This window comes from Puma concolor, chromosome D1 (assembly GCF_028749965.1).
Source record: "Puma concolor isolate L17-30 chromosome D1, mPumCon1.1.hap2, whole genome shotgun sequence".
Taxonomy (NCBI): domain Eukaryota; kingdom Metazoa; phylum Chordata; class Mammalia; order Carnivora; family Felidae; genus Puma; species Puma concolor.
Window position 1 is genome coordinate 791952 of NC_141676.1, and position 62574 is coordinate 854525.

Consider the following 62574-nt stretch of genomic DNA (forward strand, 5'->3'; position numbering starts at 1 on the left):
ACTCCACCTTCTCAATCCCAGGGGAGGACTCCACCTTCTCAGTCCAAGGGGAGGACTCCCACCTTCTCAATCCCAGGGGAGGACCCCCACCTTCTCAATCGCAGAGGAGACTCACACCTTTTCAGACCCCAGGGGAGGACTCCCACCTTCTCAGACCCCAGGGGAGGACTTCCACCTTCTCAATCCCAGGAGAGGACCCCAGCTTCTCAATCCCAGAGGAGGACTCCTGCCTCTCATATTCAGGGCAGGAGGGGCTGGGCTGGGTGTCCAGTGTCGGGCCAGGATTTCTCTGAATCCCAGCAGGGCAGAGGAAGCCTGCCATGGAAAATCACTGCCTTGGGGGGCTGTGAGGGGCCCCTGTTCCTGGGTTTCCCCGGGGCTCAGTGCCAGCCTGTTCAGCCCCACGGGGAAGTGGCACAATGGGCCTGCTGGCCCAGCTGGCTCTGGTTTCCTAATCCCTGCTGCTCCTGGCTCAGGCCACATACTCGTGCCTGGGTCCCTGGGTCCCTGCAGAGAGGACAGTTCCTGGGCCTGGGGCTGGCGGCACAGTGGGATGGGAGGAGATGCTCCATCCCAGGACCCCAGGAGTGGCAGGCTCACTGCCCCTGGCTCCCAGCCACCCTCTTAGACCCTGGGGGATCGGCCCCTTGTTGGGGCCCCAGGAATCATCGGGTGGCGTGAACAGGCTTCTCGTCCCTAGATGCTGTCACTGTGGTGCGGAGGTCCTGTCTGCAGAGGAAGGGCCCACACGGAGGCGCAGGCCAAGGTGCTGACTCTAGCCGGGTCACTGTCTCCGAGGGCAGCCTGGGTCAGGGAGGAAGGGTGTCCCACGCCCCCACGCTCTGGGCATCCACCTCATCCAGAGTCTCAGTGATTGTTGACATGCGTGCCCCCGCCCCCCCCCCCCCCCCCCCGCCCACACCTGCCCCTGAAGCTCGGGGACGACTTGACTGTAATTTGTGGAGGCTGAGACTCGGTTCTCTCCCCACCTGCTAGGAGACAAAACTCCGGGCCAGGCAGGGGAGGCTGACAGCCTGGGGCCACGTTCCCTTTGAGGACGTCCACTCCCAGCCTCCTGCCGGCCCTCCCGTGTCCCAGAGGACGCGTTTCGGCACAGCGTCCCCTGGCTGGGCTTCCCAAGTTTCAGTTACAGGTAACTCCAGAGACTGGATCAGCCTGGGAACAGGAGGGGATTAGGGGGCGGGCGGAGCTGGGGGCCTGATGTTACCCAGTGGGCCGCCCTCCGAAACCAGCCAAGGAGCAGAGTCTGCACAGAGATGAGGCAGCCTCTGGGCCTCACCGGAGCCCACACATTCCCTGCCTTGGGGGGCTCGGGGCCCCAGTCGGGGCAGGGCCTCCGGAGCGGGAGAGCAGGGAGGGAGGAGGAAACACGGGGCAGTGGGTCTCCCTGGGAACCCCCCTCAGGGAAGCACCTCCTGCAACCCTCGCTCTGCTGGGATGTGGGACAGGGTGGGCGGGGGCCGGGAGGACCAGGGGCCTGTGGGATGTGGGCGCGCAGGACCTCCCCGGGTGGGCCCTGTCCCGCTTGCTGCTGGGAGGGCGTGTGTTGGTCGGAACCGGGGTCATGGGTGTTGGGGCGTCCTGAGAAGGGCTGGCTTTACTGAGAGCTAATAAAAAGATAAACCACAGATAACTTGAATCAATATTTCCCAAGTGACACCACGGGAGCCCCCACAGCTGTTTTCCTGATAACCTGGCAAACGCCCCACCCACGCTTTGCCCCTCCCCTGCTCTCCCCGCCTCTGCCGGTCCTGCTGGGCCATATAAGGCCCGGACCCCTGCCCCAGTTGCTCTCCCCCGCCACCCTTCTGAGCCACCATGGGGCTGCCGCTAGCCGGCCTGGTGGCCGTCTGCCTGGCCCTGAGCTCAGCTGGGGGTGCGGAGCTCCGGAGAGGTGAGAAGGTGGTCAGTGGCGTGTCCTGGGAGGCAGGACGGCCGAGGCAGCTCAGAGCGGAGGCCCTCCTCCGCCCAGCCTCTGGGGTGCACCGCTTGGGTCGGGCATCCTGCCCTCCGACTTTGGGTGGAAGGAAGGAGGAGGGAAGGTGGTCTTGGGTGCCTGTCATCCCTTTGAAAGTGATCTTCGGGCCAGAGTCTGTGGCCAGGTGGTGGTGCCAGGTGCAAACACCTGAGCTGGGCCTTTGTCCAGGGGCCTGGCGGGTCTGGGGGGGGGGGTGGGCAGGGGCAGTCGAGAGGGGCTGGGTGTCAGGGCCCCTTGGAGGGCCAAGGCCAAGGTAGCCCTTCCGCAAAGTGGGGTGTTGGCCGCGTGCCGAAGGGGTCACTCCAGACTGAGATGAGTGGGAACACAGGATGGGGGTGTCTCCGTCCCATTTGGGTGACAAAGCCGCTGGGGGTGGGGGGAAGTTGGCCCCAAATGTCTGGACACAAAGTGGGCACCCAGAGACGCCATCCTGGTGGGTGAGGGGCGGTGGGAGCAGGGGGATGCCGGAGGGGGTGTGGTGGTGATGGGGCAGGGGTCCCTGGACCAGGTGGACAGGGTGCCCTGGGCTCCGGGAAGTCCCTCTATCCCACTTGGTGCCAGGCTGGGCGCACGGGGGTGGCGGCTGGAAATGTCCTTTCAAGGGGCTGAGACCCCCTGGTCAGGGCGGCGAAGGTCCAGCAGGGGCCAGTCCTGCAGGATGGCCTCGTGGACAGTCCCCAGAGGGCAGCTGTGGGGCGGGGCCTCGGGACAGGCTTCCCGGGGCCTGGCCCGCTCACCCTGTGTGTCCCTGCTCCCCCAGAGGGCAGGACCCGGAACCATGGCCACAGCGTCTGCAGCACTTGGGGCGACTTCCACTATAAGACGTTCGACGGCGACATCTTCCGCTTCCCGGGCCTCTGCGACTACAACTTTGCGTCTGACTGCAGGGACTCCTACAAGGAGTTTGCGGTGCACCTGAAGCGGGGCCTGGGACGAGATGGGGCTCACCCCCAGCTCGACTACATCCTGCTGAACATCAAAGACGACACTATCTACCTCACCCGCCAGCTGGCGGTGCTGAACGGGGCCGTGTGAGTGGGGCTGGGCGGCCCCGCGAGGCCCTCCACCAGCTAGGAGGGTGTCGGGTTTGAGTTCGGGTCACTGACCCATTCAGCAAACACCTATGGGCCCCGGCCAGGAGCCCCCATGGGTGCGAGGGGCTTCACCCATCCTGTACTGGGGGCCCCAGGCCCCCGTTACCCAGGCTCGAGTTACCCAAAGGGGGGCCGCGGGAGGCCCTCTCCCCTCCCCAGCTATTGTCCCCCATTGTCTCGGGAACAATGGGCTCTAAGCCGCATTCCTGCCCAGCCTCCTGCAGGGTGTGCCCTTTGTTTCCCCAGGGGGTTGTGTATAGGCCCCCTGGGGCACAGAGCTGGGGCCTGGAGGAGGGGCATAAAGAGGGACAGGGGCAGGCGGGAGGCCAGCCGGCCAAGGTGGACAGGGCTGACCTGCCACGGCCCCGGCTGCCCCGGAGGGTGGCCACGCCGTCCGTGGCCCTGGCACTGGGAGCGGAGGCCACCCCACCCACAGGACGTGCAGCCTCAGTCCCCTCTGGGCAGTGGGTGACTGTGTGGGCCTGCGCGTGACTCCCGCCTGGCGCCCCTCCCCAGGGTCAGCACCCCGCACTATAGCCCCGGTCTGCTCATTGAGAAGAGCGACGTCTATACCAAGGTCTACTCCCGCGCGGGACTCACCCTCATGTGGAACCGGGAAGACTCCCTCATGGTGGGTGCAGCCCCCGCCACAGCCGGGGGTGCCTAGCGGAGCTCAGGGGCCAGCGGACCGGCCCCCGTCACGAGCGGATCGGCAGCAGAGGGGGCCCCTCGGGGCCCAGGGTGCGGGGGGAGGCGGGCTGGCCCTTCGCCCACCCCCCACCCCTGTCCTGGTCCTCAGCGATCCCCGGTGCCAGGACACCCCGGGGCTGACCCCAGCCTCCTGCCGTACCGGGCGCCCGAGCGGAGGGAGGTGCTGGGGACCAGCCTGGCCGTGGTCCCGCTCACCTGCCTCCCGTTCCCCCTCCAGCTGGAGCTGGACAGTAAGTTCCGGAACCACACGTGTGGCCTCTGCGGGGACTACAACGGCCTGCACGTCTATTCAGAGTTCCTCTCTGACGGTAGGGTCTCCTTGGGGGCCTGGCGGGCGGGGCGTGGGCGCTGGGTCCCTGCCGCTGCCCCGCTGACAGGCCTGCGCCCCCAGGTGTGTCCTTCAGTGCCATCGAGTTTGGGAACATGCAGAAGATCAAAAAGCCTGGGGCGGTGTGCGAGGACCCCGAGGAGGAGCCCGCGGGAGAGTCCTGCTCTGAGCACGTGAGTCGCTGGCTGGGGAGGAGCCGTTCCCGGGAGGGAGGCCGGGGGTGGGGGTGGGGTGCGTCTGGGGGTGTCACGGAGAAAAGGAGGGCGGGAGCGGCCCTCATCCCCTCACCCCCGCGTCTGTCTGCCAGCGCGCCGAGTGCGAGAGGCTGCTGACGGGCTCGGCCTTCGAGGACTGCCTGGGCCTGGTGCCGCTGGAGCTGTACGTGCAGGCCTGCGTGCAGGACCGCTGCCGGTGCCCGCTGGGCGCCTCCTGCGTCTGCAGCAGCCTCGCCGAGTTCTCCCGCCAGTGCTCGCACGCGGGCGGCCGGCCGGGCACCTGGAGGACCCCCGTGTTCTGCCGTAAGCGCCGCGGTGCCGCCGGGCGGGTGGGGGCGTGGGCACCGCGGGGCCCTCAGGGCGGGGGCCGTCCGGGGACGGGGCGGCTTGGTGCCCTGCATCCCGGCCCCCTGTACCCTGGGCCCCCTGCACCTGGCCCCCTACACCTGGGCCCACTTGTACCCCAGCCCCTCGTACCCTTGCCCCCTGCACCCCGGCCCCGCTGTACTCTGGCCCCCTGTACCCCGGCCCCCTGCACCCCGGCCCCCTTGTACCCCGGCCCCTGTACCCTAGGCCCCTGCACTCTGGCCCCCTTGTACCCCGGCCCCCTGCACCCCGGCCCCCCTGCACCCCGGCCCCCCTGTACCCCGGCCCCCTGCATCCCGGCCCCCCTGCATCCCGGCCCCCCGCACCCCGGGCCCCCTGTACCCTGGCCCCCTTGTACCCCGGCCCCCTGCACCCCGGCCCCCCTGCACCCCGGCCCCCCTGTACCCCGGCCCCCTGCACCCCGGCCCCCCTGCACCCCGGCCCCCCTGTACCCCGGCCCCCTGCATCCCGGCCCCCCTGCATCCCGGCCCCCCGCACCCCGGGCCCCCTGTACCCCTGCGTACGTGTCCGCTCAGGGGCCTGCCTTTGCCTTTGCAGCCAAGAGCTGCCCCGGGAACATGGTTTACCTGGAGAGCGGCTCACCCTGCATGGACACCTGCTCACACCTGGGAATCAGCAACCTGTGTGAGGAGCACCGCATGGACGGCTGTTTTTGCCCGGAAGGTGTGTGCTGTGGAGGCCTCGGGGCGGTGGCTGGTGGGTGGGCGCTGCCCTGAGATGGCCCGCCCAGCCCTGTGTGCCCTGGGACCGGTGGGGCGGTGGGGGGAGGTCAGCGATGGGCGGTGCCCTCTTCCCTGACACTGGGTAGAAGGGACACAGAAGCTGAAGACCGCCTCCCAAGCGCACACAGTGGGGCTTCAGGGAGTCTCGGTGGGAGGACTCCTTCCTGGTCATCACCCGAGGGCACCTGTCCCGCTGCCCTGCTCACAGAGCCCGGAGGCCCCCAGGGAGGTGGTCTGGAGGCTGTGTTCCCAAGGCAGATCCCTGACCGGGTGATGTGTGGGGGCACAGGTGTCCCCGAAGGACCAGAGGGGCCTGCGGGTGGGAGGCCTGGCTGGCAACCCCACCTGGGAGATTGCCCCATCACAGGCCAGCCCGGGGCCGCGGCCCTGCCGGAGAAAGCCCCGCTGTGGGGATTCTGGGGTTTTCCGAGGCTGGCCGAGGATAACGTCTCTTCCCTACCGTCCAGGCACTGTGTACGATGACATTGCGGGCAGAGGCTGCATTCCCGTCAGCCAGTGTCACTGCAAGGTCCACGGGCACCTGTACTTGCCCGGCCAGCAGATCACCAACGACTGTGAGCAGTGGTAGGTCCCGGGCTGGGAGCTGGTGGGCTGGGGGCTGGTGGGTCTGGGGTCTGGGGCCCTGGGCTGGGGGCCTTGGGCTGGGGGCTGGTGGGCTGGGGGCCTTGGGCTGGGGGCTGGTGGGCTGGGAGCCGGTGGGTCTGGGGGCCTTGGGCTGGGGGCTGGTGGGCTGGGGGCCTTGGGCTGGGGGCTGGTGGGCTGGGGGCCTTGGGCTGGGGGCTGGTGGGCTGGGAGCTGGTGGGTCTGGGGTCTGGGGCCCTGGGCTGGGAGCTGGTGGGCTGGGGGCCTTGGGCTGGGGGCCGGTGGGCTGGGAGCTGGTGGGTCTGGGGCCCTGGGCTGGGAGCTGGTGGGCTGGGGGCCTTGGGCTGGGGGCCGGTGGGCTGGGGGCTGGTGGGTCTGGGGTCTGGGGCCCTGGGCTGGGAGCTGGTGGGCTGGGGGCCTTGGGCTGGGGGCCGGTGGGTTGGGGGCTGGTGGGTCTGGGGTCTGGGGCCCTGGGCTGGGAGCCGGTGGGCTGGGGGCCTTGGGCTGGGGGCCGGTGGGCTGGGGGCTGGTGGGTCTGGGGTCTGGGGCCCTGGGCTGGGAGCTGGTGGGCTGGGGGCCTTGCGCTGGGGGCCGGCAGGCTGGGGGCCAGTGGGCTGGGTGCCCTGGGCTGGGAGCCTTGGGCTAGGGGCCGGTGGGCTGGAGGGGGCAGCTGAGCCTGACCCTGTGCCCCATGGCCCACAGCGTCTGCACCGCCGGCCGCTGGGTGTGCAAAGACCTGCCATGCCCAGGCACCTGCGCCCTGGAGGGCGGCTCCCACATCTCCACCTTCGACGGGAAGAAGTACACTTTCCACGGGGACTGCTACTACGTGCTGGTCAAGGTAGCTGGCCGGGCGGCGAGCGGGCACGGCTGGCTCCCGGCCCTGCATCAGGCTCTGTGTGGGTCGCTGCCACCGTCCCTGTCCCCTGCAGGGCGACCACGACTCCTATGCCCTCCTGGGTGAGCTGGCCCCCTGCGGCTCCACGGACAAGCAGACCTGCCTGAAGACGGCGGTGCTGCTGACCGACAAGAAGAAGAACGTGGGTGCCCCCGCCCCTCCCCGCCCGGCGCCCCTGGGCCCCCAGGGCCCCTTTCAGCCCCACCGTCCCCTCTGCCTGTCCCGCAGGTGGTGGCCTTCAAGTCGGACGGCAGCGTGCTGCTGAATGAGCTGCAGGTGAACTTGCCCCACGTGACTGGTGAGTCCTGCCCCCTCACCTCCCCCCGCCCATGACTGGTGGGTCCATGGGACGCCCAGCCGGGGGTGGCGCTGGAGGAAGTGCAGCCCCCTGCAGCTCCAGAGCCCCTGCTGACGAGGGGGACCCCCGCCCCCTGCCTTGCAGCCAGCTTCTCCATCTTCCAACCATCCTCCCACCACCTCGTGGTGAATACCGCCTTCGGCCTCAGGCTGCAGGTGCAGCTGGTGCCCGTGATGCAGCTGTTTGTGACGCTGGACCAGGCCGCCCAGGGGCGCGTGCAGGGTGAGTGGTGCCCTCGGCCCGCCCCCACAAGGGCCCCGCTCGCTCGGGGCCTGCCCCCTGGCGCCCCGCCCCTTCCCAACCCTGTCCCGGCCCCTCAGGCCTCTGCGGGAACTTCAACGGCCTGGAAGGGGATGACTTCAAGACGGCGGGCGGGCTGGTGGAGGCCACGGGGGCCGGCTTCGCCAACACGTGGAAGGCCCAGTCAAGCTGCCACGACAAGCTGGACTGGCTGGAGGACCCCTGCTCCCTCAACATCGAGAGCGGTGAGGCTCGGCCCCGCCGGGTGCACGGGACGCCCCGCGGGACCCGTTGGCCGGGTGGGGCTGGGGGGAGGCCGGCTGGCCAGCCTGCCCAGCTGCTGCTTTCTGCCGCGTGGCTGGGTAGGGTGGTCCACGGTGGCTGCCCGCCAAGAGTCACTGCGGAGGGGCCAGGCTTGCTCGCTAATCACTGGGTGGTGGCCCTCGCCCAGGGGCTGGTCTGGGGACATGACACATGCCTTCCCACCCACCAGGTCAGGGCAGGTTGAGCGTGGGGCGGCTGTGGGGGTGTGGCCTTGCATTGGGCTGGAGGGGACTGGGCTCCAGGGGACCGAGTGGGTTCCAGCTGGGCGGCCAGGCAGCGGGGCTCAGGGGACCTGCTGGAGGGGCCCGCCCCTGCTGAGGCTCTGTCCGTCCTCTGCAGCCAACTACGCGGAGCACTGGTGCTCCCTGCTGAAGAAGACAGAGACCCCCTTCGGCAGGTGCCACTCAGCCGTGGACCCCTCGGAGTATTACAAGGTGGGTGGGACCCGCGGGACCCGCATGGGCACTGCCCGTTGCCCGATCTTGCCCGGAAGGTGCGCTCTGTGCGTCGGGCCGAGCCCGACCCTTGGCCTCGAGTCTCCCCCTGGGAGCTGTCGACCGTCAGCACGTGTGCGCGCGGGGGTGCCTGCGTGGGTTTGCCCCTTGCGGGGTGGGAGCCGGTGCGTGTGTGTGCGCGTGCGTGTGTGAGCTGCTTCCCTTGCTCACTGCCTGCCTCACTTTCCCCCAGAGGTGCAGGTACGATACGTGTAACTGCCAGAACAGCGAGGACTGCATGTGCGCCGCCCTGTCCTCCTACGCCCGCGCCTGCGCCACCAAGGGCGTCATGCTGTGGGGGTGGCGGGAGCAAGTCTGCAGTGAGTGCCAGCCCCCGCGGGGTGTCTGGCGTCCCCCGTGGCGGGAGGGGTCAGCCCCGCTGTTCCGTGCTGGCAGGGCGGGGCCCAGAACCGCGGCCTGGGGTTCCAGGGGGGGCGGGGTTCCCGTGCGCCATCTCAGGGAGACTGCCCTCGTGGGCCCCTTGGCCGGGGTGGGGCTCAGGGACGGCCTGTGGGGCGGGGGGCGGGGGGCCGGGGGCCGTCCCTGCGCCCCTCACGCCCGCCCCGCGCCTCCGCAGACAAGGACGTGGGCTCCTGCCCCAGCTCACAGATCTTCCTGTACAACCTGACCACCTGCCAGCCCACCTGCCGCTCGCTCTCCGAGGCCGACACCCACTGCCTCAAGGGCTTTGCGCCGGTGGACGGCTGCGGCTGCCCCGACCACACCTTCCTGGATGAGAAGGGCCGCTGTGTGCCCCTGGCCAAGTGCTCTTGCTATCACCGTGGCCTCTACCTGGAGGCCGGGGAAGTGGTCCTGCGGCAGGGGGAGCGATGGTAGGTGGCCTGGGGTTGGGGAGCATGGGGGGACCCACGGGCCCGCCCGCCCCCACGAGGGGCCTGTTCACCTCCTGCCTCTTCCCCTCAGCGTTTGCCGGAACGGCAGGCTTCACTGTGTTCAGATCCAGCTGATTGGCCTTCGTAAGTAGTCTGCGTGTGCCTGGCTCCCCGCCCCTCACCCATCCCCGCCTGCTGAGCCCCCCTCCCCCCCCCGCCCCCAGCCCGACCTCCACTGAGCCGAGGAGGCCCCCTCTGTCCCACAGGCTGTCAGGCCCCAAAGATCCACGTGGATTGCAACAACCTGACGGCGCTGGCCATCCAGAACCCGCGACCCACCAGCTGCCAGACGCTGGCTGCCGGCCACGTGCGTGTGGGGGCCGCCGTGGGGGGGAGGGTGTCCCCAGGCGTCCACACTGGCCCCGGGACCTGGAGGTTGGGTCCCGCGCGCACACGGGCCTCACTGGCCCTCCCTGTCCCCAGGCGGGGGAGGTGGTGGCCGGTCGGCCCCCCGTCCGGCCCACTGAGGGCACGGTGGCCAGCCTAGGGACCCTCGGCCGGCAGCCCTTGCCTGCACCCCGGCCCAGGGCAGAGCCCGAGAGAGGAGAGAGGGCCGGGGTCTGTGGGTGGGGAAGGGACAAGGGGGTGTCTGCCAGGGTCAGGAAAGGGGGCGGCAGTGACGGGGCCAGCTCCGGGCCCCGAAGCAAATCCCTGAACGCCACTCCGGCCCCCTGCAGTACCAGACGGAGTGCATCAGCGGCTGTGTTTGCCCGGACGGGCTGCTGGATGACGGCCGCGGCGGCTGCGTCGTGGAAGGGCAGTGTCCCTGTGTGCACAACAAGGACCTGTACTCCCCTGGGGACAAGATCAAGGTGGACTGCAACACCTGGTGAGTGGCCCGCTGACCCCGGCCCCAGGAGCTCTGGCGGGGGGTAGGGGGTGTGGGTGTGGTTCGTGAGCCGCTCCGGGGCTGTCCGCACGGCGCCCGGCCCGCCGGGCTCCCTCTGAGCAGGGCTGGGGGGACTTGCACGCCCGCGGCCCCTCCAGGCCCCCTTCCCACTCTCCTCAGCACCTGCCAGAGGGGCCGCTGGGCGTGCACGCAGGCCGTGTGCTACGGCTCCTGCTCCATCTACGGAAGCGGCCACTACATCACGTTCGACGGAAAGCACTACGACTTTGATGGACACTGTTCCTACGTGGCGGCTCAGGTGAGGCCAGCGGTGTGGCCCTGCCCCCGGACCGTGGCCCCGCACCACGTCCTAAAGCCACTCTCAGCCCAGCAAGAAGGGGTCCCCAGTGAGGGGCCCGGGGAGTGAGGGGCTTGTGTGTGCCGTTAAGGGCCCCCTCTTACCAGAGGAGGGCTGAGGCTGGGTGGGGGCCCGGGGCAGCGGTGGCCGGGCCAGTGTGGCTCACGTCCCCCGTGGGTCCCCAGGACTACTGTGGCCAGAACTCCTCACTGGGCTCCTTCAGCATCATCACCGAGAATGTTCCCTGTGGCACCACGGGTGTCACCTGCTCCAAGGCCATCAAAATCTTCATGGGGGTGAGTGCCGCCTGATGCCGGGGACTCGCGAGCCCTCGGGGATGCTTCGGGCGCCCAATAACAGGGCCTCTCCCCTGGGCACAGAGTCTGGAGCTGAAGCTGGAGGGCAAGCACCGCGTGGTGATCCAGCGAGACGTGGGCCACCACGTGTCCTACACCACGCGGGAGGTGGGCCAGTACCTGGTGGTAGAGGCCAGCGTGGGCGTCATCGTCATCTGGGACAAGAGGACCACCGTCTTCATCAAGCTGGCGCCGTCCTACGAGGTGCGTGGCAGCGCCCGGCTGCCGGGCCCCCGGGGCGCAGGAGGGGCCGAGCCGCCCTCCCAGGCGGGCGGGAGCCGCCGCACCACGCCCCGGGCTTGCTGCCTCCGCAGGGCACGGTGTGCGGGCTGTGTGGGAACTTCGACCGCCGCTCCAGCAACGACTTCACCACGAGGGACCACATGGTGGTGGACAGCGAGCTGGACTTCGGGAACAGCTGGAAGGAGGCCCCCACCTGCCCGGACGTGAGCTTCACCCCGGAGCCCTGCGCCCTGAGGCCGCACCGCCTCTCCTGGGCCGAGAAGCAGTGCAGTATCATCAAGAGCCGGGTCTTTGCCGTCTGCCACAGCAAGGTGCGTGGGCGGGGCCGTGGCGGCGGGCCTGGGCGGGGTGGGGCGGTAGGCGGGGCCGTGGGGGCGGGCCTGGGCGGGGCTGTGCGCGTGGGCGGGGCCGTAGGCGGGGCCGTGGCGGTGGAAGGCATGGATCCTTGCGCAGGGTGGCTCTTCTTGCTCCCGCTGAGGAGCGGCCTGAGGTCACCGTGTGCCTCCTCTCCTCCAGCTTCAGCTCCATTTTCTGGCCTTTACCAGAGGCCCGGCCCTCCCGGAGACCCCTAGCTGGGTCCCCAGCCCTCATGTCTTCCAGGGAGGGAGAAAGGACGGAAGCTCCGGGCAGTGGGGGGGGGGGGGGGGGGGAGGGGTGGCCCCCCCCTGTCTCTGGACCTCCCCTGCCGGCCCCCTGGGAGGCTAGTGCTGGGTGACCCGTGCCCTGCCCTGGGGGTCCTGAGCTCCTCGGCTGCAGGGGCAGGCCCGGCCCCATGAGGGCAGTGCGGGCCCAGGGCACAGAGGTCTTCTCCCCCAGGTGGACCCCAAGCCATTCTACGAGGCCTGCGTCCATGACTCGTGCTCCTGCGACACGGGCGGGGACTGTGAGTGCTTTTGCTCTGCGGTGGCCTCCTACGCCCAGGCGTGCACGAAGGAGGGGGCCTGCGTGTTCTGGAGGACGCCAGACCTGTGCCGTGAGTGCCCGCCTGTCCTGGGGCGGGGGCCACACTGTGGGTGGGCTGGCCCTCCTTACCCACCCAAGGGATGGGGTGTTTGCAGTCTCTTTCCCTCCTGAGAGCCGTTGCTCGGGGCCAGGGTGGCGTGTGGGCTGCCAGAAGGGAGCTGGCCTCGCGCTCCCTGGATCTGACCCGCGTCCCCCACAGCCATCTTCTGTGACTACTACAACCCCCCGGACGAGTGCGAGTGGCACTACGAGCCGTGTGGGAACCGCAGCTTTGAGACCTGCAGGACGGTCAACGGGATCCACTCCAACATCTCCGTGTCCTACCTGGAGGGTGAGCGTGCCCTGGGGGCCGAGGCACAGGGTCCTCTGCAGACCCGCAGGGTCGCCTGGGAGAGGCCCTGTGGGGCTGGGGACCTGAGGTCCGGGGCGGACCAGGCCCACCTCGCTGTAAAGCCAAGACCCCGCCCAGGCGGAGAGGCGGAAGGAAGCAGGACGGGCGGGTGTCTCACCCAGGGGTCCCGGGGAACCTCCCTAGGGCCTTGGAGTTGAGAACTAGGGATGTGAAGGGGTGAGACACCTGCAGATCTGGGGAGGGAGTGCCCTCCCCCACCTCCCCAGGAGGCTGGGAGGGGCCTGGCCATCCCTTTGGCCCTATGGCAGTGTGCAGGGCCCAGCGAGTGGGTACCTAGGACTTCCCGAGGAACCTCCTGGAGAGAAGGCCCTGACATGGTGGGCACGACGGTGGGGTCTGGAGGATGTGGGATCCTCCGTGGCGGTCCAAGCCCCGTACCCTGTGCCTACCAGGCTGCTACCCGCGGTGCCCCAAGGACAGGCCCATCTACGACGAGGACAAGAAGAAGTGCGTCACGGCCGACCAGTGTGGCTGCTACGTCGAGGACACCCGTTACCCACCTGGAGCGTCCGTGCCCTCCGACAAGGACTGCCAGTCTTGGTACCTAAGTCCGCCCTGCAGGGAGCCCGGGGGAGGTCGGGCGCACGCGCACGTGCGACGTGGCTTCGTGTGCACAGGTGCACACGCGAGCATATGCCTACACGCACACACCACACATTCGTGTGTGTGGGTGTGGACGCACGGCCAGGGGCGCACACCCGCAGGTATAGACACAGGAACAGGACGTGGGGACAGGCCGGCCTGTCTCTTCTCATCCTCCTGCTCTGTCTGGCCTTTGCCTGCCTCAGCTTGTCCTCCTCGGCCCACAGCTAGACCCCAGTGGGCAGGCTCCTTTGGAGCTGCACCCGGGGTGCACCAGGGAGGGCCTGGGCGGGGGGTGTGTGCTCGGGGTCTGCAGCTCTGTGCTTGCTTTGCAGCATGTGTACCGACTCCTCGGAAGTTGTCTGCCGGCCCGAAGAAGGTGAGCTGCCCTCCCGCCCAGGAGAGCCACCAAGCTGCCTGTCCCTGGACTGTGGGGGTGGGGCTCAGTGTCACCCTGCCCTGCTCCTGCGGTCCCCAGAGGCCCTTCCTGGCTCAGAGCCGGCTCTGGCTTGCACCGGCCTCCCCAGGCCTGTGATGAAGGGCCGAGGTCACCCCTTGTGCCATCCGGCTTCTGCGCTCCGATGGGTTTCTGGGGATGGAGTCCCGGTGGCAGATCGGTCTGCCGCTGGTCGGGGCTGGGGGACACCTAGTCTTTCTCTGATTGGGGCGGGCAGGGGGTGCTCGAGAGGCTCTGTCTTGTCCTTGCCATGTTGACCTTGGCCTCCCGCCCGTCCCCCAGGGAAGATTCTCAACTATACCCAGGATGGGTCTTTCTGCTACTGGGTGATCTGCGGTCCCAACGGGACGGTGGAGAAACACTTCAACATCTGCCAGCCTACCTCGCCTCCCTCGTCCTCCTTGCCGCCCTCCACCACCCCCGTCACCAGCACCACGAGCACCACCCCCACCCCCATCCCCAGCACAGGTGAGGCCCCGGGCCCAGCTGAAATGGGGGGGGTGCACGCAGCTCACAGGCGTCTCCGTTCAGGGGACGTCACCGGGGCCCCTGGCCTGCCGAGTTGAGATGTGGCATCAGGACCACATCCCTGAGCCCAGACCGCAGTGAAGGTGACCTAGGAACACTTCCCGAACCAGCAAGAAAATACCCCTGAGGCTTAGAGAAGCAGAGGAAGGTCCTTAAATCCCCCCATGATTGTTCTCACTGAGGTGGTAGCCGTCACCGGACGAGCCACGGGGGTGTGGTAGCCACTGGAAAAAGGGACTTGTAAAAATTATAAAAGAGTTTTAAAGGTGTCAAAATCTCTAGTGACAGCGTCCTTTCCTTTCTGGCTCTTGTGCAGCAACGACCATCTCCTCAACGACCCCGTCCTCAACCACTCCCAGTAAGTTGTGTGGGCAGTGTCCCCGAGGCGGGTGGGTGTGGGGGGCAGGGCACCCGGAGCTGCTCCGGGAACTGCCCAGGAGATGCGGATGTGGGGCCCGTGGCCCGTGCTGTTCACTTCACCAGAGAGGGTGCTTTGGGTGGCATGACCCCCTGGGACTCACGGGTGCCTGGCTGACGCACGGGGGAAAGAGCGGCTCGGGGTGACACTGTTGTTCAAGCGTCCAGACCGAGCCCCTTCCCGTGGGCTTTCTCATTGGAATGGCTGACCCTGTCCATGCTAATTGTTTTCAGGGGGACATCAGGATTTGAAAACAGCCAAGGGAGGGGCAGAGGGCTGCAGCCCGGGGGTCGGGCTGTCACCCAGGTGTGGCGTGAGGGGCTCTTCCTTCCCTGGGGCTCAGTGTGGAGCTGCAGGAGGAGGGAGGAAGCGGAGCCGGGCCCACACTCTCTGAGCCGACAACACCCTAGCTCTTTGGCCGTGATAGGAGGGCGGTCATGCCAGTCCCAGGGGGCTCCCCGGAAGCTGCGTCCAGGCTCGGTGACCAATCCGATCCCGGATTTGCTTCCCCAGATGTGTGCTGCTTCTGGTCCGACTGGATCAACGAGAACCACCCCAGCATGGACAGCACCGGTGGAGACTGGGAGAAATTCGACAGTGTCTGCAGGGAACCCGAGGACATCCAGTGCAGGTTGGCCACGGAGCCAGAGCTCAGCTGGGAGGAGACGGGCCAGAAGGTACAGTGTGATGTCTCCTCAGGGTTCATTTGCCTCAACGAAGACCAGTTTGGAAACGGGCCGTTCGCAGTCTGTTATGACTATGAAATACGTGTCAATTGTTGCCTGCCGATGCATGAGTGTCCCGAGTCCCCAACCACGGCCCCAACCACCACCCCCTCAACCACAACCACCACCCCGACCACCACCAGCACGGAGACCCCGACCCCGGCCTCCACCACCACCACCACCACAACCACCACCACCCCTACCCCGGGATCAACCATCACTCCGTGCGTGCCTGAGTGCAATTGGACTGGCTGGCTGGATTCAGGGAAACCAGACAACACCAAACCGGGGGCAGACATCGAATCTGTCGAGGTCTGTGTCCCAGGCTGGGCGGCCAACATCTCCTGCAGAGCCGCCAAGTTCCCTGACATCCCCCTTGGGCAGCTGGGGCAGAACGTGGCTTGCGACATCAATGTCGGGCTGGTGTGCAGAAATGAAAACCAGAAGCCAGGGGGATACATGCCCCAGCCTTCTTGCCTCAACTATGAGATCAACGTCTACTGCTGTTCGTGGCCTCCACACTGTATCTCCACGCCTTCCCCTGTAACCACGCCGACCTCCCCGACCACCACCACCACCAGCACGGAGACCCCGACCCCGGCCTCCACCCCGACCACCACCAGCACGGAGACCCCGACCCCCACCCTGACCACCACCAGCACGGAGACCCCGACCCCGGCCTCGACCACCACCGCCACCAGCACGGAGACCCCCACCCCCACCCCGACCACCACCAGCACGGAGACCCCGACCACCACCCCGACGACCACCAGCACAGAGACCCCGACCCCGGCCTCGACCACCACCACCACCAGCACGGAGACCCCGACCCCCACCCCGACCACCACCACCACCAGCACGGAGACCCCGACCCCGGCCTCCACCCCGACCACCACCAGCACGGAGACCCCGACCCCGGCCTCCACCACAACCACCACCAGCACGGAGACCCCGACCCCGACCCCGACCTCCACCAGTACGGAGACCCCGACCCCAACCTCCACCACCACCGCCACCAGCACGGAGACCCCGACCCCGGCCTCGACCACCACCACCACCAGCACAGTGACCCCGACCCCGGCCTCGACCACCACCGCCACCAGCACGGAGACCCCGACCCCGGCCTCCACCACCACCGCCACCAGCACGGAGACCCCGACCCCGGCCTCAACCACCACGGCCACCAGCACGGAGACCCCGACCCCGGCCTCCACCACCACCGCCACCAGCACGGAGACCCCGACCCCAGCCTCGACCACCACCACCACGAGCACGGAGACCCCGACCACCACCACCACCAGCACGGAGACCCCGACCCCGGCCTCCACCCCGACCACCACCAGCACGGAGACCCCGACCCCCACCCCGACCACCACCAGCACGGAGACCCCGACCCCGGCCTCGACCTCCACCACCACCACCACAACCCCTACCCCGGGATCAACCACCACTCCGTGCGTGCCTGAGTGCAATTGGACTGGCTGGCTGGATTCAGGGAAACCAGACAACACCAAACCGGGGGCAGACATCGAATCTGTCGAGGTCTGTGTCCCAGGCTGGGCGGCCAACATCTCCTGCAGAGCCGCCAAGTTCCCTGACATCCCCCTTGGGCAGCTGGGGCAGAACGTGGCTTGCGACATCAATGTCGGGCTGGTGTGCAGAAATGAAAACCAGAAGCCAGGGGGATACATGCCCCAGCCTTCTTGCCTCAACTATGAGATCAACGTCTACTGCTGTTCGTGGCCTCCACACTGTATCTCCACGCCTTCCCCTGTAACCACGCCGACCTCCCCGACCACCACCACCACCAGCACGGAGACCCCGACCCCGGCCTCCACCCCGGCCACCACCAGCACGGAGACCCCGACCCCCACCCTGACCACCACCAGCACGGAGACCCCGACCCCGGCCTCGACCACCACCGCCACCAGCACGGAGACCCCGACCCCGGCCTCGACCACCACCGCCACCAGCACGGAGACCCCGATCCCGGCCTCAACCACCACCGCCACCAGCACGGAGACCCCGACCCCGGCCTCCACCACCACCACCACCAGCACGGGGACCCCGACCCCGACCACCACCACCACCAGCACGAAGACCCTCACCCCCACCCCGACCACCACCAGCACGGAGACCCCGACCCCGGCCTCGACCACCACCGCCACCAGCACGGAGACCCCGACCCCGGCCTCGACCTCCACCACCACCAGCACGGAGACCCCGACCTCCACCCCGACCACCACCAGCACTGGGACCCCAACCCCAGCCTCCACCACCACCACCACCACCACCACAACCCCTACCCCGGGATCAACCACCACTCCGTGCGTGCCTGAGTGCAATTGGACTGGCTGGCTGGATTCAGGGAAACCAGACAACACCAAACCGGGGGCAGACATCGAATCTGTCGAGGTCTGTGTCCCAGGCTGGGCGGCCAACATCTCCTGCAGAGCCGCCAAGTTCCCTGACATCCCCCTTGGGCAGCTGGGGCAGAACGTGGCTTGCGACATCAATGTCGGGCTGGTGTGCAGAAATGAAAACCAGAAGCCAGGGGGATACATGCCCCAGCCTTCTTGCCTCAACTATGAGATCAACGTCTACTGCTGTTCGTGGCCTCCACACTGTATCTCCACGCCTTCCCCTGTAACCACGCCGACCTCCCCGACCACCACCACCACCAGCACGGAGACCCCGACCCCGGCCTCCACCCCGACCACCACCAGCACGGAGACCCCGACCCCCACCCTGACCACCACCAGCACGGAGACCCCGACCCCGGCCTCGACCACCACCGCCACCAGCACGGAGACCCCCACCCCCACCCCGACCACCACCAGCACGGAGACCCCGACCACCACCCCGACGACCACCAGCACAGAGACCCCGACCCCGGCCTCGACCACCACCACCACCAGCACGGAGACCCCGACCCCCACCCCGACCACCACCACCACCAGCACGGAGACCCCGACCCCGGCCTCCACCCCGACCACCACCAGCACGGAGACCCCGACCCCCACCCCGACCACCACCAGCACGGAGACCCCGACCCCGGCCTCGACCTCCACCACCACCACCACAACCCCTACCCCGGGATCAACCATCACTCCGTGCATGCCTGAGTGCAATTGGACTGGCTGGCTGGATTCAGGGAAACCAGACAACACCAAACCGGGGGCAGACATCGAATCTGTCGAGGTCTGTGTACCAGGCTGGGCGGCCAACATCTCCTGCAGAGCCGCCAAGTTCCCTGACATCCCCCTTGGGCAGCTGGGGCAGAACGTGGCTTGCGACATCAATGTCGGGCTGGTGTGCAGAAATGAAAACCAGAAGCCAGGGGGATACATGCCCCAGCCTTCTTGCCTCAACTATGAGATCAACGTCTACTGCTGTTCGTGGCCTCCACACTGTATCTCCACGCCTTCCCCTGTAACCACGCCGACCTCCCCGACCACCACCACCACCAGCACGGAGACCCCGACCCCGGCCTCCACCCCGACCACCACCAGCACGGAGACCCCGACCCCCACCCTGACCACCACCAGCACGGAGACCCCGACCCCGGCCTCGACCACCACCGCCACCAGCACGGAGACCCCGACCCCCACCCCGACGACCACCAGCACAGAGACCCCGACCCCGGCCTCGACCACCACCACCACCAGCACGGAGACCCCGACCCCCATCCCGACCACCACCACCACCAGCACGGAGACCCCGACCCCCATCCCGACCACCACCAGCACGGAGACCCCGACCCCGGCCTCCACCACAACCACCACCAGCACGGAGACCCCGACCCCGACCCCGACCTCCACCAGCACGGAGACCCCGACCCCAACCTCCACCACCACCGCCACCAGCACGGAGACCCCGACCCCGGCCTCGACCACCACCACCACCAGCACAGTGACCCCGACCCCCACCCCGACCACCACCGCCACCAGCACGGAGACCCCGACCCCAGCTTCCACCACCACCACCACCAGCACAGTGACCCCGACCCCGGCCTCGACCACCACCGCCACCAGCACGGAGACCCCGACCCCGGCCTCGACCACCACCGCCACCAGCACGGAGACCCCGACCCCGGCCTCGACCACCACGGCCACCAGCACGGAGACCCCGACCCCGGCCTCAACCACCACGGCCACCAGCACGGAGACCCCGACCCCGGCCTCCACCACCACCACCACCAGCACGGAGACCCCGACCCCGGCCTCGACCACCACCACCACGAGCACGGAGACCCCGACCACCACCACCACCAGCACGGAGACCCCGACCCCGGCCTCCACCCCGACCACCACCAGCACGGAGACCCCGACCCCCACCCCGACCACCACCGCCACCAGCATGGAGACCCCGACCCCGGCCTCCACCCCGACCACCACCAGCACGGAGACCCCGACCCCCACCCCGACCACCACCAGCACGGAGACCCCGACCCCGGCCTCGACCTCCACCACCACCACCACAACCCCTACCCCGGGATCAACCACCACTCCGTGCGTGCCTGAGTGCAATTGGACTGGCTGGCTGGATTCAGGGAAACCAGACAACACCAAACCGGGGGCAGACATCGAATCTGTCGAGGTCTGTGTCCCAGGCTGGGCGGCCAACATCTCCTGCAGAGCCGCCAAGTTCCCTGACATCCCCCTTGGGCAGCTGGGGCAGAACGTGGCTTGCGACATCAATGTCGGGCTGGTGTGCAGAAATGAAAACCAGAAGCCAGGGGGATACATGCCCCAGCCTTCTTGCCTCAACTATGAGATCAACGTCTACTGCTGTTCGTGGCCTCCACACTGTATCTCCACGCCTTCCCCTGTAACCACGCCGACCTCCCCGACCACCACCACCACCAGCACGGAGACCCCGACCCCGGCCTCCACCCCGACCACCACCAGCACGGAGACCCCGACCCCCACCCCGACCACCACCAGCACGGAGACCCCGACCCCCACCCTGACCACCACCAGCACGGAGACCCCGACCCCGGCCTCGACCACCACCGCCACCAGCACGGAGACCCCGACCCCGGCCTCGACCACCACCACCACGAGCACGGAGACCCCGACCACCACCACCACCAGCACGGAGACCCCGATCCCGGCCTCGACCACCACCGCCACCAGCACGGAGACCCCGATCCCGGCCTCGACCACCACCGCCACCAGCACGGAGACCCCGATCCCGGCCTCCACCACCACCACCACCAGCACGGGGACCCCGACCCCGACCACCACCACCACCAGCACGAAGACCCCCACCCCCACCCCGACCACCACCAGCACGGAGACCCCGACCCCGGCCTCGACCACCACCGCCACCAGCACAGAGACCCCGACCCCTGCCTCGACCACCACCACCACCAGCACGGAGACCCCGACCCCAGTTTCCACCACCACTGCCACCAGCACGGAGACCCCGACCCCGGCCTCCACCACCACCACCACCAGCACGGGGACCCCGACCCCGGCCTCGACCACCACCACCACCAGCACGGAGACCCCGACCCCCACCCCGACCACCACCGCCACCAGCACGGAGACCCCGACCCCGGCCTCGACCACCACCACCACGAGCACGGAGACCCCGACCCCTGCCTCCACCACCACCGCCACCAGCACAGAGACCCCGACCCCAGTTTCCACCACCACTGCCACCAGCACGGAGACCCCGACCCCTGCCTCCACCACCACCACCACCAGCACAGAGACCCCGACCCCAGTTTCCACCACCACTGCCACCAGCACGGAGACCCCGACCCCTGCCTCCACCACCACCACCACCAGCACAGAGACCCCGACCCCAGTTTCCACCACCACTGCCACCAGCACGGAGACCCCGACCCCGGCCTCAACCACCACCACCACCAGCACGGAGACCCCGACCCCCACCCCGACCACCACCACCACCAGCACAGAGACCCCGACCCCAGTTTCCACCACCACTGCCACCAGCACGGAGACCCCGACCCCGGCCTCGACCACCACCACCACCAGTACGGAGACCCCGACCCCGGCCTCCACCACCACCACCACCAGCACGGAGACCCCCACCCCTGCCTCGACCACCACCACCACCAGCACAGAGACCCCGACCCCGGCCTCGACCACCACCACCACCAGCACGGAGACCCCGACCCCGGCCTCCACCACCACCACCACCAGCACAGAGACCCCCACCCCTGCCTCGACCACCACCACCACCAGCACAGAGACCCCGACCCCAGTTTCCACCACCACTGCCACCAGCACGGAGACCCCGACCCCTGCCTCGACCACCACCACCACCAGTACGGAGACCCCGACTCCGACCTCCACCCCGACCACCACCAGCACGGAGACCCCGACCCCAGCTTCCACCACCACCGCCACCAGCACAGAGACCCCCACCCCTGCCTCCACCACCACCACCACCAGCACAGAGACCCCCACCCCTGCCTCGACCACCACCACCACCAGCACAGTGACCCCGACCCCGGCCTCGACCACCACCACCACCAGCACGGAGACCCCGACCCCCACCCCGACCACCACCAGCACGGAGACCCCGACCACCACCCCGACGACCACCAGCACAGAGACCCCGACCCCGGCCTCGACCACCACCACCACCAGCACGGAGACCCCGACCCCGGCCTCCACCACAACCATCACCAGCACGGAGACCCCGACCCCGACCCCGACCTCCACCAGCACGGAGACCCCGACCCCAACCTCCACCACCACTGCCACCAGCACGGAGACCCCGACCCCGGCCTCGACCACCACCACCACCAGCACAGTGACCCCGACCCCGGCCTCGACCACCACCGCCACCAGCACGGAGACCCCGACCCCGGCCTCAACCACCACCGCCACCAGCACGGAGACCCCGACCCCCACCCCGACCACCACCGCCACCAGCACGGAGACCCCGACCCCGGCCTCGACCACCACCACCACCAGCACAGTGACCCCGACCCCGGCCTCGACCACCACCGCCACCAGCACGGAGACCCCGACCCCGGCCTCCACCACCACCGCCACCAGCACGGAGACCCCGACCCCGGCCTCCACCACCACCGCCACCAGCACGGAGACCCCGACCCCAGCCTCGACCACCACCACCACCAGCACGGAGACCCCCACCCCCACCCCGACCACCACCAGCACGGAGACCCCGACCCCGGCCTCCACCACCACCACCACCGGCACGGAGACCCCGACCTCCACCCCGACCACCACCAGCACGGGGACCCCGACCCCGGCCTCCACCACCACCACCACCAGCACGGAGACCCCGTCCACACCCACACCCACGACTGTGTCAACGACGTCCACAGAAACGCTCACACCGCCAGGACGCCCGTCATCCACTCCACACAGGCCACCGACCACGAGCGCCACGACCTCCAGTGTGCTCCCCCCCACGCTGACCCCAATCTCCCCCCCCAGCATTGTTGAAACTACAGGTTCCATCACCAGCACAGCCCTGGAATACTGTTGCGTTTTGAATGACACATACTTTGCCCCAGGTACCCAGGCTTGTCACTTCTGACTCTTAGGCGCCAGAGGCGGGTGGGTTCGGGTCTCCTGTCACCAGTGGTAAGGGGTTAGGCTGAAGTCCCCACCGGGAGCCGGCTGGACGGCCGTCCCTGCGGTCTGCCCCTCTCGGCTGTCGCCGTGAATCGGGGACACGGTCGAGGCGGGCTTCCCTCCAGTGGCCTTGTCGGCACCTGTCTGTGTGCTCTGGGAGCCAGCCCTGCGTGGCTAGTGTAGGTCTGGTCTCTGTCCCCTGGCAGGTGAAACGGTGTATAACGGCACGCATGGGGACACCTGCTATTACGTGAACTGCTCGCTGTCCTGCACCTTTGAGTTCTTCAACTGGTCGTGTCCGTCCACACCCTCCCCAACGCCCACCCCTTCCTCGCCAACGCCGGCCTCAACACCCAAACCACCCACGTCCATGGCATCGAGCACTCTGGCCACCACCAAGCCCCCTGGGTGCTTAGACTTTGATCCTCCCAGAGAGGTCAGTGGGCTGTGGGCCGCTTGTGGTCCTGGTCCCCTTGGCTCTGCGCACACATGCCCACCTGGGAGGACAGGGACGTCTGCCGGTCACCCGCGACGCCCTGTCCTCCGAGCGGCCTTTTGGGGGCAGGTCGGCCGAGCGCCCACCTTCTGGGCCACGCCTCCCCTGCCGGGCGAGGAGGAGGAGGCTCTTGGCCGGTGGTGAGGCTGAGGCGGCTGCCTCCTGCACGGGGCGGTCCCCAGGCTCCAGGGGAGGGCTCAGGGCCACCCCTGTACAGGCTGGGGCTCCAGGCTGGTCCCCGCTGACCGTGCGCCTTCCCCGCTGTAGGAGAACGAGACGTGGTGGCTGTGTAACTGCACCATGGCCATCTGCAAATACGACAACATAGTGGAGTTAGTGCAGGTGAAGTGCAAACCCCCACCCATGCCCACCTGCTCCAACGACCTCCTGCCTGTGCGCGTCATGGACCCTGATGGCTGCTGCTGGCACTGGGAGTGCGACTGTGAGTTGGCCCAGGCCGCGGGACCCTCCCCTCCTTCCCCCTTCTGCGCGTGTGGGGCTGCAGGCCCTCAGGGGCCTCTCGTGCCTCCTGCTGGTTCCCACTCTGGGGCGGGGGGGGGGGGGGGTCCAGGCAGGGGAGGGGTGTGCCTGCTGGAGCCACCTCCACCACCGAGGCTGCTCCCCGCCACCACCCCCGCCCCCCGGGCTGGGCGGGGCAGGGCTGGACTTCGAACCCGGACCCTCTGGCTCCCAAGCCAGGCTCTGTCCCACCGAACGGGCTTGGGCGCCCCTCGTGCTCCAGGAACCAGAATTTCCGGGACCCCCTGGATTCCTGCTTTGTCTTCTCACTGTTCCTGGGCTCCCGCCCACTCCTGTCCCTGTCCCAGCCGCTCCCCCAGTCTGGGGCTTGGTGTGGCTCACGGGAGCTCTGTCCACAGGCTACTGCACAGGCTGGGGGGACCCGCACTATGTCACCTTCGACGGGCTTTACTACAGCTACCAGGGCAACTGCACATACGTGCTGGTGGAGGAGATCAGCCCCACGGTAGACGGCTTCGGCGTCTACATCGACAACTACCACTGTGACGTCAACGACCGGGTGTCCTGCCCCCGCACGCTCATTGTGCGCCACGAGACCCAGGAGGTGCTGATCAAGACGGTGCAGATGGCCCCCATAAAAGTGCAGGTGCGCTGGCCAGGTGGCGGGGCACTGCGGGGGGGGCGTTCCCCGGTTCCCTCGCTCGGCAGGGGGCTGGGCTGTTCTCACGGGACCAGGGACCTTGACCTCCCGCACGCCCCCTGGCTGCAGTCCTCTTGCACACACTCACGTGGAGTTGCTGGTTCCGGAGGCCTGGGGAGCCTCACCCCTCGGCACAGGGGGACTCTCGGGACAGCGTCCTTGTGATCTCACCCCGGGGATCGGCTGGGACCAGTCTGGCCCGGAGCAGTGGAAAGGAAGTGGGAAAGGGACCAGGGCAAGGGGCAGGGTGGACGGGGGCAGGGGACAGGCAGGGGTCCCCACACCGGACGCACAGGCCTGACAACAGGTAGGGCTGGGGCGGCCCCAGATGCTCTGTCAAGACGCAGCTTGCCCCGACTCGCCCCTGTGAGACACGCGCGGCAGCCGGGGCAGGGCCCCGGGGGAGGGGCCACCATGTCGGCCCCAAGGGGACGTCCTGACCGCGAGTGTGCCGGCCACAGGTGCAGGTCAACGGGCAGGCCGTGGCGCTGCCCTACAGGAAGTATGGGCTGCAGGTGTCCCAGTCGGGCATCAACTACGTGGTGGACATCCCCGAGCTGGGCGCCCTCATCTCCTACAACGGCCTGTCCTTCTCCATCAGGCTGCCCCACCACCGGTTTGGCAACAACACCAAGGGCCAGTGTGGTGAGCCCCTCAGCCCCTGCGGGCTCCCTGCGGCTCCCGGGCGCCCCCCCCGGGGGGGAGATGGGGGTTGGCTGGGGCCGAGGCCGGTGTGAGGGTCGGCCAGCCGGGGGCTGGCTCTCTGGCTCTTCGGCTCGGGCCCCGGGGCCGTCATGCCGGGTGGGCCCCTGTGGGAACGAGCCGGCCGGAGTCTCATCCGCTCTGCGCCCTCGGCCCTGGCCTGGCGGTCGCCGGGGCCCCGGGGCCGGCCCGGGGCTGTCTGCTGTGCGGCGTGGCTCTGGTGCTGGCTCAGCGTGGGCCTCCGTCCCGACGCAGGCACGTGTACCAACAACACCGCCGACGACTGCGTGTTGCCCAGCGGAGAGGTCGTTTCCAACTGCGAGGTCGCGGCCGACCAGTGGGTGGTGAACGACCCCTCCAAGCCACACTGTCCCCACGTCGGCGTCACCACCAAGCCCCCGGCTAGCACGCCGTCAGCGGGCAGCCCCACGCCCAAGGACTGTGCTTCCCCTCTCTGCGACCTCATCAAAGACAGGTACCCCCCCAGGCCTGGCCGCCTCTCATCACCCGCCAGGGGCAGGGGCTCAGGGAGCGGCCAGGCGTACAGGGAGAGCTGGGCCGGACCGTGGGGTGGGAAGAAAGGAAGGCTTGAGGGGCTGGGGCCTCACCCCCAGTCTGCAAAGGGAGGCCGGACACGGAGCATGTCTGGCATGTCAGAGCGAGGTCAGGGCGCCACGGGCGGGTGCTGGGCCTCGGACGGCCCAGGGCTGGGGCTTCCGACGTCTCTGGGGCTGAGCAGTGTGGCGAGACGTCCCTGTGCCTTGGCGGGGTCGACCGCGCCGGGCGCCCTAGGGAGAGAGGCTGAGCCGGGACCGAGCTGGCGTGCAGGGCTGATGTCAGGGAGGCAGACCTGGGCTGAGACGGAGAGGAGCTGGCATCCACGGGGAGCGAGTGCCTGTTCCCAGAGGTGTGCGGGCCGAGGCTGCGTGGCCCCCCTGCCACGGCTGCTGGAGGGGGTCCCGGCACCCGGCAGCCTCCGCCTCCGGGAGGCGGGCGCACAGCACCTCGCCCTCGGGCTGCAGAGCCGACCCCCCTTCCCCAGGGCGGCCCTTTGCTCTCCTGCCACGGGCAGCCCACAGGCGCCTGTTGGGTGGGTGCAGGCTGAGCCAGGCTGCAGCAGGGCGGCTGGGTGGAGGTGCTGGGCTGGTGGGGAGCGTGAGGGGGGCGGGGAGGGCCGGCCGGAGCGTGACCCCCGCGCCCTCCCTCACAGCCTGTTCGCCCAGTGCCACGCCGTGGCACCCCCCCAGCACTACTACGACGCCTGCGTGTTCGACAGCTGCTTCGTGCCCGGCTCGGGCCTGGAGTGCGCCAGCCTGCAGACCTACGCGACCCTCTGTGCCCAGAAGGGCGTCTGTATTGACTGGCGGAACCACACCAACGGCGCCTGCTGTGCGTGCCCGCCTGCCCCTGCCCCAGACCCATGGTCCCGCGGGCCGGTGGGGTCTCTGGCTACGGCCTGTAGCCACGCCTGTGGGAGGCCAGGCGTCCAGGGAGAGCCGGGCAGGACCGTGGGGTGGGAAGAAGGGCAGGCTTGAGGGGCTGGGGGCCTGGGGCTGCCGCCGGGCTCGCCGAGCACAGCTCGTCACCTGCCTCCCTTCTCAGGACGGCACGGGGCGCCAAGGTGGGCGACACCGGGCAGCCGCTCACCCCCGCCGGGGCAGGAATGTCACTCGCCAGTTCCCCCCCCCCGCCCCCGCCCGGCTCCGGCTTCTCTGATTCCTGTCCCCTTCCTGCAGTGCTGACGTGTCCGCCTCACAGGGAGTACCGGGCCTGTGGTCCTCCAGAGGAACCCACCTGCAAGTCTGGGTTAGTTGCTGGAAGACGCATGGGGGCGGCGAGCCTCCAGCCGGAGCACAGACCCACCTCATGATGCCCTCTCATCCCCAGATCCTTCGAGAAGAACAACAGCATCCTGGTGGAGGGCTGCTTCTGTCCCGAGGGCACCATGAACTACGCCCCGGGATTCGACGCCTGCGTGGACATGTGTGGTACGCTGCCTGCCCACATTGCCTCCGTGAAGCCCACCCTGATCCTGTGGCACCGGGACTCTGCTAACACGATTTTTTTCCTCTCCCTTCCTAGGCTGTATGGGACCTGACAATGTGCCTAGAAAGGTAGGCCTTTCCTCTTGGTGCCACGGTAGGATTCACCCATAAGTCCTGAATTTTGGGGACCAGGGTGGGTGGCAAGAAGAAGCCAGGAGTCTCAGACCCTGAGTCATGTTATTTACATCCGGAGGGCTGAGCCAGCAGGGTCATCCGGACACCCACACCCAGTCACTTACCCACCCATGCATCTCCCTCCCTCTCTCCCTCCCACCTTCTACCCCTCCATCCATCCACCCACCCATCCATCCTCCCATCCGTGCACTCACCCAACTCTCCATCCATCTGTCTGTCCAACTCTCCACCCATCCATCCATCCATCCGTCCGTCCATCCATCCGTCTGTCCGTCCATCTGTCCTCCTGTCCGTCCATCTGTCCTCCTGTCCATCCATCCGTCCATCCATCTATCTATCCATCCACCCGTCTGTCCGTCCATCTGTCCATCCATCCATCCATCCATCCATGCATCCATCCATCTGTCCATCTGTCCATCCATCTGTCTGTCCAACTCTTCATCCATCCATCCATCCATCCATCCATCCACCCATCCATCCATCCAACCATCCACCCGTCCGTCGATCCATCCATCCATCCATCCATCCATCCATCTGTCCATCCATCTGTCTGTCAAACTCTCCACCCATCCATCCATCCGTCCGTCTGTCCGTCCATCCACCCATCCATCCATCCAACCACCCACCTGTCCGTTGATCCATCCATCCATCCATCCATCCATCCAACTGTCCATCTGTCCATCCATCTGTCCTCCTGTCCATCCATCCGTCCTCCTGTCCGTCCATCCGTCCACCCATCCATCCATCCAACCACCCACCTGTCCATCGATCCATCCATCCATCCATCCATCCATCCATCTGTTCTTCTGTCCGTCCATCCGTCCTTCTGTCCGTCCATCCATCCATCCATCCATCCACCCATCTGTCCGTCAATCTGTCCATCCATCCATCCATCCATCCATCCATCCAACTGTCCATCTGTCCATCCATCTGTCTGTCAAACTCTCCACCCATCCATCCATCCGTCCGTCTGTCCGTCCATTCATCCATCCACCCATCCATCCATCCAAGCACCCACCCGTCCGTTGATCCATCCATCCATCCATCCATCCATCCATCCATCTGTCCATCTGTCCATCCATCTGTCCTCCTGTCTGTCCATCCGTCCTCCTGTCCGTCCATCCGTCCATCCATCCATCCATCCACCCGTCTGTCTGTCCATCTGTCCATCCATCCATCCACTCACTGGCCCATGTGTCCATCCACACCTTCATGCCACCCACCCATGGGCCATCTGAAGCTCTATCTAAACCTGAGATGACATCTTGGCCACAGTATTGTCCCATCTCCTACATATGGTTGATGCCTTAGCTCTAGTCTGCGAGCCCCATACACGTGTCATGTGTTTCCCGTGTGCCAGCAAGTGCCAGGAGCAGGTCACAGCTGTGATGTCAGTGACCTGCCCCCACGTGCTGGGAGGTGGGGAGGGCACAGGTGTCCTACGGGACCTGAGTGGGACGCGAGGTGTGGTGCCTTCATCCGGCCGACTGTGGATGTGCTGCGGTATGGCCCTGGCAGGGGGTCTTGGGTGCCAGCCCGCCTCACCCAAGTGGCACCTGTGACCCCCCTGCCCACCCACTTCCTGCCTGCAGTTTGGGGAACACTTCGAGTTCGACTGCAAGAGCTGTGTCTGTCTGGAGGGCGGGAGCGGCATTTCCTGCCTGCCCAAGACGTGCAGCCAGGAGCCGCCCCAGTGCACGGAGGAGGGCACCTACCCGCTCACAGAGGTCAACCCCGCCGACACCTGCTGCAACATCACATCCTGCAGTAAGGCCACCCCCGGGATGGTGCTGGGTGCTGGGGGCCCAGGAGTCGCCCGGCAGCCCCCGACGGTGTTTTCACCTCCTCACTGAGCTGGGGAGCCGCTCACTTGGGGACCTTTGGGGCATGTCCACCTGAGCATGGGTGTCGGAGGAGGCCGGTGCCTGCAGCCCCCTCCTTCGCCTTGTCTCCCCCCTCCCCCCAGAGTGCAACACCAGCCTGTGCCCGGCGACGCCGTCCAAGTGCCCACTGGGATTTGAAGCGAAGAGTGAGATCACACCTGGGAAGTGCTGCCCCACCTACACCTGTGGTTAGTGGGGGCCGGGGGGTGGGGCTGAGAGCCCCGTGGGGTCACCCTGCATGGCGACCACACACCCCCTGGGCTCAGTGTCCGTGCTGTCCCGGGGGGTGGGACTGACCGTGGGGTCACCCCGCATGGTGGTCACACTCCCCCTGGGCCCAGGTGTCCACTTTGTCCAGCCCGACCCACGTCCCCGTTCTCTTCCTCCCAGTGCCCAAGGGTGTGTGCGTTCACCAGAATGCTGAGTACCAGGTGAGCCCGGGCAGGGTGCCGGGAAAGGTGCCCGCTCTGGGGCCTCTGTGGTGGGCGGTAGCCCCGCCTCACCCGCTCCTCTCTGTGCCCTCAGCCGGGGTCGCCAGTTTACTCCTCCAAGTGCCAGGACTGCGTGTGCACCAACCGCAGGAACAGCAGCACCGAGCTCAACGTCATCTCCTGCACCCACGTGCTCTGTGACAACTCCTGCAGCCCCGTAAGCCTCCCTCCCGTCCCCCCGGAGGCCATGGGCCATCCCGCGGCCACCTCCGTGGCTCCCTTCCTCCCCGCACCAACCTAGCCGTGTGCATCCCGCAGGGCTTTGAGCTGGTGGAGGCCCCCGGGGAGTGCTGTGGTAAGTGTGAGCAGACCCACTGCATCATCAAGAGGCCCGGCAAGGAACCCATCATCCTAAAGGTGAGCGAGGGGCCTGCTCCCATCCCCACCCAGGAGGGGCCGGCCCGCAGCCACGGGCAAGGCCTGGGATGCCTCCCGCTGCCCCAGCAGGGTCTTCCCAGGGCCGGGCATGGCCGTTCCAGTGTCCTGGGGTGGCCGTGACCGCAGACTAGGGCTGGAAACACCAGGAGTGACCGAGTCCTTTCGCCTGGAGCCGGAGTCCAGGCTGGAAGTGTCGCAGGGCCGCGGTCCCTTCAAGGGCTCTGGGGGAGCCTTCCTGCCTCTTTGGCTTCTGGGGCTCCAGACGGCCCCGGGCTTGTGGCCGCGTCCCTCCACTTTCTGGCTCACCTTCCTGTGGCCCCGCCTGTCTCTTATAAGTATGCTCGTTGTTGGATTTAGAACCACCCATGTAATCTGGGATGGTCTCATCTCAGCATCTTTAACCTAATCTCACCTCTCAACACTCTTTCTCCAGATAAGGTCGTATCTGCAGGTGCAGGGGTTAGGATGTGGACGTGTCTGGGCGCTCTAGGCTGGTGGCTGTGGGCCTGCGGGCTGGACCTTCTGTCCGACAGGAGCTGCACTTGGCTGGGTGGTTGGAAACCTGCAGGGCGTTTCTTGTCTATCTTCCGGGTGGGCCTCCTGTGGGTCTCACCAGGCTGTCTTGTGCCCTGCAGCCCGGGGACATAAAGCATGACCCCAAGAATAACTGCACATTCTTCAGCTGCGTGAAGATTCACAACCAGCTCATCTCTTCGGTCTCCAACATCACCTGCCCCGACTTTGACCCCAGCATCTGCCTCCCGGTGAGTGGGGGTCCTTTCTTCGGGACCTGCCCTTTCCCACCCTGAGGCAGGACGGGGCTGCTCGCGGCCGGGGGGTGGCCTGGGGGTCCCAGGCGCCTTCTCCTTCCTTCCAGGGTTCCATCACTCTCATGCCCAATGGTTGCTGCAAGAAATGTGAGTACAGCCTGGCGGGCAGGCATCTCTGGGGCACACGGCGCGGCAGGGGAGCTCCCTCTGGGACCCTGGGGCGGGGGTGAAGGAGGCACAGGGGATGATGTCCCGGGACTCCCGTCCCCTTCTGTGCCACTCTCAGCCAGATGTTAAATTGGGGGGCAGCAGCTGGGGGCCCTGCTTGCTGTGGGGTGGCCGGGGCTGGGGCACTCGAGGAGGGAGAGGAGGCCGTGAGGGAGAACCTGCGGGCCCCCCGGGGTGTGGAGACCCCGCCCCCCAGCCCAGAGCCTCCAACCCCCCCTCCTGGCAGGCATCCCTCGCAACGAGACCAGGATCTTCTGTTCCGCCATCCCCGTTACCCGGGAAATTTCTTTCGCCGGCTGCACCAACAAGGTCACAATGAACTACTGCTCTGGGTCCTGCGGGACCTTCGCCCTGTGAGTCCCAGGCCCCGGACAGGGGTGGGGGAGGGGCTCCTCGCCCTAGTGGGGGTGGCTCCTCACTCTGGCCGGCCGCCCGCCCGCAGGTACTCGGCCGAGGCCCAGGCCCTGGACCACAGGTGCTCCTGCTGTAAGGAAGAACGGACCAGCCAGCGGGAGGTGGTGCTGCACTGTCCCCAGGGCGGCTCGCGGAACCACACCTACACCCACATCGAGAGCTGCCGGTGCCAGGACACCGTCTGCGAGCTCCCGCCGGCCCCGAGCCGCGTCCCCGGCCGCTCCCGGCGCTCCAGCCCCGGGGGCCTGCGCCCAGGAGGCGCTTGAACAGGGTCGTGCCACCCAGCTCGCCCCCACCGCCCTCCGCACCCTCCACCCCTCCTGCTGACCCCCTGAGCTTCCTCACCTCCTGAGCTGGCTTCCTCTCTGCAGATATTTATTTTCTGAGTCTTTGTTCAATTCTTCGCTTTCCACAATAAACTTGGGCAGACGCTGTGCCGGTGTTTGTTGTCAGTGCTGGGCGTCCGGACGGCTGCCGTGCACGGCCCCTGGTCTCGCTGCTTCCTGTGGGGTGAGCGGACCGAGAAGGTCCAGAGAGGGGCCCGGTCCGCACGCTCTGCGCACGGGACGCGGGGGGGCCCGCGCACACTTGCCTGCCTGGCTGTGGCAAGCTTCCTGTGCCAAGTGCGGCCCCCAGCGACCTCTGTCCCTCGAGCCGCCTCCAGAAAGCCCTGTCCCGCCCTGTCCTGCCCTCAGCGTGGCCAAAGCCCTTTCTGGGCCATCGTAGTCCAGGAAGACTTCCACCCCTGACTTTGCGCAACAGGGGGCCCGACAGCCCAGGGCGCCGGGTGTGTGCGTGTGTCTTCGGACGTGGCTTGGGTGTGAACGTGCCACGTGCACATGTGTTTGCGTGTATGTGTTTGGAGTGTGCTTCATCCTGGGTGTCTGCACTGGCAAAGCTGAAGGTCCTGGGCCGGGGTCAGGGGCGCACACCAGCCCGTGGATCAGAAGGTGACCTTCCGGGCCTCGGCCACTTGCAGAGTTCCGGTCGGTTCTGTGGACCCAGGCGGGCGGCCGGTGCCGTGTGTGCGCGCCTCCACGTGTCCACCTGCCTGCGCATGTCTGGGGAGCTGTTCTGTGAGCTGAGCCGCCAAAATGGGGGTTTTAGGGAAGGGTCTCCTCCAGGCCTTTGATGACCGAGAGTGCAAACTGGCGGCCTCCCGCTGGGCGGCCGTGGAGACCGCTGGACCAGAGCCGGAACGCCCAAGGTTGGGTGACGAGCCAGGTTCTGTTCTCCTGAGGCAGCAGACCCCTGGCCTGACCAGGTGTTGAGGGGGTGGGAGCCCTGGGTCCTAGGGCCGAGGACCCCCGAGTGTAGCCATTTGGCTTGTGAGCTCCCCTGGAAACCTAAGGGGAGGTGCCGATGTCCCCGGGGCCCACATCTCATCCTCCCTGTGATTCTCTGCCACACGTTACACCTGACTGAATGGAGGGTCTCAGGGAGAGCAGATACCTGCCTCAGGCTCCGCAGTGCTGAGGCCAGTGAGGGTTTGCTCCAGGAGGCACCCAGAACCCCAACTTCTCTGCATTCCCTGCCCCCTGAGGAGCTGGGCTGAGGGCTCAGCCCTCCCTCACCTGCCCCCACCTGACACCAGGGAGGGCTTGATGGCCGATCAGGTTGTGTCAGCACATCAACGTCACCCTGGCACCTGGGGGTCTTTCCAGTGGCCCCCTGGCCTGGGAGGGCCCCAGAGGCCCCTGCACAGCCCCCTTGGTGACCTCGGGGGTCCACATTGTCCCTGGCCAAGACCTGTGGACTTCCTGGGTGGTCAGTTGGCCTGGGTTGGACTTGGAGTCACCAAGTGGCCTCCTAGGACAGAAGGATTGCTGGGGGGACAGGAGCTCCCCGCCTCTGCTGTGCGGCCAAGTGGGGTCCTGGGTGCTTCAGGACCAGCCCTTCTGCAAGACGGTCAATGTGCCGACCCGATGGCCCTCACCTGTTCCAGGGCCCCCTCCCAGGGCCACGGGGGCTTGGAGCTCCAGAAATTTTCTAGCGGGCCGTGTGTTTCATCGACGTGGTGCAGAGCCCCTGGCCCACCCTGCTGCGTCTGGCTGTGCCCGGCTGGCCAGCAGCCCCAGCACAGGCCGGACCCAGGCAGAACGAAGGTGCTCGTGGCCCTCGTCTGGTCAGGAAGAGGGGTCAGCCTTGGGCCGGCGTCCCATCCACCTCCCGGCTCCGCGGCTGTGCGATGGGGACACAAGGCGGGGGGGGCAGCGGTGGGCCGGGGTGCAGCTGGGCCCTGCTCACTTTTCTAGGCTGCGCCCCCAGGTCCCCAAATTAAGCAGAACAGGCAGGGTTTTCTCTGTTTGACACATGGTGGTTTCCATGAGGATCTGTTTGGAAAGAGGTTTCTGGCTTAAAAATGGTTTGATGACCGTTGGCAGATGGTCGCTAAGGCTGCTGCCCGCCCCCAGCAGAGGAAGCAGTGGGCGCTCCCCGGGGCCCCGCCCCAACCGTCTGGAGGAATGGGCGAATGGCCCACACGCACCCCTGCACCGGCACCCCCCGACCTGGAGGCTGTTGGGGGTTCACGCCCCTTCTTACAGCCCTTGTCCCGCTATTTAGATGAGGGCTCTGCTAGGGACACCCATGCAGTGGGCCGCACCCCTGCCCTTCTGCCCAGGGAGCCACCGCCTTGGCTGTGCCCCTCCCTGCCCCTCCCACCTCTCCCTTCCCTGGCACACCCTTCCCAGCCCCCCGGTCTCCACCCACGTGCTCTGGTCTGAGCACAGCCCACCTGTGAGGGAAGGGGGCTCGTCCCACAGGTGAGGGAAGGGGGGCGGGGGGCGGGGGGAGGGGGGCAGGGGGAGGGGGGCGGGCCCCATGCAAATCCCATTGCATAGCCGGCTCTTTCCTCTTCCTCTTCTGGCTCGAGACCCTGAGCTGCGTCGTCCGGGGGCTCCGCGGGGATGCGGGACCTGGGACGGGGACAGGCCTGGAATGAAGTGCCAGCCACCCAGGGCCCGACGGGGCGCCCAGAGGCGGTGGCTCGTGCTTGGCCACCACAAGTGGTGCTTGGCACTGGCCCACCTTGTCTTTCCACGCGGCGTGTGCCCTGCGGTTCTGCCACACCCGGTTCTGGGGTGCCGCTGCCCCCCAAGTGTCCGCGTCAGTGGCCCTTCACGCTCTCATGCTGGTCCCCGTGGGCCTGGCGTGGCCGCCGGGGGTCAGTTCAGGCCCCAGCTCTGCCGGCAGGCTCCGTGTGCAGAGGGCCTGGGGTGCCCTCACTTCTCCGTGGGACCATGATGGTGACAAGGGATGGATGGTGACCACGGGCCTCCCAGAGGCCACGCTCGTTTGTCACCCCAGGGGAGGGGGGAGAGTCAGGGCCCCCCCTGCACCCAGAGAGGGAAGGGGCCTCTGAGTGTCCCTGCTGTGACATCAGGTCCAGTCCGGACCGCGGTGCCACTCCTTCTGGGCTCTGCTGGGCGCCACAGGTTAGGGGAGCCCAGGCCCCACTGTCTGGCCCTAATCATGGGGCCTCAGGGGAGCCCCCAGAAAAGAGTCTTCCACCAGTGGCTTTGGGAAGGCAGGGACTGAGGGGGGCTGATCCCGTCTCCGGGGACCCTGTTCCCCCACAGCAGCCTCCTCACCTCCCTTCCTAGGGGAAGCGTTGGTCGGTGTCTGGAATCAGAAGTGAGTCCCCCGTCCCCGCGGTGAGATACTCGTCTGCGGTGAAGGTGAGCTCACACTGGTGCGTGAGGCCCGAGTGAGTCGCGAACGCGTGCTGAGGGCTGCACGCGTTCACGCATAAAAGGCTGCGGGATTCAATCCCTGCCACGGAGCCCCGGAAACGGCCAGACGAGGCAACGGACAGCAGAGCGGTGGTGCCCTGCCCCGTGCCTGGGGAGGGGGACTGGCCGGGGGGTGGCTCACGACTGCCGACACCCGCCAGCCTTCACCAGGCCGGACGCTCGAGACGACGTCGTTACTGAGGGTAAACAGCACTTTGGTAAAAACCGCGGCTTCTGACTCTTGCCTTGAACAGCCCTTACTACCGGTTTGCGGCCTGGGCTGGCTCGTCGCGCGGCTGCCGCTGGGGGTCCGCGGGGCTGGCTTCTGCTGGAGGAGGGGGGGGTCGCTGACGCCCCCCTGCACGCATCCTGTTCTGTTCACACGGTGCCGCGTGGTCTCCCAGAGCGACCAGAGGGCGGGCCCCGTGCACACGCGAGTCCCGTGGCGTCCCCTGTGTCACATCTGCTGCCGTTCCAGTGGCCACAGGCCACGTGCACGGCCAAGGCCAGACGAGCAAGGACAGGCCACAGGGGTCGGAACAACTGGGGGCTTGGGTGCTTCACGTCACACAGACTACCCCGGACGGTAGGAAAGGTGGGAGGCTCTCACTGGGTCAGCGTGATACCAGATCGCTGGAGAGAGGCCCCAGGAGAGGACACCAAGCCAACACGCAGGCAGGCACCTGTGGCTGTGGGACGCGTCAGCGCAGCAGGCCGCGAGCAGAAACGAGAGGCCGCAAGGGGCGTGCGTTTTCTCTGCTGCGGACGCCTCTTTCCACGCGGAGCCTGTCCCTTAGCTCGGGCCTCTGCCGCCCGCCACGCACTCTGGCCCAGGGAGAGTGCTGGAACTGGAAAAACAAGGTGCGGGCATCCCACCTCCTCTCCCCGTCCTCTGCTCCTCCACGGAGGGGAGCTGGTCCAGGCCCAGGGCCGCCAGCGACCGGAAGGTTGTCTAATTCCAGGGGGAAACATACCCACAAGCACAGTCCATGAAGCAGCCTATGAGTTTATAATTCGCAAAATTAGGCACGGCCCTGCACCCGCCAAGCCCCTTGCTTATTTTCAATTGGTTCCAGCACTCGGGTCGGCGGGGGGGGGGCTGTGTACGAACCACCCCCCCCCCCCCAGCCCAACAATCCTAAACAAGCCGGGCTTTCCCAGGAATCCAAGGATAACTCAGCAAGGGAGACTACCAACAGTGCGTCAGCCAGGGTCGCTCTGCTGTGTTGCAGGAACGGAAGCCCCCCCAGTTTGGCTTTTGGTCGTTTGGGCCCCTCTTGTCATCCAGGACCCGGGGTCTCAGAGATCGCGGAGGGCCTGCCACCGTGTGCAGTCTCTGGGATAAGTGGCCACTGGCGGCTCCGGCAGCCACAGGGGCCAGGAAGTGCAATGCCCCTAGGGGAGCAGAAGGGGGAGCCAGCCGCCTCCAGGAGCCGCTGTGATTCCCACAGCCACAGATTTGAGGAGAAAATCCTTGTGGTTTTCTTACCGCGTGCAGAAACAGCATCTGACAAGAGTAAACAGCTTGTCTTGACCGTTTTAAAAAAAACACAGACTGAGACCACAAGGCAACATGCTCAACACGTCAAGGGGTATCTGTCAAAAGGTGGCACCGGTTACAAGCGGGGACTTTCACATCATCCCCCTGAGAGTCGAGGAAGCCGTCGGCCACTCCGGCCCGCAGTTGGGGGGGGGGGGGAGGGGGCGGTTCTGGAGGTTCTGGCCAAAACGATAAAACAAGAAAAAAGAAATGATAAATACCACGATTAGAAAGAGATTAAACCGTCCTGATTGCAGGATACCTTCACGAATGGCTCTAGTTTTGGGTCAGAGAGCTCAGTGCCATCGAGTAACATTGTTGGATACAAAGTTAATGAAAACATACCCAAAACTAAGCAGAAAATGTATTAGAGAAGATTATCTCACTAATGGCAGCCAGAGACCCTGTATAGATTCCTGAGAGCACATCAGACGGCAGCTCCCGGCCGTTCTGAGAAAATTACTCTCCGTTACGGAAGGGCACACAGGAAGGTGTTGGTGCCGGGAGAGAGCGTCATGCTCTCGAAACGGCAGGTTCGGTTTTGCAAAATAAGGTCAGTTCTCGGCAAACAGCTGTATAAATCCAGGGAGATGCCCTTCCGAATCTGTAGGGAGCTTCCCGTGGGGGTGGGGGGGGGTGGTTCATCCATCTGCACGTGACCTGGGTGCGGGGCAGGTGGACGGACAGGTGGACCCGCGGGATGGGATGCTGCGGGGTTGGCGCCCCACCCCCAGGGTAAGGTGAGTTACCAAGTGGGTTAAATAACTAGAGGTTATTCCCAGCAAAACTTGTGAACTTTCAGGAGAAGATAAAGGTGTATTTATGACTTCAGGGTAGGGAAGGACCTAATCAAGTCATTAAAGTCACAAGCCATTATGCGCGTTAAGGTGCGTGCATTTGACCGTGTCACAGTTATGTTTGGGAAAGGACAATGTAACCAAGTAAAAATACAGGCCCCGATCCCGTGTGACCGGGGTCCCTGTAGGAAGAGGGCATCAGGACGCAGACACGGGCAGAGGGACGACCCTGTGAGGACACTGGGAGAGGGCGGCCGTCTGCACACAAGGAGAGAGGCCCCGGGGAGACTCGGCCCCGCCCACGCCTGGACCTCCGGCTCCGGCCTCCTGGACGGGGGACAGTGACTGTGGCGCATCAGGCCGCCCCAGGACGACATGGGGAGGGGAGGGCCAGGTGCACAGCGCGGGAAGCTTGGAGGGGCCGTAGGGCTTCGGGGGCCGTTGCTCGTGGGCACCTGCCATGAGAACACATCTCCTGAAAACCCGGAAGGGACGACGGGGAGCGGGTGCCGGCTCAGCGCCGGGGACCGAGGCCGAAACTGCTTAATCCACGTGGTGATCTTGCGGCGGGGGGTGGGGGGGGTCGAGCCTCCCCTCACGTCATAGGCAGCGAGCCAGCGGAAATGGCTCGTGACTTCGGGGCCGGCAGCACCCCCCCCCCCGGGGAGCCTGGACGCTGCCCCTCCGCCTGACCCCCCACCTGCCCCGGCTGCCCCCTACTGTTGGCCGAGTCCACCGCCACCGCGTGCCGAGAACTTGAAGCCTGACCCCTGGGAAGGATGCCCTGCACCCGGACACGGGCGGGCACTGTGGCCTCCTGTCCGTGAAATCAGGGCCCAAACAGGAGGAGACCCCGAAGAGCAGAACTGGCCCCAAACTGCAGGCGTCTCGGGGCCCTTTCGACCCGTCGGCCGGGTGCGGGGCCGTTCACCAGCCACAGGGAGCATTGCTGCCCTCCCTGCCCGCAGGGCGCCGGCACGGTTTGCCCAGAAGCTGGATAGAGGCTCTCGGGAGAGCGGCAGGTGCTGTGACCCTGTGGCCCTCGCTGCAGCTGGGCACAGGCCCCTCCCGGGGGCGGGGCGGGGGCTGCACCGTCACCTCCCCTGAGGCGGTGGTGCCAGGGTGGCTCCAGCCCTGCAGGGGGTGCCCGTCGGGTGCTGGCTGACGCAGGGGGGGTCCTGCACGGGGGACGGGGGTGGCGTGTGGGAGAGAGCATCCGGGCACAGCCACACGGGTGTCTGTGGCAAGACCTTGGAGGCTCAAGAGCTGAGGAGGGTTCTGTGTCCTCCAGTTTGAGTGAGCGTTCTGCCGGGTATATTTTTATTATTTAAATGTTTATTCTTGAGAGAGACAGAGCACGAGCGGGAGAGGGACACAGAAAGAGGGAGACACAGAATCCGAGCGGGCTCCAGGCTCTGAGCCGTCGGCGCAGAGCCCGACGCGGGGCTCGAACCCACGGACCGAGAGATCACGACCTGAGCCGAAGTCGGACGCCCAACCGACGGAGCCACCCAGGCGCCCCCAGTTCGGCTGGGCATAAAAGTTCAAACATCCTTTCTCTTGGCTGGACCACTGCCTGTTCCTGCCACCAGAGCACGGGGAGGAGCCCCAGCCCGGCCCACCTTTCTCAGATTCGCGCGCACCCCTCTCGCTGAGCTGACTCACCCGGCTGATGCATTCTCACGAGGGTCCACACGGGGGAGCCATGCCCGGTCAGCACCCCCAGTCCCTCCCGACCCCAGCGGTTCACCACGGGGTCCAGGCTTTCGTTTTCCGGGCTTGCTTGGCTCTCTCTGAGCACCCCCCACCCCTTCCGAGGCCTTTTGTCTTTTCCCGTTGGGGTGTCACCCCCATTATTTCTTTAATGTGGTTCCTCCTCATGAAAATTTAAAACTTTAATTGTGGCAAAATACACATGAACCGCACCCTCCTCACCGCGTCTAAGCACACAGCCCAGGGCATTACGCACACCCGCCCTCCTGCTTTCTGGCGACTCCAGGGACCTCATAGGAGTGGACCACACCGTGTGTCTGGCCCACTCCCCTGTGTCACGTCCTCCGGGCCCATCTGTGCCCTAGCAGGTGTCAGCACGTCCCTCTCATAAAGGCTGGAAAATCTACTGTGCGGAGGGACCACGTCTCGTCCGTCCGCTCGTCCACCGATGCCCCTCGGGTGGCCCCCACCCCTGGCTGCTGTGGACACTGCTCCGCGGACGTGGGGTGCACGCGTTGGAGGCCCCTTTTCAGCTGTTCGTGGAGGGGGATTCCAGGGCCTTCTTAAGGAGGAAGGGGGATGGGCCCAGGCTCTCAGATGCACCTGTTGTGTCCGCTCGAGCAGACCCTCCCGGCTGGGTCCTCAGCTGAGCCGGGCGGGAGCCTCGGCACGTCTGACCCACCGGCCGGGTGCTTGCAGGGGAGGAGTGAGGAGCGAACCCCGGGAGCCCTGGTCCATGGCACTGCCTGCTTGTTGACTTTATGACACATGGATACACCTCGTCCCCCTTGGCCAACGGGCACGGCCACCAACCTCCGACCTCCCCAGCCCAGGAGCCCGATGAGGGATGGGGCCCCCCCGCGGCCCCTGCTGCCCTCCCTGCCAGGCTGCCAGCCGGCCAGGCCACCTGGGCGTTGTCTCCCCACATCTCTGTGTCTCTGTGTGTGTCTCTCACCGGGGTGGGGACCCCGGTGCGACCAGTGACTGCGTCATCAGATGGGGCTTCATTAAAACCCCATAAATCTCATAACTAAATAAGGCAGCCTGGCCAGCCCTGTACGCAAACAACAAAAAGCATCCGTGTGGCTTCTGCCCCATTGTCAGGGGAATGTGGGTGCCGGTCCCCGGGGACGGGGATGGGACAGTCCCAGCAAGTGGTAGTTCTGGCACATTCCAACACATCCTCCCTCCGCGTCCTTTCAAAGTGCAAGGGGACAGTGGCCCCGCCTGGCTGGGGCCTAGCTGTTCTCTGGGACAGGGTGGGGGGCTCGAGGGGACCCCTGCGGCCCTGCCCAGGCCCGGCCTGTGGGGCGCTCTCACAAAGAGCAGGACATGGGAGGGGACAGGCCCCAGTGGCTTGGGGTTGCTGCTCAGGGTCACAGGCTGGGGGCAGGGGGAGGCTCAGCCTCAGGGCTGAGACACACAGGCTGTGCTGTCGTTGTCTTGGGTCGGGCTTGGTTTGAACCTGGGGCCCCGCAGATCTGACCCCACCTGGGGCTGTGTGTAGGCAAAGCATCTGCTTGGGACACCGGCTGCTCGAGTTCACGGAAACTTGCGTGGCAGTCACGTGGGTGCACGATGAGGGTCGGACCCACGGAAGCCACGTTCCACAGTGTGTCTGCCAACTCCCGAATCGGGGGCGGGGGGCTGGAAGCCTGGGTGTGGCGTGCGGGGGGCTGGCGGTGGGGGCTCACCGAGAAGGGCCGGGACCCGTTTCCCAGCGGCCTGGGTCTGCACCTTGGTGTGTCCCCACACAGACACTCGGGGAGCCTTTTGTGGGGGAGCAGAGGGCTGCGGGCCCACGCTGACTCCCAGGAGGACGTCTGAAGTTGTCCAGCTTCTGCTTACGATGCCTTTTTTAAAAAAGCACAGACACCTGGGAGCGCCTGGGTGGCTCAGTTGGTTAAGCGTCCGACTTCGCTTCAGGTCCTGGTCTGAGGGTTCCTGAGTTCGAGCCCCGCGTCGGGCTCCGTGCTGACAGCTCGGGGACCGGAGCTGCTTCGGATTCTGTGTCTCCCTCTCTCTCTGCCCCTCCCGTGCTCTGTCTCTCTTTCCTTCAAAAATAAATAAGCGTTTATTTTTCAGGTAATGTTTTTTTAAAATAAACGTTATTTTTAGAAATAAACATAGGGGCGCCTGGGTGGCGCAGTCGGTTAAGCGTCCGACTTCAGCCAGGTCACGATCTCGCGGTCCGTGAGTTCGAGCCCCGCATCGGGCTCTGGGCTGATGGCTCGGAGCCTGGAGCCTGTTTCTGATTCTGTGTCTCCCTCTCTCTCTGCCCCTCCCCCGTTCATGCTCTGTCTCTCTCTGTCCCAAAAATAAATAAACGTTGAAAAAAAAAAAAATTTTAGAAATAAACATAAAAAAAAAGTACAGATGCTGCCCCCCCCCCCCCCCCCCCCCGAGCCAGGAAGCCACCTAGTTTCTGGACACCGTGAGATGCCAGCCGCCAGCCGGGCCTCCAACCGAAGGCGTGTCCCTCGATGTCGACTGCCCTCTGCTCAGTTGGCAGAAATGTGTTCAGGGCAGCTGGGAGCCTGTGTGTCGCGCCCTGACCTTGACCTGTCCCTGCAAATCGCCATCCCTCGCTGGCGATGGGAGCCTGGAGAGCGAACCCCGTGCGGTTCTGGGGGGGGGGGGGCTCAGCTTCACGGCTTGCTGGGGAGAGGGGGCCACAGTGGGACAGCAGCCCTGTCACTGTCCTGCTAAGTCCCTGATGGGAGGGACTGTGGCGGGCTAGGTCTGCCCCCTCCACGTGGCCCCAGGCGGCCGTGAGGTAGGTACGGATGCAAGAAAGAGGGGTCGTTCCTCCGACAGGACCTCCTGGCTTCAGCTGGCTGGGCTAGGGGCAGGGCTGTTGGGACCTCCAAACACCACAACTTGACATCAGAGGGCACTTGCCTGTCTGGGGCCAGCCGGGACCCCCAGCATTCCTTTTGGGCCCCAGACAGAGCCAGGGCCTGACGGAGGCAGCCTGCCCCCCTCCCCCCCGCTTATGCAAACCCCGACCTTGCTCTGGCGACCACCTGACTTCCCTGTCCCTGAGCACGTGGGGAGGGCCAGCGAGGGCCCGGTCACGGGAGGCTGTGGGAGGGGGGCCGTAAGGCCTGCAAATGGGCCGACGGCCACCCTCCTGCCGCACGGGTGCCCCACACAGAGGTTCCTAACCCGCAAGGGGCTGATCCCCACTCCTGGCGGGCCAGCCGGGGTGGCTGCTGGGGGCGCTTAGGGGAGGACCAGTGCCCTGGGCCCGGGGGCCTCCGTCCGGCACCCTGCAGGGGGCAGCACCGGGTGGTGGTGATCTGAGAGTCTGGTGATCCGAGACCACCGGTGTGGTCACCATGGTTCCCATTTCCCCCTTGAGCCGTGATGTCCGGGGGCAGGGCCGCCCCAGGCAGTGTCTGTGGGACAAGGAAGGGGGTGCCCACGTGAGAACATCCCCATGGGACGGGTGACTGCCAGAGTCCCGAGGGCCCTTGAGTTGGAGGGACATGGAATAGCTTGAGGACGGCCCCAGCCCCAGCCTGTCTCCTGTGCCCTCCCACACGGACCCACAAGTGGCCTTAGGAGTGGCCCTGGGCAGCCCAGCCCCAGGGATGGCGCATGGAGGCACCCCTGCCATCCTGGGGGCCTGGCTCCGGACAGGAGGCTGCTACCCAGAGGGGCCCGTACTCACAGGAGGGGCAAGAGCCCAGGCCCTGAGGCCAGCCCGGGCACCCCATGCAGGGGTCTTTCAGAGCGGGGCGCCTGGGGCCCCTTGGCCCAGCTGCTGCCCCCCAGGCCCCAGCCCCTCCTTGGCCAAGGTACGAGCAGTAGCTACAGAGGCCCGAGGTTCAGAGTCATGCTCCCCTCCTCTGCCCTGAGGGCCTGGCCTCTCCAATGTCCCCAAAGGCACAGACGAACCAGGCCTTTGTTTTCCCAGGGAGGAGGGGAATAAGACGGTGTTTTCCTTGTCTGTGAATAGATGTGACTTTCGCTGTCCCAGTGCCAAGTTCATGGCGCACGGGCCGTGAACCCTGCGGGGATGCAGCCTGTGACTCAGGGCTCCCCAGGGAACCCGGAACTGCCCGCACCTTGGGCCGGTGGAGATCCTGGATTAGCCCCAGAGGCTGGCACGCTGGCCTTTGTCATCTGTGGGGCGGACATCAGTTCGGGGAAGTGGTGGCCCAGTAATGTGTCACAACGCGACAACAAAGGCTGTGGTTTGTGCCGGGCCTCCCCTGAGGCAGGTCCTCTCTGCCAGGAGTGCCCCCCCGGGCCCCCTCTCCCGGGCAGCCCCTGGGTCGGTCGCGGGCTCCAGGCAGGCGGGCACGGAGTGAGCCCTCCCTGCGGGCACAGAGGTGCCTGGTGTCCCGTCGAGCTCAGCACATATTTGCTCAACAAGAGAAGGAAAGAAGGGCCCCACGCTCGGCCGGCTGGACGCACGTCCACATCCCTGGCCTCCTGACCTGGGGCCTCGCGGTCAGGTCCTCCTGTGTGATGCCCGTGTGCTCTGAGCAGGTTCCTTCCCTCTGTGTCCGCCTGCCTCAGCCGGGGCAAGTGGGGTGGCCTGGCCTTGGCGCGCTCTCTCTCTCTCTCTCTCTCTGTCTCGATTGTGGCAAAATCCACTTAACACTTACCGTCTTAACCGTTTGTGCGTGTGGACTTCAGCAGCACAAAGTACAGTCACACGGGCAGGCGTCCCACTTGTCCCGTTTCCCACACTGGCACTCGCTCCTACAGAGAAAACGGGGTCCTCACGAGGCTCAGAGACGGCGCCCAAGAGGGAGGCGGGCGGTCGTCAGTCCACAAGAGCCCCCCAGCAGCACCCCGACGGTCAGCGGACATAGTTTTCTTTGGGGGGCAGACTCACAAGCGTTTTTTAAAAAAACGGGTAGAAGACGCACAACATAAAAATGACCACATATCCATTTTTTTAAGTGCACAGCTCAGGGGCACTGAGCACCTTCACGCTGTCGTGCAGCCATCCCCACCCTCCGTCTCCAGAACTTTCCATCTTCCGAAACGGAAACTCTGTCTCCGTGAAACCCGGACCCCCAGCCTCTCCCCCAGCCACGGCGCCCACCGTCCACTCTCTGTCTCCGGGAATCTGGAGACTCCAGGGGCCTCGTGTGAGGGGATCACAGGTGAGTATCACGTCCCCCGGGGCCATCCACGTGGTGGCAGGTGGCAGAGCGTCCCTCCTCGTCAGGGCTGAGCGACAGTCCCAGGTGGGGACGGACGGACCACGTCTATCCGTGCGTCCGTCGGTGGAGGCCCCTGGCCTCTGTCACTAAGGCTGCTGTGAACACGGGCTTCAAAGGGCTGAGCCCCTGCCGAGCAGGTGTGCGTGGTCTGTGAGGGGGCGCGAGGGACAGGACAGCCCACAGGATGGGGTCCTTCAGAACGTGCTGCATCCGCTGCACGTGGGGGCCCGGCAAGCGGGGTCTGCAGTTTGGCCTCCGGCCTCCTGAGGACACACCCGGGTCAGGGTCCCCACCGCCCCCAGTGCCGGCCGAATCTCCCCCTTCTTGCTGCTGTGCTGTTGCCTGGAAACGGCCTGCCCCCCAAATCCTAGGGGGCTCCAGAGGGTGGGCGGGGACCTGCTCGGCCCCGGAAGGGCCCCGTACGCGCGCCGGAACAGGTGCGAACGAACAAATGGCGGAGTGAATGGAGGTGAATCTAAGTGAAAGAACCAGCAAGAGGTGCAGCCCGTGGCCTCCTGGGAGCACTTCCACTTGAGGTCCACGGCCGGCGGATGCGGACGCAGAAGCACCTCCCGGCTGCGTCCGGCCAGATCTTCCCGGGCTGGCGACACAGGCCCCTCCTGGCGGTGACTGCATCGGACAGAGTGTGGCCGTGGTGATTGGCGGTGGGGCTGGCGGAGCCCGGCGGGACCTTCCTGTGCCTGTCCACGTGGTGGACACCGTGGCACCCACGCTCCCTCAAGTCAGCTCAGACGGCTACCCCTGGGGGGCAGGCAGGCCGAGGACCCCAGCCAGCTGCCGGGCAGCCTGGGGGCCATCCTGGCAGGGGCCAGGGACCCCAGCACCACCTGGGCCAGAGAGGCGGCAGGCTCTGCCCCCAGCCGCCCAGAGTACCACCCGTGGCGGTGGACCTCGCTCCCCCCACTCCCTCCACACCGGCAGGCGGCCCTGTGGCGGGGGTCTCATTCCCCTCCTGCTGGGTGCCCTGTGCCTGGCCCCGGGGAGGGGCTCGGGGGACGCTGCACCTGTCCCACTGCTCTCAATGTCCAGCCAGAGAACTGAGGTCCAGGCACCCTCTGCCGGCGGGCACCCCTGAGCTCTCCCAGGTGGGGGGATGCCGGGGACTCCCCGAGACCCTCTTGCCGAGAAGCACAGAGACCCGTCCCAAGCTGGGCCCTGGGCTGGGTTTGACGCCCTGGCCTGGGAGGTTCTGGCTCGGCAGCATCCAGCAGCTTGGTGGCGACTGTCTCCCGCCAGGGGCCCGACCTGCCAGGCCACCAGCGTGTCGCCCACGAGCCTCACGGCACTTGTGGGACAGCGCCCAGGGACCGAGCCCCGCGGGGCCATCCAGCCGCGGCAGGTGGGGAAGGTCACTGAAGCAGGGCCATCGGGCCTCCGTAAGTGTTTGCTCTTTGGCACTTTCCGGTTTGGCCAACAGAACGTGCCAGCGTTTCCCGCATTTACTTTCCCATCCACGGAATAAATCCCTGACGGGCGGCAGTGGTCACGGCTGCCGGGAGCCAGGCTGGCCTTTCTCCGGAGACAGAGAGACCAACAGACCACTGTCCCTCAAGAGTCCACAAGTCCCACCTGAGGGGTGAGAGCAGGGCTGGGTGGGGCTCTGGGGAGCACCTCCTGTGGGGTGAGGGGCACCTCTGTGAGCAGAGGCCGAGCTGCGAGGCCACTGTCCTTGGAGCCCTGGTGCTTGGGGATGTCGGGGCTGGGACGAGGGGCTGGGCCCACGTGCCCCCCATGGAGCAGTCCGTGGGGTCAGCGGGCAGCTCCCAGGGAGGGTCCACTGTTGCTGCAGCTGGGGGCGGGGACAGGCCGTGGTCCCAGAGGGCCCGGGTGGCACTTCACAGGGCCCCCCATGCTGGCCACTTCTCATCGTCTTCCCCATCCGCCCTCACGTGGCCTTCTGGGTGCAGTCACGCTGGCCTCCCTGCTGGGTGGTTTCCCCAGGACCCGTCCCTGTGCGGCCCCCACCATCCCGCTGCACCCCAGAGGGAGGGGCAGTGGACCTCGCTCTCCCCACTCCCTCCACACCGGCAGGCGGCCCTGTGGCAGGGGTCTCATTCCCCTCCCGCTGGGTGCCCCGTGCCTGGGCCTGGGGAGGGGCTCAGGGGACGCTGCACCTGTCCCACTGCTCTCAATGTCCAGCCAGAGAACCGAGGTCCAGGGTCACCCAGCGAATGCCTCCCTGCCCAGCACTGCCTGGTGGCGAGGGACAGCGTCCAGACATTCAGGAGGAGGGCTGGGGTGTCCTGAGCTTTCCCTGCCACATGTGGGCACTCCCCTGTCCCGGGACCCGGCCGCCACCATGGATGGAGGCCATTTCCTGGCCCAGCTGTCCTGCAGGTGGGCACCGCTCCAAGATGACCCCCGTAGGGAAGGGGGAGGGGCCCCTGCCGCCCAGCAGAGTCCTTTTTCCTTCTCCTGCAACAGCCCAGTGTGGGCTCCTCTCGGGCACGGCCTGGATGACCTTGCAGATAAGCAGATTAGTGCTGTGTGCACCCAAGTGCGCGAAATCCGTGTTATCGAGGCCAGGATGTTGTCTCAGGTGGAGCCGGCAGGCCCAGGCGAGGTGGGCGTTCCCAGGCCACCGATGGGCAGCACGGCTCACTCCCTCCCCGGGGCCGGGGGAGGGCTGGGGCTGCGGGCCTGGGTAGGTGCTGGCCCACAGATGCTGGGGCTCCGGGCCGAGGCCGCCCGGGGGCGCCCAGCACCCCTGTCCCTCTCCCACTTGTCCACCCCCTGATCACTCCCACTCTGAATTTTTGCCCCCCAGGACGCCTGCCAGCTCCCAGCCCCGCATCTACCTATGGAAGTCCCACCCTGAACCCGAGCTGAGCTGGGGCACCCCTCCGGGAAGCCCTCCGCATCCCCCCCGCAGGGAGCGAAGCCCCCCTGGGGTCTGTCCTCAGCCCCTTGTCCCCCTTTGTTGTGTCTGCAGAGGGGGATTAGGCTTCTGAGGTCAAGCTCCCAGGTGCGGCCCTCTGGCCGAGCCCTGGAACTGCCTATGCCTCCTGGGAGCTTGCTCCTGCCTCTGTCCCTCCAGGAGGGTGGGCCTGTGGGCCCCCTGAGGCTGGCCCTGAGCCAGGCTAGAGTCACCAGTCAAGGAGAAGAAGGTAAACCACCCTTTGTCTGCATCTTGGCTTCTGCCTGAGGGGCTGGGGGAACCAAAGCCAGGTTGGCTGGGGAGCCTGTAGCCTAGACTGGCCCCACCCACAGGCAGAGTGGGAAGAGACCTGGACAGAAATGCAGAAGTGATTGGAGGAAGCTCCCAGTGTCTCCAAGACCTCTGGGAACCCGTTGAGGGGCCAGGGGAGGGACAGCGGAGGCTGTGGTCCTTGGCCCACGCCGGGGGTGGACGCTGCTGTCCTCCTCCCCCAGGGAGGCTCCAGGAGACCTACCTGGATGGGGCCAGTTCACATCAGGGACTGCCCTGTGGCCACACTTCCCCACTCTCGTCGCACCCACCTAGAGTCGCACCCACCTGTGACACACGCAGCCCAGTGTCACAGCCCAGTGTCAGCCTGTTCCATCCACCCCCAAATAGCATCAGACCTCCTCCAGGGGGACCCGCCTGAAGGGCTTCAGCTAAGAACCTGGGCCTGTGGGGAGACGTGGTCATGTCAGATACTGTGACTGACTGGTGAGTCGGGTCGGTCGGAAGCTGTGACCTTAAGAACGGGAAAGGAGCAGAGGTCAGCAGAAGCCACCTCAAAGCAAGCCACCAACAAACAAGTCAGACCCCTGGAAGTGGGGCTTGTGGAAGGGTTCCTTCGCTATTCTAACAAACACTTCTCTGGAGAGGTTGGGGGTGGGGTGGGACAGTTTTGTTAAAAAAATATATATATATATATTTGGAAACAAGGTATATTTTACAAAATATTAATTCTGGAAACCTTGGCTCAGTGAAGCTGAAAGTGAAAGATGAATGAAAAAGGCAACAGATGGATGAGAGAGGGGGGTGGGCGTCACCCGATATGAGGAGGGAAACAGATGACGCAGGAGAGCTGGTGTCTGTGCCACGATCAGTAAGAGCAGGATGACCGTGCACAACATTGAAAAAAGGACTGTGGAAGATCGCAAACGTTCTCTGAGGATAAAGAGCAAAAGACAAAGGGGTTAACTGGCGTGCGTGGCCTCCCCGGTGTTTTGGGAGCAGCTCACGACAAACCCAGGACAAAAGCGAAAATATGGGGAGCAGCCCAAAGGAGGCGGCGATCACACGGAGAAGGAGCCGCGAGAAGGGAGTCCACATTTTGGGGTCCACATTTTGCCGGTTTCCCCGGAAGAATCTCCCCCGGCCGCAGGCTCATGGGGCTCAGGGGTCCGAGGTCCAAGCTCAAGGCTGCTGGAGAGACTGGAAGTGAGGAAGGGCGACGTGGGAAGGATGCAGCCCCGAGAGCTGGCTGACCCCTTGCACGTTGCATGCGGTCAGGTCAGCTCTAGCACTGCGTTGGAAAGAACCAGCGTAAGGCTGAAAGAAGAAAGCTTGGGGCAGTGTTTGGAGCTCACGTCAGCTACTTTAGAGACGCCTGACGGATGCCTTGGACTTTCCGTTACGACTCCCTTAAAGCCGTGCTTCTGGACTAAGGACTGTCCTGGGTTAACTGAAACCAGATGCAAAACCGAAAGGTGTCCAGATAACAAAGCCTAAAGCATCCTCCTCAAGATCATCAATCCACCAGTAACTTAACTCCTGCCAGCACCAAATAGAATGCTCTTGTGACCAAGATGACAGACTCTAAGTCTGCCGTGGATCACGCACAAGGTCCAGCGTCACAGGGCCTGATCGTGTGACCAACAAACAAGAGGAAGAAAACACCCGCAGAGATTATGTTTTGGAATTAGAACACAAACTTTTTAAGGTAGCCATTACAAACATGCTAAGTGACTTCAGAGGAAAATGGATATAATGGAAGGGAAAGAGGTGAGGAACTTCAGGAGAGAAACAGAAATTCTGAAAAAGAATGAAATGGAAACCCTAAAACTGAAAAACAGTATCTGAAATAATATAGTCATTCAATAGCTATTAATGAGTAGTCATTAAGTGAAGATTGGGTACCATAGAGGAAAGGATCAGTGAGCTTAGAGGAGGTCACTAGTTGGGGCACCTGGGTGGCTCAGTCGGTTGAGCATCCGACTTCGGCTCAGGTCATGAACTCGCCGCTCATGAGTTTGAGCCCCATGTCAGGCTCTGTGCGGACAGCTCGGAGCCTGGAGCCTGCTTTTGATTCTGTGTCTCCCTCTCTCTCTCTGCCCCTCCCCCAGCTTGTGCTCTGTCTGTCTCTCTCTCTCAAATATAAGTAAACATTAAAAAAAATTTTTAAAAAGAGAGGAGGTCACTAGAGATGATCTACCCTAAAGAACAAAGAGGAAACGGCTGTTCTAAAAGGCTTCAGTGACCTGTGAGATAAAGATCAGATATTAAATTGTCTAAAGAGGAAAAAAGAAAAAAGGGGACAGAAAAAGTATTTGAAGAAAAAATGGCCAAATATTTTCTATTTTGACTAAAAACGAAGAGATCTTAGCTCCAAGGAACAAAGCCCAAGCAGAATATTTAAAAAATCACGTCTGTGCACCTGATCATTAAATTGCTAAAAAGAAAAGGTAAAAGAAACTCTTTAAAGTAGCCAGGAAGAACAATACACATAGCATACAGAGGAAACAAATAATAAAATGGTAGATATAAACCCAATGATAGACAAATTTACATTAAATGTAAGCGGACTGAACTCTTAAAAAGGCAAACATCGGGGCGCCTGGGTGGCTCAGTCAGTTGAGCGTCCAACTCTTGATCTTGGCTGAGATCCACGGTTCATGAGTTCGAGCCCTGTGTCAGGCTCTGCACTGACAGTGCGGAGCCTGCTTGGGATTCTCTCTCTCCCTCTCTCTCCGTCCCTCCCCTGCTCGTGAGCTCTCTCTCTCTCTAAACAAATACATAAACTTAAAAAAAAGCAAACATTTTCAGATTGGACACAAAAAAGCGTGAATCAACTTATGCTGGCCTGCAAGAGACACATTGTGAAAATGCAGATTTATTTGCAAATGAAAATGCAATTTACCTTGTAAATTGTAAATATGCAGATCGGTGAAACCTAAAGGGTGGTAAAATGTATGTCACCTGATCAGCGATCACAAGGAAGCCAGAATGGCTATGTTAATATCAGACAAAGTAGGCTTCAAGACAAGGAGTATTACCAGAGATAAAAAGGGTCATTCTGTAATGATAATGTGCCAATTCACCGGAAAGCAGAACAATGTTAATTGCCTATGTGTCTAGTAACAAAGCTGCAAAATACACAAAGTAAAAATTGACTAAATTAAGGGAGAACAGACATATCCACGAGATTTTGGGATTTTTATACTTTTTTTTTCAGTAAATGATGAAGCAAATAAATAAAAACTCAGTAAGGCTATCAGAGATCTGAAAGACACCATTGGTAGACTTGACTCAGTGCTTTAAACGCTACATGGGACTCCTGATACATGTTGTCTGCAAGTCCGCGTGGACCATTCACTAAGAGAGAAAAATGCCAGGCTATAAAACAAGTCGCAATGAGCTTCTAAGGACTGGAATCGTCCAAGTATGCTTTCTCACTGAAATAGAAATTAACTAAAAGCCAGTAACCATAAGATAGCAAGAAAATACTTGAAAATCAAACAGCATAGTGAGTTCTAAATCACTTACAGATCAAAGATGTCACAACAGACATACCAGAAACGGTAATATGTGGGTAAATATAAGTGAAAAATATTTAATTTTCTTACTTTCTCTGAAGGACTATTACCTATTTAAACGAAACAATTAATTGTAGGGGTTGATGACACGTGTAGTAGTTAAATACATAACACTAACACCACTGACAATGGAGGACATGGGAAATCAGCCTGTTCTAAAGCTCTTATGTTTCACATTGAGTGGCATAATATTAATTCAAGATAGACTCGGGTAAGTTAAGGACGCATACTACAGTCTTAAGGAAACCCCTAAAAATATAAAGCTGTATTGCTACAAAGGCAACAGAGGTGTTACAGCTAAATGATGCAGAGCCCTTAACAGACTATCCTAAGTGTTGGCAAGGCCACGGAGCAGCTGGGGACGAGGCATCACATGGCTCTATCTCTTTGGAAAACGGTCCAGCAGAAACATGCTGAACACGTGGCCCGGAAATTCTACTCCTAGATACTTACCCAAAAGAAGTTTACAGGGGTGCCCACCGGGCTCAATCGGTTGAGTGTCTGACTCTTGAGTTTGGCACCGGTCACGATCTCATGGTCATGGGATCGAGTCCTACGTCACACTCCGTGCTGAGTGTGGAGCCTGCTTAAGATTCTCTCTGTTTCTCTCTCTCTCTCGGTGCCTGGGTGGCTCAGTCAGTTAAGCGTCTGACTTCAGCTCAGGTCATGATCTCACAGTTCATGGGTTCGAGCCCCGCATCAGGCTCTGTGCTGAGCGCTCGGAGCCTGGAGCCTGCTTCAGATTCTGGGTCTCCCTCTCTCTCTGCCCCTCCCCTGCTGACGCTCTGTCTCTCTCTTTCTCTGTCTCTCTCTCTCTCAAAAAGAAATAAACATTAATAAAAGAAGAAGAAAAGAAATTTAAAAGTGTGTATTTAAAGAGACTTGTACAAAGATGTTCATAGCAACATTATTGATCATTTCGAAAGATTGGAGACGACTAAAGGATTGGCCAAGAGGTGGGTGACGTAAACAGATTGCTGTATGTCCACAATGGAATACTCTCGAGAATAAAGAGAAACAGATTTACAGATCCATAGCACAACGTGGATGAACCTCAAGACGTTACGTTGACTAGAGGCCAGTCGCAAAGGCATTAATACTCTATGATTCCATTTGTATGAAGTTCCAGAACACACAGAAATAAGGTATAGTGACAAAATTCAGGCCGGTGGTTGCCTGGGTCAGAACTAAGGGTGCGGTTGGCGGGCAAGGGGCAAGCCTAGCCTTTTCGGGGTGATGTGTCTTGATGGTGTCTTGCTTGTGATGGCGGTTCCAACGTTTGCCCAAACTCACTGACTATTAACTTGAAATGAATTAATTTGATTACATGTAAATTCTATCTCAACACTATAGAAAGGAGGAACAAAAGACAGATGGATGAAAAGATAAAATGAATTCCCCGGTGGTAGGCTTAGCCAATCACACTCAAACACAAGGAGATTGAAGACACAATAAAAAAGCAAAACGAAACATTCCCGCGTCGAAGTAAGACTTCAGTCTTGCTCACTCATTTAGCTGTTTGAGAGTGTCTCCTTTCCATTGAGTGATGTGCACAAAACAGACAGAGTTCTTGCTTTCATGGGGATTAGAATTTAGTGGGATTATGGTTTGGTTATATAATTTTATTAATTGGTGTGTAATTGTAAACGGTACGTAATTCTGTGGGGAAAACTCATGATGGGGAGGGGAGCCAGCCTGGAGCAGGCATTGGCCAGAGGAGGGGGCCTCGAACAGGCTGGGGGAAGGGTAGTGTCTTCAGACACAGGAGGCAAAGCCCGCAGGGGGAGGGGACTGGCCCTCCAAAGACCGTTAAGCAAAGGATTCAAAAGACTAGTTGCCATATACGTTTCCTGGAAACTGGAGACCCACGTCAGTCTGCTGAAACACAATCTCAACAGAAAACTCCAGAATGGGGGTCATTCTGGAAAACTATGCATTGAGGCAACGGCAGAGAATGCAAAGATCACAAATGATTCTGGAAGGACGGAACACAAGGGGTGAAATCACGATCACAATCGGAGGGCAAGGAAGGGAAGTGACTGGCAATGCACACTGGACCCCCTGTGACAACAAGGCCGGAGATCGGGCTTCAGGGAAAGAAACATCCTCGGACTGACTGCTTGTTATTGACAAGAATCGTATGTAAAAGTCCTGCCACGGAAAAGACAGAAGCAAGGGAAAGTGGGGCCAGACGGAAACACGCAGGCACGGAGCAGTGGCCACAGCGTCCGAACACAGAAACATAGAGTCAAGACAAGAAGGCAGGGGAGCCCGGGAGGCCCAGTGGGTTAAGCATCCGACTTCAGCTCAGGCCATGATCTCATGGTTTGTGGGTTCAAGCCCCGCGCGGGGCTCTGTGCTGACAGCGTGAAGCCTGCTTGGGGTTCTCTCTCTCTCAAAATAAATAAATAACATTTAAGAATTGAAAAAGATAAGAGATCAAATAGGACAGAGAGGATCATTTAGCACACCCCCAGATCCTGAACGTTATTTATAAGACAAGAACAAGGAGACGGAAGGGGGGAGAGAAGTGGCCTTGGGACCCACAACACGCCCCAGGGGGGCGTTCTCTGGGCTTTAGTTAAATCCCAGCAAAACCTGCTCGCTTGAGCCAAGGTGACTGGGAACCGGGGCAGCATGTAGATGAGAAGTCAGTAGCTGCCGGACGACGGAGGCAAAGGCTGAGGGGACCAGGCTGCAGCGGGGCGCCCCAAGCTCTGGCTGGAGGTCGGGCAGAGTCAGAGCTGTGTGCACGCCCGGTGGTAAGAGGGCCCCGCCCCCGGGGTCAACGGGGGGCAGTGCCCACGACGGTCAGTGGGAAGGAGACATCCTCTGGGAAAGGAACCCAGAGCTGCTCAGCAGAAGTCCCCCAAAAGCAGCGAAATATGTGGGTGGGGCACCGGTAAACCCGACGGCAGGGATACACGAAGTTACGGTTACTTGTGGACACTGGGACGCCCCTCCCCCGCAGCCGACAGGACAGCTGGACAGAAAACGAACAAGGATACGGTAGAAGTTCACGCCATCAACCAACAGGACCCGATGGACATCTACCCTACACACCACCCAACGGCAGCACAGCACACGCTTTACAGGTGCCCACAGGGCGGAGACCAGCACCGGCCACATCCTGCTCACGGAACAAACCTCAGCATATTTGACATAACTGAAATCGGGCAGGGTTTGTTCCCTGACCACAGAATCAATTAGGAGCCGATAATAGAAAGTGCTGGGAAACACACCTCTAAATAATCCACGGGCCGAGGAGGAAGTCTCAAAGGAAACACCAAGATAGGCCGAACCGAATAAAAATGGAGGCACAACACGTCAAGAATTGAAGGGCGGCGCTAAAGCGGGGCCGGGGGCGTCGATATCAGGGGGACGATTCGGCGCCTGATTTCCAGCTTAATTGGCCGCAGTGATCAGACTGTGTGGTAGAGGGACCGAGACATGGTCAGCGGGGCGGAACCAACGACCTAGAAACAGAGCCAGGCCGATACACCTGGCTGAGTTCTGGCAAATGTGCCCAAGCAATTTGGTGGAAGAAGGATCGTCTTTTCAGCAGGTTATGGGGGCAGTCGGACGTCCCTGAGCAAAAAGGAGCCCACCCCCAAGTCTCACAGCTTATACAACATCTAACTCAGACGGATCACAGAGGAGAGAGTCTTCGGGATCCAGGGATGGGCAAAGAGGCTGCAGCCCCAACACCCAAAGCATGACTCAGAGAAGGAAGGTACCTGGCACGCCGGCTGTCACCCGGATGGAACCCCTTAGCTCCAGGAAGGGCCCCAGGGGGATGAAGGCCACAGGTATAGCCACACAGTCAACAAAGGGTCGCTTTCTAGAATATACGACCAGCTCTCAAAACTCCACGCGGAAGGCCCGACGAGCCAGTTGGAAATGGGAAACAGATCTGAAGAGTCAGCTCGCTGCACAGGATGTGCGGATGGTCAACAAGCATGAGGACAGAGGCCCCACGTCACCAGCCTGGGGCAACGCAGATTAAGACCGCAGTGGCCTGTGGGACGAGACCATCGGGCGGCTGCAGAGAAAGCCTGGGGACCCCGGGCGCAGATGAGCACGTGGGAAGCCCACTGGCTCGTGCACGGTCCACGCGAGTGCCCACTGACGGCCCCTCTGGAGAAGAGTCCAGCAGTCCGGCGACCGTGCTCCTGGGCGTTTGTCCCAGACAAAGAAAAGCTGATGTTCTCACAATGTCTGTTGCAGCTGTTTCTGGAATAGCTAAGAACAGAAAGCAGCCGTGCCGTCCCTCGGCAGGCGTCTGGCTCAACAGGCCGCCGACCGCCCGCTCCTCGGCAGTAGGGAGCCACGCATGTCGCCACACAGAACAGTATGACGTGAATCTCCAGAGATTCACTGGATGAAAAAAGCCAGTCCCCAAAGTCATAGGCTACTCTTGAAAAACACAACTATCGAAGCAGCACGGACTTGTGGTTGCCAAGGGTTATGCGGGTGCCGGGAGGGGGTCCTCGCGGGGATGGAAATGGTCTACGTCTTGAGTGTCCATGTCACGGCTGGGTGGGGACCTCTTGCTACAGTTTGGGAAGATGTCACCACGGGGAGGGGGGACACAGGGTAGGGGGGACGTGGGACCTCTCTGGATTATCTCTTACAGCTTCATGGGAATCTGTTATTATAGGCACATACACAGCTTGATTGAAAAAAAACACACCGGAATATCTTAACCTGTCTTTTCAGCAAATGTGCAAAGACAATGGGACACTGATGTACAAAACAGGAAAGGAGGAGGCAGGGGGAGGGAGGGAGGGAGAAGACTCCAGCCGTCCTCACGCCTCATCCAGAAACTAACTCAAAACGGACCCAGGGCCTCAGCGTCAAAGCCAACGCGATAAACCTCCAGGAGAGACCAGGAGAAAGTCTCTGGGGCGCTGGGTGAGGCAAGGTCTCTTGGCTGCGTGGCCAGAAGCAAGACCCTGAGGGGACTTGGTACACTGAGGGACGGCCTGCTGCTCCCTGGCAGACCCCTGCCCAGGTGACGACGGCAGCCCTTGACCCATCTGGTAAAGAGCTCGTATTCCGAACTCGGAAAAAAGGAAGCCAACAGTTCAGTTGAGAAAGTTGGCGTAATCTTATGTTTGACGCGCACTTCAACGGGGAAGACGTGTGTCCTTCTGGAGCCTCAGGGGATTCGGGTCCCCTGCTTTTTCCAGCTTCTGGAGGTGCCTCTCTTCCCTGGCTCGCAGCCCGTCCTCCATCGGCACGGCTGTGGGCGCGTCTTCTCTCTGACTCCGTTTCCACCGCCTTCTCCCTGCTGCCTCCTTTCTCCGGCCCTCCTGCCTCCCTTTTATAAGGACCCTGGTCCCATCGGGACCCCCAGACAATCCAGGGTAACCCCACCCCTCATCTCAAGAGCCTTAATTTGGATACACCTGCAAAGTCCCTCTTATCCTGTCAGGTGACACCTTACATGTGGATTGGGGCCTGGATGTCTCTGGGGGCCGTGATCCAACCTAACATCGAATATACGAGAAAGTATTCCAATATAATGATTCTGTAACAAACCGCTGGGCATGAGCATCAGGACCCCTTCGGATACTTAGGAGTAGACTGAACAAGAAACACGTGGGAACTCTGCTGAACACTGCAGAGAATTGCTCAGAGAAACCTGAAAAGAACAAACTAGATGACGAGGTAGGTCTTGTGACCCAGAGCGGCCGGGGCGACCTGGAAGGGTGACGCTGAAGGGGGGTGCCGCCATTCTCCAGACCTTGTGAACCACCACGGAGCGGCCCTGCTACAGACTGGACCTGTGGACGGGGTGGGACAGAGGGGCCCAGAGTCAGAGCCGCACGCGGTCGCTGGGTCTATGCCCGATGCACCAGGGAAGCCGGCCGGGCCAGGGCGACTGGGCGTCGGGTTGGAAACACGTGAGCCTGGCGTCTAGGCTCACCACGCGTGGAGACGGACCCCGGCTGGGTCACGGTCCGACACGTGAAAAGCACAATGAAACTTCTAGAAGAGCGTCTGAGAGCGTGTCCTCAGAGCTTGGAGGCAGGCAAAGGTTACTTAAACAGAAACATCCGTCCTAGAAGAAAAAGTTAACAAACTGGGCTCCCTCAAAATTAACGGTTCCTGAAAAGATGCTATTAAAAAAGATATACGCTGTACAAACTTCTGACAAAGAACTTGTATCAAGTGTATAAAAGCATCATACAAATCAGTAAAACCAGCCAATCTAGAAAAATCCAAATGCCACGGACATACCAGGGCATCGCAAACGAAAACACAAGACCCCACCTCACTCTCACCAGAATGGCCCAGACCGAGCCCTCATGGGAAAACGGTCCCACGAGAGAGTGGATCCCCACCCCCACCCCTGGGGCCCGTGGGGGCTCAGGCAGGGTCAGGTGGCCCTACCTACCCAACTGGGGCAGCTGGATCCTGGCTGGCAGGATTCGGGGCAGAGGGCCTTTTCCTGTCACTCACCTCCTGGGGTCCTGCCCGCCGCCTGGCAGCATTCTGAGCGGGGTCCGCATGAGGGTGTTTGGGGGACCGCCTGTCCGCTCAGGGCCCGTGGCTTGTGCGGAAGGGGTCAAAGCTCTACGTGGCCTATCGTCTGTTTGCCAAACCTCCTCAGCTCCAGGGTCCACAGAGGCGGGGCTTCCCGGCCCAGCCTGAGCCTCCCCGGGTCCCCGCCAGCCCTGCCTCTGTGCGGCCTCAGCCTCCGGTCCGGGGTCAGAGGGCGTGTCTGGCCTCTGGAGCGGAGCCCGGATGGGCCGGGGGGGGCTTCTCCTGCCCTCAGGGCTCCCGAGAGCCCCCTACACACCCTCCCAGCTGGGACCCCACGTCTGTCAGGGAGGGGGTCGGGGGGCCCTGGCACCTCTCTGCCGACCCCAACTCTCCAGAGCAGATGGGGGCACAGATGATGGAGAGAGAGCACGATTCAGTCCAGGAACGGCCCCGGGTCTGCCGACCGCCACCAGGGTTTCAGCTCTCTGGCTGGTGGGCGTGTCTTCGGAGGAAGGGACACCCACCGAAACCCCGCCGCCCGCCGCCCCGCAGTCCTCGTGGTGACCTCCCTCGGCGTCTGGCCATTCACATTTTTGTGAACCGACCGGGGTCTCGCGGGCTATGATCTGGCGGCGTTTCTCTCCCGGGATCACCGCCCGGCTGCCCGGGCCCCTGGGCTGCCCGGAGGGACAGGTGCGGCCCCTCTCCCGCCCTGTCATCCCCGGGGCCAGGCCGAGGCAGGTGGGACGCTGCAGTCCAGCCACCCGGCCTCGGGGTCGGACGGGGGGGCAGTGATTCAGAGCAGGTGTGCACAGGGCACCACGCACCGTCCTCGTGGACCCCGGGTTTGCGAGGTGGGGGCCCGGGAGGGTGCTTCCCAGCTCCTCGGGTTCCCAGCCCCCACAGTGGGTGTCCGGGCATGTGTCCTCGGAGGGGTGGGACCCCCGCCAGCCCAGGGGATGCTGCCCCCCCACCCCCACCGTTGCTTTTGTGAACATAACCTGGAGCCATGGCTGATTCTTTTGCAGTTTATATGAAGCCGGGCAATCTCTTCTGGCGAGGACGGGCTGGGCGGCAGGGAGGGCGCCCGAGGGGCCAGCGACAGGCTCGGGAGAGTGTGCCGCACAAGGCCTCCCTTTAGGTCTGCAAAGTTCTAGCCAAATTAGTTACGGTTGTTTTCTCAAGGGGAGGGGTCGCTTTAAGTTTTTAATTAAATAAGAAAAACTGTGATAAAATACACACAGCGTAAAAAGTACCTTCTTCGCTGCCTCTAAGCGCGCAGCTCAGGGGCACTGAGCACGTTCACGCCGTTGTGCGGCCGTCCCCACCCTCCGTCTCCAGAACTTTCCATCTCCCCAAACGGAAGCTCTGTCCCCGTGAAACACGGACCCCGGCCCCTCCCCCAGCCCCGGCGCCCACCGTCCGCTCTCCGTCTCCGGGAACCTGGAGACTCCAGGGGCCTCGTGTGAGGGGATCACACGTGAGCATCACGTCCCCGCGGGTCCATCCACGTGGTGGCAGGTGGCAGAGCCTCCGTACTCGCCAGGGCCGAGCGACAGTCCAGGGAGCGGACGGACCACGTTTTGTTTATCCGTTTATCGGTCAACAGACGCTGGGGTCCCTTCCACCTTTTTGCTGTCGTCACTAACGCTGCCTCGAATGTGGGCGTGCAAATATCTCTTTGAGACCCTGCCTCCCATTCCTTTAGGGATGTCCCCAGAAGTGGTGCTTTAATTATTGCCAACAGGATTTTATACTGAGAAGAACACCTTTTAAATTCACTGATAGCATTAGACAGACCCTCCCCACCACACCCCTGCCATGCTGAAGTGTTTCTTGTTCTGAGGTCAGAGGGTCTGACCTGTGTCCATGTGCCCTGGGGACCCACAGCGAGAGACCCGCGGGTGACCCTCGCTGGCGAGCAAGTGGCCTGGGTCCCGGAGCCCGGGAGGGCAGACAGCACTGTAGATGAGGGTGCTTGGTAGGGCCACCGGCCCCACCAAGGGGCAGGGGAGGGTAGAGAGGACACACGTGTGCTCACCGTCAGGGACCGGCCCAGTACACAGTGTCTTCCTCCACTGTCACAGACCCTGGGGCTGTGGGGTCGGGGTGGGGCCCTCTGAGGAGGGGGTGGTGGGAGAGAATGGGGTAGGGCCTCACGGGGACCGGGGACCGAGGACCGGGTCTGGTCCATCTGCCAGACCTCAGACCTTGGGGGCCAACCTAACTCTCGGGAGGAATTCTGTTTGCCCAGTGATTCAGATTAATAAATACGTGCACGATGGTTTCAAATCAGCACGGCCCCACCATAAAACCAAATTTACTCTCCGCTCCCTTTCTCTTGCGTGGGAGAGCACGCCCCTGACCCCCAGCCCATCCGGCAGCCAGGGGCTCAGCCCCTCGGGGCCGGGAGGCTGACCCCAGCAGCGGGCATCGCCGGACGGCTCTCCCCGAGCACCCACCACAAAGCAGGGAGGGACCGGGTCGTCTTTGTCCTTATCAAGGAAGCTCCCAGCCTGGAGAGGCCCAAACCTGCCCTTTCGGTCAACAGCGCCCAGAGATAATCCTTCCGCAGCTATCAGAGGTTCCCAGAGCCCCCGCCCACTTCCTCTTCCAGGCTGTGCGGGTCCTTGTTGAGAAATCGCTCCCTATCACCTGAGACCCGCGGTGACCGTCCGCAGCTGCCCATTTCTCAATCTGTGACGCCAGCAGCCACGGCACCTGCTTGCTGGGTGGGGGCTGGTGGGGCCACACCCTGGGCCCTGGGGACGTCCTGTGAGGCAGGCGGGCGGGCGGCAGGCGGGGACGCGGGACCCCCGTCCACCGGGGCCTGTGCTGTGATTTCCGGTACCGCCCGGAGAGGAAGGTGCTGCCGTGTAACCGCCACGGGACAAGATGTGATGTAGGAGGCGCCACAAACTCTACACTCATTCAATGTGCGAAAGGTCCACCAAGTGACACGGTGCAGAGTCAGCACCCGTTTTCGGGATTGAGGAAGCCGCTGCGAGGCCCTGACTCACCCGGAGGCTGGGGTGTGGGGTGTGGTGGGGTGGCGGACCCCCCACAGGGGCAGTGGGGGCACTTCTAGGGACCAAATGAAGCTCGGAGGGTGCTTTGCTGACTCGTGTCTCTGAGCGGCAGGTCCTGTGGTCACTGTTTTCCAGAGTAGAAACCTGAGGCCCAGAGAGGGTGACGCGCTGGTCCTGGGCCACACAGCCGGTGGGTGCTGGGACCAGGACACTCACTACCTTCTCCCAGAGTCCTGAGCGCCGGCCCGGGCCAGGTGCCTCCCTCCTGTGTCATCCTCAAAGTGGGATAGCCACGCTTCCTACCACTCAAGGGTGTGCGTTTTTGAAGGACTGAATTAAACAGTGAAGCCCCCAGGAAGCGTGCCGGCGTTCGGCACCCCGGCCAGTGCTGGCCCCCTACTCAGGGCCGCCAGGGATGGGGCCGGCAAAAGGCACGACCGACTGCTCTGAGATGGTCCGGGCCCGGCCTTGATCCTGGGGGCGGGGGAGGGGGGCCTGGCTTTGGGGGTGCAGGTGCTGACTCCCAGGGTGGGGTGTGCCCCAGGTGGTACTGGGGCCTCTCCCCACTGCGGGCCCTCGAGGGCACCAGGCCGTGGGGGAGGCCTGGGTCCCAGCCGTCTGGCCACTCTGGCAGGAAGGTCTATGCCCGCCTCCTCGTCTGCCAGCCCCACGGAGCCCAGTTTGAGAACAGCCACGAGGCTGCCTCCTTTTCCCACCCAAAGCTGGTCCAGGCCTCCCCTGGATGGAGCCTCATGGAGGAGCACGGATGGGAGCAGCCCTTAGGTCCTGTTGGCCAGAACCCAGTGACTCCAACAGCTCTGTGGGTCACCTACTTTGGGGTCTCAGCTGTGCCCAGAAACTCGAAGGGAAGTGACAAGCTCAGGGGGGCAGGCAGAGCGGTGACAGCAAGGCCTCCCCGCTTCTCCTCCGGTCCCCACGGCCAGGGCTGGGAGGAGTCACTGAACTCGAGCGAGCCCAGCCCTTTATCAGGCTCGGGTTGGGGGTGCTGGCAGTGGCCCGGGCCCAGGCTGTGCAGCCCCTGGGGACCCGAGGGCAGCAAAGGCTTCTGGGGCCACTGCCCTGGGCCAGGCCTGTCCCTGCATATGGCCCCTGCTTCCCACACACGGTGCCCCTCCTGCGTGTCCCTTCCCCGTGTGACCCACTTCCTGCAAAGATTTTCATGGACCCTGTTTTCAGATGAGGAAACTGAGGCTCAGAGAGGCAGCGGCGGGTCCCAGCCTGGCCCTCCCCCCACACCACCCCTCACTGCGCATGAAGCCCCCTGAGGAGGAGCAGGAGGGCAGAGCCACTGTGGGCTGGGGGGACTCCCAACCCTTCACCCTTCCGCAGCCCCCATCGTAGTCCCGGCCTTGGCTCGGTGCAGAGACATCAAGGGAGCGATGTGGGGGGCAGGGCGGCCCCGGCACCTGGCGCTCAGAAGTGCAACCTCTTGCCTCGGCCCGCCTCCTCACGGCGAGGAAGGGCCTTGACTTTTGAGGCTGGATTTTCATAGGACAGGAAAGTGCATGGCAGCCGGGTCTGCCAGCTCAGGTCGGGCCCCCGGAGGAAGGCCAGGCCAGCCCGACTGTCACGGACGCCAGCGTGGGCGCTTACCGAGCATGCCCTGGACACCCACGGCAGCCCCGGGCAGCACCTTATGGGAGAGGTGCCTGGAGGGAGTCTAACCCTGGGGAGGGGACGTGCCGTGGCCTGGAGGCGTCTGGGTGGCCAGCGGTGCCCATTGCCTGTGCAGCCCAGTCCAGCCTCGTGCACACAGGGCATGTCCCCGAGGGCGAGGCCGGTGACTCAGATGAGACGGGGCTCGCGTGTGAACTCAGCTTGAGTCCAGGGCCAGCAGCGTGGACACTGGTTGACCTGTAACCTCCCT

The 62574-nt window shown here is 63.9% G+C and overlaps 1 protein-coding gene across 1 annotated transcript; it reads left to right on the top strand.

Moving 5' to 3' along the window:
* Nucleotides 1-419: 419 nt before the first annotated feature.
* MUC2 (mucin 2, oligomeric mucus/gel-forming) lies at nt 420-31879 on the top strand. The gene is made up of 50 exons (XM_086679314.1): nt 420-446; nt 997-1153; nt 2760-3030; nt 3610-3724; nt 4022-4112; nt 4196-4305; nt 4440-4650; nt 5272-5397; nt 5924-6041; nt 6762-6900; nt 6992-7099; nt 7186-7255; nt 7400-7537; nt 7636-7800; nt 8219-8313; nt 8567-8693; nt 8951-9206; nt 9298-9350; nt 9473-9573; nt 9944-10095; nt 10276-10414; nt 10639-10749; nt 10834-11013; nt 11124-11363; nt 11869-12025; nt 12215-12346; nt 12820-12967; nt 13345-13388; nt 13749-13934; nt 14311-14352; nt 14926-20808; nt 20872-22662; nt 22930-23159; nt 23487-23661; nt 24098-24345; nt 24861-25044; nt 25357-25576; nt 26312-26490; nt 26838-26907; nt 26989-27089; nt 27184-27215; nt 28874-29048; nt 29248-29352; nt 29555-29595; nt 29690-29812; nt 29914-30012; nt 30669-30797; nt 30911-30950; nt 31258-31384; nt 31474-31879. The coding sequence occupies exons 1-50, from the start codon at nt 420-422 to the stop codon at nt 31709-31711; spliced, it is 14199 nt and encodes a 4732-aa protein (XP_086535440.1). The 3' UTR covers nt 31712-31879.
* The last annotated feature ends 30695 nt before the right edge of the window (nt 31880-62574 follow it).

What these genes read in the sequence shown, in the direction of transcription:
- MUC2 (XM_086679314.1), top strand. Translation starts at nt 420, where the DNA reads ATGGGCCTGCTGGCCCAGCTGGCTCTG. An exon ending in TTCCCAAGTTTCAGTTACAG is followed by an intron (nt 1,154 to 2,759) that starts GTAACTCCAGAG and finishes CTGCTCCCCCAG; the next exon opens with AGGGCAGGACCCGGAACCAT. An exon ending in ACCAACGACTGTGAGCAGTG is followed by an intron (nt 6,042 to 6,761) that starts GTAGGTCCCGGG and finishes CATGGCCCACAG; the next exon opens with CGTCTGCACCGCCGGCCGCT.